This window comes from Nuphar pumila, chromosome 3 (assembly GCF_984573655.1).
Source record: "Nuphar pumila chromosome 3, dmNupPumi1.hap1.1, whole genome shotgun sequence".
Classification (NCBI taxonomy): domain Eukaryota; kingdom Viridiplantae; phylum Streptophyta; class Magnoliopsida; order Nymphaeales; family Nymphaeaceae; genus Nuphar; species Nuphar pumila.
The window spans coordinates 55,865,335-55,937,423 of record NC_143251.1 but is presented as its reverse complement, the minus strand read 5'-3'; the positions used below and the strand labels follow the sequence as shown (position 1 = coordinate 55,937,423).

Here is a 72,089-nt window from a genome sequence, read left to right as displayed (position 1 = left end):
CAAAGCGCAAGCGCGGAAGAAACCCAAAGGGGAAGACCAACAAGCGGGAAACCCTGGGCGGTCACTACAGGTGTGAAACAACATTTAAATGAAACAACCTTTATTAAATACATCTTTACAAAATGGTATATCCAATCCCTTATACAAAACACTGTCAGGACCCAACAAGCGAAGTTCAGAAGTGTGGGTTCGAAGTCCGCTGCAGTACATCGAGCTCCACCGCACGTCGAAGTCCGCTGCAGTATCCCCATAAAACGGGGTCAGTACTCTTTCGAGCTGGTGAGACAAACCAACATGATATGCCAAGGATGTGGAAATCAAGAACAAGCTATACAGGGTAAACGTAGCATGCCAATATACAATACTTGAGCAATTGCAGCATGAACAATTATAGAACAGTGATATCTACACATGGAGCATTATCAACCATTGGTATAGCATGCATCAAGGAACATGATTTTAGCGATGGATAAACATTTGTAACAAAGTATGCATCACAGAACATAAAGTACAAATGTAACAGCATGAAAGACTGTGCTAGCATACGTCCGTGTACGTAGTCAAAGTATGTGTGACTATTATGCATCACAGAACATAAAGTACAAATGATCAATCTTGCGCATTGTGTCATAGGTGAAAGATCTATCCTATGATGATCCCAACATCGTATGTTATGATGCTATGATGAGACAGTTAGAAGCATTTGGCATGAAAGGCTTGACTCACAAGAAATGCCAAGGTTCCCAATCCGCACTACTGCAATATCCATAGTGCATCTCAAGACATAGCAAACACGATTATACCCACGTTCCTTATTTGACAAACATACGAGAGTTGTTAACATGAGTTAGTGATCACACTCATCGTGCGTGTCATCTATATACTAAAATGTGCACCAACTACGCTAAGTAACATCATGATACATCACATCGGTCCACACACATACATCGCATAAGTCCAAACACTTAGTGCACTCGTTGGGATATTGGATCCCACTCCAGACACACTTGCAGCCCTTTGGGCTGCAGCCCGGATGCGTGCTAAACAAGCAAAAGGTGAGGCAAGGAGAAGTCCGGCGGCGGCTGGTGTTGACAAAAACGTATCCGCCCCAAACCTAACACTTGGTGCCCTGGGACACCAAACCCGTACATTGCAGCCCGGGTGGGGCAGCACTACAGAAACTGCATAAAATTGAAGATAACAAGACTCGCTGGCACAAGGTGCAGGAAACTCGAACTGAAAAAAAAAAGGACAACACTATGTTGTCCCGGGTGTGCTTGAACGTGATCACGGTCTGGACCGTGAGTCCAGACCCAGCTGGCTCCAGCCAGTATCATAAAAGAGAAGGGGTGCAGGCCCGCCGCCTGCACCCAGCTGCAAGCGAAATCGCTGCAGCTGCAGCAAGGGCCGAATGCCCAAATCTGGTGGCGCGTGAGATGCTGATGCCCCGAACCGAAAGAATCTGGAGCGGGCATTGACAGGTCTAAACCGTGTACAGTCCCGACCATGTCAGGCCGGAGGCAAGCCTGACCCACGCCAGCACAAGCTGGTGGGCTCGGCTAACGGCCACGCCAACCGAGATCGAAGGAAACAAAAGGGGCACCCAGGCTGGCCCGTTTAGCCCAAGCCAACAGCACCCAAAATGGGGCTAACCCGAATGGATGGGTTGGTTGGGAATGTGCCATCCGTGGCCTCCTCGCCAATGAAATGAAACATGAGAAAGAGCCTTGCTGCAACCAATAAACCATGCAAGACACGAACTTGAAACTTTCGAGGAAAATGAAAGGCTAAAACTTTTCCTTGTAAACACGTTTTACCAATGCTGAACGAGGTTTTAAAAAGTAACAATAAGCGTGCAAATACGAAGGACGGTATGACCTTAAGCTATAGTGCCCATTTTGCACGAGGAGAAAGCTTAAAAAAAATGTACTAATAAACATGTAAACGGGGAAAACCGTATGGCCTTGAGCTAAAATGCCAATATTGCATGAGAAAGAAGCTTGAAAACATGCTTAACCGGACATTCATTATGCATGCAACCAAATCCATTAAACATCCACAAATCCGAAGGAAAACATGTATTTGCCACTAACGAAAATGCATGAAACAAGGTGCATTTACTTATCCGAAATCCACACTAAGCATAAGGAAAAGGAGGTGTCTCACCTTCGCGATTTTAAAATGGAGGAATTGAGGAAGGAGGAGGCAATGGTGTCCACGGCTGGAGTTGCACCACACCACACCCTCAAACTCACTCTCACTCGGTTTTGGAGAAGAAGAAGAAGAAGAGGGAGAGAGAGAGGTTCCTCCAAGAAAATCGCCCAAGAGATCCCCTCTTTCTCTCTCTTGCAACCTTAAGTACATAGGGTTTACAAAAAGGAACGGCTAGGATTAAAACTCATAAGAAGGAGGGCTGGAGTTCTCCACGCCCCTCCCATAGGTATCCACGCCCAATGCATGTTGAGCTTTTTAAAACATTTCAGAATTCTTTCAAAAACGTCATTGCAAAGTACCTTTAATGTTTGAAAGTTTTACGAAAGAGCCACCCAAGCTCACCCAATCAGATTTTAGCATTTGAATTCCTTTGATATATTTACAAAAACACCATGGGGCGCCAACCCCATGGTCCCCTTTATTGAAAATGCTTTTCATGATGAGCTTCAAGGCTCATCATGAGTTTCAAAAGAAGAAAAGGGCCGATCGTGGCCTTCTTTTCAAAAGCCATGCAAAATCTTACAAGTATGCCATCTAGCTGGTCAAACCCTTGACCAACTGGTCAACCAAGTCTAAACTCGTCCCCTTAAAAGGGCGCACAAAGGGTTTGGGTCCTCTAGGTGACCCAGATCCAAGATCCAAAAATTGCTAATTAATAAGTTTCAAAACAATACTTATTTAATGCCTTAAAATATCAAATAAATTCCAATAAATCATTTAGTGCTGTACCAAACCTCAATTAATATGAAATGCAGGAAGTCTTATAAGGAAATTCTCATCCAATTGCGAGAATTAAGCGTATTACGATTCGGGTCCAAACTTGGGTCAAGACTCGTAATTCACATGCACTGATAAGGTTCTTACGTCCAATAAGTCCCAAATCCGGGGACAAACCATACAAATATAATATAATTTAACCCTTAATTTCTTAGAGACTAATTCATCTAGAATTAGACACTACTTACTTGCACATTATGTTTACGCGATTTTTAGGTTGCGAATACAAGGCAAAAATATAAAGCATAGTCAAATTTCATCAAATCACGTGCTACTTCACAAGTACACACAAACATACATTTCAACTCAAATTAAACAATAAAGCACTCAGAAATTCGCAGGTCTTACATTCTACCCTCCTTAAAAGGGATTTCGTCCGCGAAATCACGAAACAACAAGTGATGATGCAAGGGTCTGATCTTGCCTTACTGCGCCTACTCGGCAACAACTAAGTCTGTTGGAGGCTTCTCCAAACAGAACTTGGCAATATGCCCAGGTTGTCCACACTTGAAACATTTTCCCTTGAAACGAGGACAAGCCCCAAAAGCATGCTCTACATTGCATTGCCGACACCTCCGCTGAACTTCCGATCGTTGAGGTTGCTTTTGCTGGCAATTCGATTGTTGAGGTCGTCTCCGCTGGACATTCAGTTGTACACTCTGACGCTTCCGCCGTCTAGTAGGTGGCGAGGACTCCACCACACTAGGTTTCTTCTCCGCCACAACCGTGAAAACTTGAGCCTGGTGCTTGGATTGATCTTCCTCTAACAGGGTAGCTATCTCAATAGCTTCTTCGAGCGATTTAGGCCCGTTAGTGAACACCTTTGTTCTCAAGGTAGGCCTCAACCCACGAGCAAACTTCATTGCTCGATCATCCTCCGTAACGTAGACGTTCAGACAATATCGTTCCAAACAATGAAATCTTGTAATATAATCGGATAAGGTCATCGCTCCTTGCTGCAAGTCCAGAAATTCTTGCATCTTCCTACTGCGTTCGTGCTTAGGAAAATAAGCAGAGTTAAAAACTTCCACGAATTCATCCCATGTAACAGTCGCGTCCTTGAACCTGACCGAAGAGACAGTGTCCCACCACTTCTCAGCATGGTCCTTCAAGCGATAAGTGCCAAAATCCACTTTCTTCTCTTCTGGCACATCCAGAACACGAAAAATACGTTCCATCTCACGTAACCATGACTCAGCAGCTTCAGGGTCTGTCTTACCCATAAAAGCAGGAGGATCTAACTCCATGAATCGCTTATACGTAACCACACTACTGCTTTGCACACTCTGTGCTACATGCTGAAGATTTTCGCCCATCTGATGCATTGCAACCGCTAGCTGATGCACAACCTCTGCAAGGTTGTTCACAGTGCCCATGACAACATTACATCTAGTCCTCCAAGTCATCTATCATTATCAGAAGCAAGGTGAGTAAAAAGGTAGGTCTGAAAAACCTAACTCACGAGACAACAATCGCAGCAACCGAACAACTACCATAAGCATAAGCACACAAAAATTCAGACAAAATTTACATCACATTCAATCGTGCAACACAACACGACGAAAGCGCGTTCTACGAACGATCTCAAATGACACCAAACAAGGTTGCTATCGCCGGAAATCACTATTCTCAACGACGAATGTTAGAGAACACCACTCTAACGAAACCAGGAAGGTCATCATCACATGACAAGGCAAAAATACGAGAGTCATCTATACTCATCTAGCATCGTCACGAGACATAGTTGATTGTAACGTCATCAATTGTAACTTGCCAAGCACACCATCGTTAGGGAACCACCCCAACGATATCACTGGAGAGTCACCACTCCAATGACCTTCATTAGAGAATCACCACTCTAATGGCATCGCTAGCGAATCACCACGCTAACGGCATCGCTGAAGAATCACCACTTCAACGGTATCACTGGAGAGTCACCACTCCAAATGACCTTCATTAGAGAATCACCACTCTAATGGCATCGCTAACGAATCACTACGCTAACGGCATCGCTGAAGAATCACCACTTCAACGGTATCACTGGAGAGTCACCACTCCAAATGACCTTCATTAGAGAATCACCACTCTAATGGCATCGCTAACGAATCACCACGCTAACGGCATCGCTGAAGAATCACCACTTCAACGGTATCACTGGAGAGTCACCACTCCAAATGACCTTCATTAGAGAATCACCACTCTAATGGCATCGCTAACGAATCACCACGCTAACGGCATCGCTGAAGAATCACCACTTCAACGGTATCACTGGAGAGTCACCACTCCAAATGACCTTTATTAGAGAATCACCACTCTAATGGCATCGCTAACGAATCACCATGCTAACGGCATCGCTGAAGAATCACCACTTCAACGGTATCACTGGAGAGTCACCACTCCAAATGACCTTCATTAGAGAATCACCACTCTAATGGCATCGCTAACGAATCACCACGCTAACGGCATCGCTGAAGAATCACCACTTCAACGGTATCACTGGAGAGTCACCACTCCAAATGACCTTCATTAGAGAATCACCACTCTAATGGCATCGCTAACGAATCACCACGCTAACGGCATCGCTGAAGAACTACTCCATCCAGCGATACAGTTGGCGCTACCAGGAATCACCTCCTGAGCCAACACACCACATCCTTCAGACAGTGGTGGGGGAAACAAAATTCCCGCAACGTTCTCTCCCGAGCGGCCAAGCCCTTGAAATCGGTGTCGAGCCATCCCCAAACACGATCCTCTTAGGAATCCAATGCCATCACCGGCATCCCATACAACAAGCAAAGCACGAAACAACTGATACGTTCTCATCACCAAGAACGACTGGGAAAAATGACAGTGTCAAGTATCCGCCTACGGGATAAGTAAGGGCTCACTGGCATCGACGAGGCTTCTACCTCTCTGTCCAAAAAGGTTCACATCAAACGAGATACCCTTCGTCAAGGACAGGACTACCACAATTCCAACGAGGTTAGAAAAGAGGGAAAACATCCACACCTGAACCTCACACGATGGTTCTCATCGAAGCCATCTCATCTATAACACGATAAGGCTAAAGCTCGATAATTGCTATGACATCTTAATCGTTTCCACTAACACAACGTGGAACGAGAAGGGTGAACTACACAAGTAGCTCCCTAAATCTTAGTCGAAAACTCCTACTCTCACCAGGGTCGACTCGATACAGCTTGGAAACTATATCCACCAGCACAAACGAACACTTAGGTTCCGATAAATGATGTCTTAAGCCTGTTACACGAGGCTTAAGCACGAAATGGGGCCTCACATCGAAAGACGCTCGAAAGCACACAATTCATCAAATCAAGCAGAGCAGGTACTAAACAACAGAAACAAAATACTCACAGTGCGATGGCTGATGCGTGCAGAGACTTGAACCACACTTCTTAACTCCTTTTAAAAACACTGCTCTGATACCAATTCTGTGGCGACCCAAACCCAGATTTCCCGACCTTTGAGGATTTTTTTTTTTTTCAAAGCGCAAGCGCGGAAGAAACCCAAAGGGGAAGACCAACAAGCGGGAAACCCTGGGCAGTCACTACAGGTGTGAAACAACATTTAAATGAAACAGCCTTTATTAAATACATCTTTACAAAATGGTATATCCAATCCCTTATACAAAACACTGCCAGGACCCAACAAGCAAAGTTCAGAAGTGTGGGTTCGAAGTCCGCTGCAGTACATCGAGCTCCACCGCACGTCGAAGCAAACCTGTATTCCCATAAAACGGGGTCAGTACTCTTTCGAGCTGGTGAGACAAACCAACATGATATGCCAAGGATGTGGAAATCAAGAACAAGCTATACAGGGTAAACGTAGCATGCCAATATACAGTACTTGAGCAATTGCAGCATGAACAATTATAGAACAGTGATATCTACACATGGAGCATTATCAACCATTGGTATAGCATGCATCAAGGAACATGATTTTAGCGATGGATCAACATTTGTAACAAAGTATGCATCACAGAACATAAAGTACAAATGTAACAACATGAAAGACTGTGCTAGCATACGTCCGTGTAAGTAGTCAAAGTATGTGTGACTATTATGCATCACAGAACATAAAGTACAAATGATCAATCTTGCGCATTGTGTCATAGGTGAAAGATCTATCCTATGATGATCCCAACATCGTATGTTATGATGCTATGATGGGACAGTTAGAAGCATTTGGCATGAAAGGCTTGACTCACAAGAAATGCCAAGGTTCCCAATCCGCACTACTGCAATATCTATAGTGCATCTCAAGACATAGCAAACACGATTATACCCACGTTCCTTATTTGACAAACATACGAGAGTTGTTAACATGAGTTAGTGATCACACTCATCGTGCGTGTCATCTATGTACTAAAATGTGCACCAACTACGCTAAGTAACATCATGATACATCACATCGGTCCACACACATACATCGCATAAGTCCAAACACTTAGTGCACTCGTTGGGATATTGGATCCCACTCCAGACACACTTGCAGCCCTTTGGGCTGCAGCCCGGATGCGTGCTAAACAAGCAAAAGGTGAGGCAAGGAGAAGTTCGGCGGCGGCTGGTGTTGACAAAAACGTATCCGCCCCAAACCTAACACTTGGTGCCCTGGGACACCAAACCCGTACATTGCAGCCCGGGTGGGGCAGCACTACGGAAACGGCATAAAATTGAAGATAACAAGACTCGCTGGCACAAGGTGCAGGAAACTCGAACTGAAAAAAAAAGGACAACACTATGTAGTCCCGGGTGTGCTTGAACGTGACCACGGTCTGGACCGTGAGTCCAGACCCAGCTAGCTCCAGCCAGTATCACAAAAGAGAAGGGGTGCAGGCACGCCGCCTGCACCCAGCTGCAACCGAAATCGCTGCAGCTGCAGCAAGGGCCGAATGCCCAAATCTGGTGGCGCGTGAGAGGCTGACGCCCCAAACCGAAAGAATCTGGAGCGGGCATTGACAGGTCTGAACCGTGTACAGTCCCGACCATGTCAGACCGGAGGCAAGCCTGACCCACGCCAGCACAAGCTGGTGGGCTCGGCTAACGGCCACGCCAACCGAGATCGAAGGAAACAAAAGGGGCACCCAAGCTGGCCCGTTTAGCCCAAGCCAACAACACCCAAAATGGGGCTAACCCGAATGGATGGGTTGGTTGGGAATGTGCCATCTGTGGCCTCCTCGCCAATGAAATGAAACATGAGAAAGAGCCTTGCTGCAACCAATAAACCATGCAAGACACGAACTTGAAACTTTCGAGGAAAATGAAAGGCTAAAACTTTTCCTTGTAAACACGTTTTACCAATGCTGAACGAGGTTTTAAAAAGTAACAATAAGCATGCAAATACGAAGGACGGTATGACCTTAAGCTATAGTGCCCATTTTGCACGAGGAGAAAGCTTAAAAAAAAATGTACTAATAAACATGTCAACGGGGAAAACCGTATGGCCTTGAGCTAAAATGCCAATATTGCATGAGAAAGAAGCTTGAAAACATGCTTAACCGGACATTCATTATGCATGCAACCTAATCCATTAAACATCCACAAATCCGAAGGAAAACATGTATTTGCCACTAACGAAAATGCATGAAACAAGGTGCATTTACTTATCCGAAATCCACACTAAGCATAAGGAAAAGGAGGTGTCTCACCTTCGCGGCTTTAAAATGGAGGAATTGAGGAAGGAGGAGGCAATGGTGTCCACGGCTGGAGTTGCACCACACCACACCCTCAAACTCACTTGGTTTTGGAGAAGAAGAAAAAGAAGAAAAAGAAGAAGAGGGAGAGAGAGAGGTTCCTCCAAGAAAATCGCCCAAGAGATCCCCTCTTTCTCTCTCTTGCAACCTTAAGTACATAGGGTTTACAAAAAGGAACGGCTAGGATTAAAACTCATAAGATGGAGGGCTGGAGTTCTCCACGCCCCTCCCATAGGTATCCACGCCCAATGCATGTTGAGCTTTTTAAAACATTTCAGAATTCTTTCAAAAACGTCATTGCAAAGTACCTTTAATGTTTGAAAGTTTTACGAAAGAGCCACCCAAGCTCACCCAATCAGATTTTAGCATTTGAATTCCTTTGAATTATTTACAAAAACACCATGGGGCGCCAACCCCATGGTCCCCTTTATTGAAAATGCTTTTCATGATGAGCTTCAAGGCTCATCATGAGTTTCAAAAGAAGAAAAGGGCCAATCGTGGCCTTCTTTTCAAAAGCCATGCAAAATCTTACAAGTATGCCATCTAGCTGGTCAAACCCTTGACCAACTGGTCAACCAAGTCTAAACTCGTCCCCTTAAAAGGGCGCACAAAGGGTTTGGGTCCTCTAGGTGACCCAGATCCAAGATCCAAAAATTGCTAATTAATAAGTTTCAAAACAATACTTATTTAATGCCTTAAAATATCAAATAAATTCCGATAAATCATTTAGTGTTGTACCAAACCTCAATTAATATGAAATGCAGGAAGTCTTATAAGGAAATTCTCATCCAATTGCGAGAATTAAGCGTATTACGATTCGGGTCCAAACTTGGGTCAAGACTCGTAATTCACATGCACTGACGAGGTTCTTACGTCCAATAAGTCCCAAATCCGGGGACAAACCATACAAATATAATATAATTTAACCCTTAAATTCTTAGAGACTAATTCATCCAGAATTAGACACTACTTACTTGCACATTATGTTTACGCGATTTTCAGGTTGCGAATACAAGGCAAAAATACAAAGCATAGTCAAATTTCATCAAATCACGTGCTACTTCACAAGTACACACAAACATACATTTCAACTCAAATTAAACAATAAAACACTCAGAAATTCGCGGGTCTTACACCAGCTGCTGCCCATCTCTTCATCACCATCAGCTGCAGCTCCACTAGCTCCAGCAACAGCACTGCAGCCAACGCACACCAGCATGCCACCACCTGCAGCCAACGCACACCAGCATGCCACCACCTGCAGCCGGTCCATCCTTGCAACCAAACCATCCAGCCCTCCAATAGTGCAGCCACATCGCCATCTTCAAAGCAGCCATCATCTTCAATCTTCCTTAATTCTCAGCAACTTGCAGCAACATCTCCAACCGTGCACCAAGATCCCAAGGTAAAGCATCCTTTTATCCCTATTTTTTTTAGTTAAATCCATAGGTTAATTTCTGGTTGTATTATGTCATGAGACTACATTGAGGAAAAGGATCCGTCCGATCTATGGATCGGATCCTTTCTCACCAATGGTCAACAACAAAAAAAAAAATCAAACATACCTCTTTGATTTCATTGTTTCTCATCATCATCATATAGGTTTTTGTGTTTATAGGTTCTGCATTTAGTTAATTTCATAGGTTCATAATCGTTTTGTTGAGTTAATTTTAACTCGTATTGATATTCGTAGTTTTCTAATTCATGCACAATCGTATCTTTATTTCATGCAATTTGCTTTATCAATAAAATCCTAAAAAAAAATTTGTTATGAATACCTTTCTTGTTTATGATATCCTGCCAAAAATTGGAGTCGATTTGAGTTCTGCAACCCTATTGATTAAATAAAAACAAAACTCGGGTTTTGAACCCTCCAGAAATTCCAGTTTACGCTTTAGCAGACAAGAACCTTCGGATTCACCCTTGTGCAGGATACAAATCGTCTTCAAGAAATCATAGTGGATTCATGATTGAATCTACTAATTATCTGGAAATTTTTAGGTTTTTCCAATTAGTTTTGATCTCTGTAAAAAATCGGATTTCTCAGACCCCTGGGAAAATATCGATTTTCTTTCGTCAGGGTATAGACAGACTTTAATGCACCAAGTCCATCCAATATGTAACCCGTCTGCAAAAACTTTCAACATGAAAGTTGTTCCTAACATAATTTCCTGTCATTTTCCAAAATTTGAGAATTTTTGGATCTGTTTCATTATTTTTCCCGGATTTGCTCTTTCTGTCTAACAGATTCCAATGTCCAGAAATTCCAGAGATTTAGGTCTCTGATAATAGTGTGGCTTTTGCCAAACCGTAATCCGAATCCCAATGATGTCAAAAGATCAAATCTTCCTATGTTTGTCAGGGACATTTTTTCACAATTTCAGCCATTTTCCCATCTGTCTGCATTTTTCCCACATTTTCTACCGAAACCTGTCTGTTTCCTTCATTTACTAGAGTCGTCGGATTCCGATCCGACTTGCCGGAGTGGTACAGCTCCGACCATAGGTCAAAAACAGAAAGTGTAAAATTAAAAATCCTTGCCTTACTGTCCTATGTCACCCCATAAAATTTTTGAAATTTTTATGGAAGTTTGATATCCTAAATCCCCTTTAGAATCAACATTTTAGGCAAAAATCACAAAATTTAGGGTTTTTATTTGAATTTCCATATTTAAAAATATAAAAAAAATAGATTTTCGAGCTCCATTATGTTTCTAGGGTTATTTTAGGTGTCCATGCCAAATTTGGTTTAATTCCAAGTTCATTTGCTCCATGTGTTAGTTTATCTTTAAATTCAGAAGCGAAAATCAAGCGAAAATCAGGTTAAATTCGATATTTTATGATACTTTCGCCATTTTAGGGTTTTTATCATGTACATAATCATGTAGAATCATATTAGGGTTAATTTCAATCTCCTTTGCATTTCATATTTTTCAATTTTGTAAAATTTATTTCAGAAAACCCTGGTTTCAAGGCCATAGTCTTGTTGTCGGGGGTATTTTGGTCATTTTGACCTAAATTTCGAAATTTCAATTTCTAATTCTCCAAAATTTCATGCATATCATCATATTTTATCATATTATGTTTGATTTATTTCATTTGATATTCAAAATTCCAAAATTTACAAAATTTCTTTCAGAAAACCCTGATTTCAAGGTCATCAGGGGTATTTTGGTCATTTTGACCCCAATTTCGAATTTTCAAGTTTATTTTTGAAATTTATTCATTATTTATCATGTTTATATCAAAGGGGGTATGAATTTGGGTTTATATCTGAATAATATCTGATAATTTCCCATATTTTCGGATAAATTCAGAAAAACCTACATTTTTATGCTAACCTTGTTTTCTAGTTTTGCAGAAACATCCAAGAAGAAGACTTAGTTATTTTATTTCTTTATTTTATTCAATTCAATGTAAAAAGCAATGTAATATTTGGAATAAGAGTTACATTTATGCTTAGAATAGGGTTGCATTGCATATAGTTTAATTTCTGCAAATTTCAATATCTGATGTATCATTCATGCATTTATTTCAAATTCACTATGATTTACACGAATGGCACGTGCACAAACTCTTATGGAGTTTATAAACTCGGTGGGATTCGTATTTATGGCCATAGTCAGAATACGAAGAAAACCAAGATTTATGATCTTCGTATTAGCCACATTCAGCCTACACACTTAGGCTAACTTCAAAAATGCACTGCATTTCTCAAAGTTTCAAAAGGATTTTCCAATTCCTCAATTGAAATTCTCTTTTCAAATTCATATTCATTCATTCATATCATTTAAATTGCATTATTTTCAAATTCATTTTCCAATTTCAATTTCAGAAAATTCAGTTTTCTCAAGAATTTCCAAGTCTTTCTCAAGATCTGATTTTCTCAAAATCCTATGTTCTCAAATGACATTTCAAAACATTTCCCAAGTTCAAAACAAGATTTTCCAATGTTTTAAAATTCTCAAATTTCAAAGTCCCAAGTTTTCAAAAATCGATTTTCTTAGATTTCCTATTTTCCTGAGAATCCAGTTTCTTGAGGATCCATTTTCCATTTCAAAATCCTTTTCCAATGATTTTCTGATTTTCTCAAGATTCTCAAATCCATTTTCTCAGAAAAGCAATCTAAATCTCAAAATTAATTTTCCAAAGTACAAGTTTTCCTGAGTATTCATTTTCCAATGCAAATTTCTGATTTCCAATGAAATTCAATGATTTTCCCAGGAATTCAATTTTCAAGTACTTTTTCAATCAATTTTCAAGCATATTTCAATTTTCCAAAGCAAACATCATATTTTCTCAAACTTGCATTTTTTCAAAATTCCATAGCACAAGCCTGATTCTTTGTGCATTCTAGGAAAAATAGAGCATAATTTAGATATTTTGAGTCAAGTTAAAGCACGTAATTGATCCTTGGTTCAATTACCCCTGGTAAAGGCGCCAGGAACGGTTGAACCTCGTACCGACAGGCGGATCCCATTCCACAGAATTTTCCTGCAAATTTTCAAAACGGAGGCGAGTAATTTTCAAAACTTTGGTCGAGTTTGACTCGCGAAATTCGTTTCTCTCTCGCAAGAGAGGGGAAAAATTTTGCGATGATAACAGGAACATGGCATACATCTGTGGATCTATGCCATCGACCTCTTGTTGTTGATCTTGACTTTTGGGGGGATCCATTTCTCCTTCTGAGGCTGAGGAGTACTGAGGTGATGTTGTTTTTCTGCATGGACTTGTCCGAACCATCAAATGCTGCGGATGCTCTCTGCAGGATAAAGTCTTGATTAGACTATGATAAAATTTTGGATTGGGAGGAAAATGATTATTGCCAATATGGTAGACAATTGGAAGAATATCCGGTTACTAAGGATGGAATCGTCGCTGAAATCACGACAAATGTGTTGTCATTCTTTGTAAGAGAAATAAACAACAAAAAATGTGCCTTGTTACCTAGGCGAGGTCGTCAACCACGAGGAAAATACCATTTTTGAAGGTAAGAGATATCTCTTGAAAAAATAATCTGCAAACAGATTTAGAATAAGGAGAAGGCAAGTGGGTAAACAATTTCCACCGCAATAATCAAGGTATGAACGAGGAAAACAAGGTGGAGAATTTTGCAAATAGACAAAAGGATTGAAAATCCAATGAGAGAAAACATATGATTTTGAAAAATTGCAGACAGGATAAAAATGCAGCAGGAAATTTGAGATCCAGTAGAACGGAAGAATGAAAAATCACCTAGAGTTTTTGAGAGAAATTAGATGTTTGGGAAACTCATCCAGGGTTTGCGAAAATAAGAGAAAAAGATGAGAATATGGATATTTAAAAAAATATTTTTTGGGGAAAATATGAGAGGAATAAAAGGTAGCATACAAACAGTCACATCCTGCACAAACATTTATGCACATACAGCACTCCCTAGAAGGCTAACTCTAGATGCATCATTTTGAAAACAGTTGTTGGACCCTAATCCTAACTCTGGGTTCAGATCATCTTTGTCCAATCCAGTTATGCCGATATGCCCGAACCGAAATTCGAGGTACGTGGCATATAATTTTAACTCCGGCTCTAAGGTAAGGTTTTTCAGCATCCTTGAGTGCCTATCGATATACTTCGGACTGTCGCCCGCGGTATGTGGTAGGGGGTGTTAACCCAAATAAGTGGCCCAGTTGTGAGGCTCTGTCCCGAACTAGGGTTCTGGAAGAGAGCCCAGCAACGTGAAGACCGGGTAAAAGTAGGTAAGGGAGGTTTGAAAAAAATGATCACATGCAAGAAATAGATGGCTCTAAAACCTAAAGAGATAGATTTTGAAAACTTTTGAAGGAGCATATATTGTTTGCATTCAGATCCTAAATTGAGGAGAGTTGTATTTAGACCTAGGTCTATGTGAGCATGAAAGTATCTCCTCAATCTGGTCCTACCAAACCATGCCTAAGCTATATGCAATCAATGTCAGCTAGGTCAGAATCTAGGCTCCTAGGTTCGCATGGTATCAAAAGTAAAAGAGCTGACATTTTGTGAACACAGTTTCGATAATTGAACTAAGTCAAGCAAAATTTTGGTCAGACAAGGACAGGTCCCATCTCGGTCGCCAAACCTGTTATCGTCGCAAAATTTTTCTCTCTTCCCTTCCCTTGCGGGAGAGAGAGGAAAATGCTTTCGCGAGTCAAACTTGACCAGAGTTTTGGAAATTTTTTTGAAATACTCGCCTCCATTTTGAAAATAGCGGGAAAATCCATGGGATGGGGCTCGACTTATCTGTACGAGGTTCGATCGTTCCTGCCGCCTTTAACAGAGATAATCGAACCACCAAAATGTGCTTGACTTAGTTAAATCATCGAAATCGTGTTCTATCCTAAATGCACAGAGAATTCGGGCATGTGCTATGAGATTTTGTAAATGTAAGTTCGAAAAATATGATGTATGCTTAGAAAACATTTGGAGTTGAAAAGTATTTCTCAGGAAAAAGATGGAAATCAATCTCTCAGGAAACTCAGATGAAAGGATTTGGAAATCACCAGAAAGTTTATGAGGGTGTGAGAAAATCCTGAGAAAATGGAGAAAATTCTTGAGAAATGAGGAACATTTGAAAAGGAAAATATTTGTCAGGAAAACTCTGACTTTGAAAATTTTCTTTGGAAAACGATTGAAATTCATTGGAAAACTCTTTGGAGAAGGAAAATCAAAGCTTAGGAAATTGAAGTCCTGAGAATATTGTCTTTGAAATATCTGAAAATCGATTTTGATTCTTGAGAAAGATGAGAAATTCCTTTTGAAAATGAATCTTGAGAAAATAACATTTTCCTGGAAAAATCATGGAAAAACTTGACTTGGGAAATCCAACTTCAAAAATTTTCAGGGTTTCTTGAGGAATCGATTTCCAGAGAATAAAATTTTCTTGAGAAAATCATGAGAGAAACAAGTGATTTCATGATGCAAATGATATGAATGGATGTCATTTTGTAAAAGCCTCTTTTCAGAAAAATATGCAATCTTAGAATTAATCTAAGTAGAATTATCACACATTCCGACTATGGCCGTAAATCTGTTTATAACTTAATTAATTCTAAAATATTTTGTAAAATTGAAAATATGCAGTGAAATTTTGGAAGATAGCCTAAGAGTGTAGGCTCAGTGTGACTGGTAGAAAGATGATGGATCTGGGTCTCATTCATATTCCGACTAGGGCCGTAAATATGGACTTCACCGAGTTCATCAACTCTCTAAGAGTTGGTGCATGTGCCATTCGTGTACATCCATGGTGATGTGGCAAATAAGATGTATGAATCATAGAATCAGGATATTGCGGAAATCAAACTACATGATATGCGTCCTAATCTAAGCAGTAAAGATAAATATTATTCCAAATCCGATTATTACATCTCTGACATAAAGCAAAATAAATGAAAAATACAGAACTTAAAATAGTCAGCATCCTCCAGGTTTTCCCTGCAAAATGGATTAACGCGAGAAATATGGCATGCCAAGAGAGATTGAAAATCTTGTATTAAGACCAATACATTGACAATTGTGCCTTGGATCACAATAGAAATGTACATATTAATGAAAATATAATATCAAAAAAAAAAATTGATCTGGAGTATATATGGAGACATCCGGAAGTCATGCCAAAACTAAAAGGAGGACTATGGACCTAAGCACTTAAGTTTGCATTGAATGAAATATACATATAAAAATATTTATATTAGAATATACACGAAAATTATATCTACCTAAAAGCCTATGATGACATCCCTCTAAGTACATATATGAAAGAAAGTGCACAGGAACACTTGGATATTCTTATAATTGAGCATAGGCCTGATGATCCGATTTACATGTGTGATGTACATATGCCCTGTATAACTATATGCTGGAGTATGGATAACTAGGATCATACAAATGGGCTATGGAGGGTAATAACATATAGCCATGTTTGGTGGTTTTCAATGGAATGTATAAGTGATAACAATGTTATTCTACAGTAGCAAACGTAGCCATTAATACCTGATATGCAGAAAATATTTCAGAGCATGGACAGAACATGTACAGGATATACATAAACATCTACAAAAGATACACTGAACATAAATAATGAACTACTTTAGGTTAGAGATCAACTACAAGACGCACGTTGTACAGCAAGTATGAAGGTGAGAGACATCACAGGTGTAAGAATATGGTGTGCGCAATGCTAAGTACAGAACCCCCGAAGAAACACATGTTGTGTCAAAGGAAAACTTAAAGAATATAAAGACAGTCATATATCACTGGCTGGGATAAGCAAACTGTCATCTTAATTGGATGACCGATCAGCTCCAACCAATTAATCCTGCTCACTGGTTAAAAGCTCAAATATAGACATCACAACAGAGCAAAGTGGTGGTCATCTTCAAATGCAGTAGATCTATCTTACAGCAGAACAACTTCAAAGAGATTAAAATCGACTTGGATGCAACAGGTATAGCTGGCTATCAGTTCTAAGATCGATACCCCACATTTAATTTCTGAACTAGGTGACCAAAGAATATCATGCTTTGTAATGTATTTAAGGCCATGTAACAGTTTTACCAACAAGTTGCTGAATTGGATAACAAATGAATAGCCTACTTTGCAATGTTTTTAAGGCCATATGACAGATTTATTGACCAGTTTGTCACGACAGCTTGGTTCCTGCAAAAGGAGTATGCTTGCACCTGGACTTCACATAACGTCTTCAGATGCTTTTACAACAAGTCTGGGTGATCTTACAGCAATTCCAAAACTTCTTGTTAACAGAGTGATGACTGACAAATGATGGATTCCCAATAGGAAGCATCAACAGTCAAGACGCAGGTGATATTTAGGGATCAAAATTTTGCCTTCATGGAACTATCCCAGGCCAAAAGGCAGACGGCAACCATAGGCAAATGTAAACAACAACCATAGGCAAATGTTAATAGTAGCTATTGAAGTTAAACATATACTGCAATATATATGCTGTTGAAAATAAATAAAATGACAACATGAGATGAATGAAATATATTAAAAGATAGGCAAATCATAGCAGGAATTTCAATACCCATGATCAAGGGATTCAAAAAAAGAGAAAAAAAAGAATGTAGAGAAGAACAGAAAAAAAAATTTAGCAAATGAATTCGACTGTAGTGCCTTGGTTAAGGGCACCTATTAATATACGATATGTCCTCATGGAAAATCGATTTAGGTAAGGTTATGCAATCACTTTTCTCAAAACTTTTTAACTATACAGAGACCAGTGAAATACAGGAAAGTTGGATAACCGTTACTGCAAAAAAAAAGAAAAGAAAATAAAGTGTAAGAAAATGGTGAAGATAGCAAGATAAAAAAAAAAGAACTTATGATAAGAGGGGTCATGCCTGAACAGAGGACTCGACTAAGTTTCATTCACTACCCAGAAACCTAAAAAAATGTGTAAAATCTTTATCCTTTACACAACAAATTTCAAATGCTCTAATAAAATTGAGGATATGCTAAAGATGATAGGGCAAACATAGGTCTGAAAGCTGTAAGTTGAAATCCAAAACGAATCAAATAAGCATCATGCAGAAGATGATAATTCCATTAAAGCATGCTATTCAAAGGAATCTTTAAAACCAAGCTCTTTAACTGAATTGAGAATGCCATTGAGAGGTATTATCATTTCTTGACATATTGACTAAACCACAATATAAATCACATCAGCCGTTTGAGATGGGTTTTCCACGCATATGGCATGAACCGGATATCGGCTTCCTGTAGGTGCAGGGTAAAATAAAAAGAGGAGCCTTTACCTTGGCTAAGGGGAGGCTACTGTTGGTGTCTCCTTCAGAGGTGAGTCAGGTGAGTCCCTCAAATGGGATGCCTCCTAGATGCAGATCCTTGGAGATGCCTTGTTGGACAGCGAGGTCTTCGATCTCCGAAGTGGGTTGCAAAGAGGGTAATAAACCTCTAATACACTTTTCTGCTCATATCCGCCTTCCTGGACTGCTCCTTTAGAGACCGTGGCAAGCAGAGACTTGTGAAGAATCTCCCAATAGGAAATCGTGAACTGAGATTAGAGGGGAAAGTAAAAAGAAATAGATTTCGGGAGGGGAGGTTAGAAGCCGTCGGGGTCTGCCTCCTGTTAGCAGAGAGAAAAGGGGGCGATCAGAGGGAAGTGGAAGATAGGGCCAGGAAGAAGAATCGCCGATGCCTTTTGTGTTGGCCTCTGTGGTCTTTTTAATAACCGACTCTCTGCTTTTTCCCCCAAATCCGAGTGTTTCCCCCCGTTTTGCCGATTTTTGATAATCTTTTAAAACTGACTTTTGAAATATTTTGAAAAGCTCGCCGTTTTGAGAGGGGGACGGCTCCCTCCCTTTCTCCAAAAAAAATTGAAAACTTAGGTAAAAATAAGGTTTTTGGGTAGGGTTTCACGGTGGCTCCTTTTTGGGGGCTGAAAAGTAATAAAAATAAAGTAAGAAAAGAAAATGAGTAAAAAAAAGATTTTGTTTTGGTGGTGCCACTTCAACCAGGTTTGAAAACTTTTTGAAAAAATTAAAAAAAAAACATTTTTGTTTTTCTTGGCAAGGAGCTTTAGTGGGGTGCCACCTACGTGTGGGCCCACTAATTATTTTATTAAAAATTAAATTAAATGAAAGAGTTTTATAAATTGGTGAGACCTTCGGATGGGCACTATTTTGAAAATAAGAGAAATATTTGAGAATTTGAGTGTGACACCACCTCGAGGCGGGTCCCACATCATTTATTTGAAATAAAAGCCAAGTACATTTTTTGGAATTTTCATAATAGTAAGCTAGTTTAGAAAACACGAAATGAATTTTGGTTCGATTTCAAAACTTAGAAGAAAATGATTCTTCAGGGCAAAATAAAAGATGCAGAGGTTATATAAAGAAGTTCAGAGTCTTTTTTGCAAAAGTTTTAAATAAAGTCCCCTAAATTTGAAATTGTGTCCCCCTCTTTCTAACTGACGAAATTTTAAATACCAAAACTATCCAGATTGTTTTCTTGAGAAAACTTTTATAATTCGGAGTCCTGGGGTAAAATGGAGAGAATTGGCAATTTTGAAAACCTAGGGTTTTGAAATCAATTTTGAAAAGGGTTAAAACTCGAATCTGGATTGAAGATTTTGAAATCGAGAGTTCTGGACCTCGAAATGACATGTGCATTGAAATGATATGAAATGCTCATGCGATGATATGCAAAGACATGTTTCCTGAAATGCCCCTCTGAATTAGGGATTGGAAATTCTACCTTCTTGTCAAGAGTAGAATTTTGAAAGTTTGCAGTTTGAAGATGTTTTTGAACCTAAATATAGAAATTTTGAGGCTCAAAAATGAAATTTTGGACTTTCTGCAAGGTTCAATCTCAGAAAATAACCATTTTGCCCTTCATTGATTCCGGAGAACTGAAATGTGCTGATTGAGGGAGATCTTAGGGAGGTTAGTGAAAATTTGGGGTGTTTACACCATCCAAGGCCCTATTGGTGCCTTCATCGATGGAGGAGGAGCTGGCACCTATCCGGTATATTAAGTCAGATGGTAAGTTTATCTTTGAGTTTTCCAAACAGCTGAGCATAACAGAATATTAGATGGGGAGCAAAAATTCGAGTTGAACTCGATTCTTCTAAATGATAATTATGAGTTCATAACAGAAAATTCGGAATCCATAACAGAAGATTCTGAGATTTGGAGCACCTCAGTGCAACCAACTGATATGATACAGACGATGCTGTGTAAGAAAATACAATCTCCCCATATATGCATAATGACCACTACTGAATAGTAGAAAAGAAGACGCCAAAAGGAAATTTTGGAAAGTAAAGTGAGTTGGGAATAAAATCTGGTATGAGTACAACATAATGTATAAATTCATTGATTCTTAAACAATTAACCATATAGACCTAAAGGACAATCTGAACGTTTATAACAGGAATATCAGCCCAAATTTCTATTTCAGAAGACGGTTCATCCAGGATTTTGCTAAGGCAAGACAAAACAGAAAAAAAAAATTGACACACAGAATACATAAAACTGTATGATTGCATTGACTGATATATGTGTAGGGCAAATTTTGACAGGAACTATCTCCATAAAAAAAAATTGTAATGCCTTGGTTAACGGCATCATTTACTTTACGAAGAGTCCTTTGGGACCTTGTTTAACCCATGATATGCTATGGTGGTAAGAAAAAAATAATGTAGAGATGCAGGGAATAGTAAGATGTAAGAAAGTTAGGCAACGTCATTGCAAAACATGAAGACATATCAGAAAACAGGAAAGATATGGGAAGTCACCAAAATCAAAGAAAGGCTTTATGATAAAAAGATTTTTGTTGCAGAAAATCAAACTTGTTGCAGAAAATCAAGCTTTGTTGCAGAAAATCAATTTTTGTTGCAGAAAATCAAGTTTGTTTTATTGCCTCTCTTTTCTTTTTTTTTAGTAAAAGTGATCCTCTTGAACGAGAATGCAATCAACGGTATACAGGGTGAGATGATCTGGACATGAACCTGGAAAACCACAAATTTGCATATGAAACTTTACTCCTCAATGTTATGATGCTGAAACAGGGCTGATGGAATTTCTAAGGGAAACAACAATCAAACACAATTATTCACATGAATCGACAACACCATTGCGAGGTGTAATCGATTCCTAATATGTGGAAATGAACCAAGACACAGCCCACATCATTACATGTGATGGATCTGCGATGCGCATGGTGTGAACATGATGCATGTTTCATCTAAAAGTGAAAGGGGTTGTACCTTGGTTCAGCTGGGTCGAGGAGATCCCTCCCTTGTGAAGGTTCTGCTGAAGGTTGATCGAGCAGATTGAAGCTTCTGAATGCCAGCCGTTGGAAATTTGTCTCTCTGAAAAGCAATAAAAGCCAGAGGGGAATCGACCGTGGTGCCAAGAGAAAGGGGAAGATAGGTTAAGGAAGAAGGAAGAGGGGTTTTGAGAGATGAGAGGAGAGGCAGTTGGTCTTCTTTTGCAGGAAAAGGAGGAAGAATGGTAGATTATGGAAGAAGAATGGAGGTTTTGAGAGCTAGGGTCAGGGAACATCGCCGATTGGCCTCCCCTTTTGTGTTGGCCCCCCTCTTTTTAATGGTCGGCCCCCCTCTTTCCATCCCCAAAATCCCTTTTTAAAGCTTTTGAGCCTCTTTTCAAAAAAAGATCGCAGCTTCCTTTTAGGGGTTCCGTTATAGCTTTTGAAAATTTTGAAACTGAAATTTGAATGATTTAAAAATCCACCGTTTTCAAAAGGGGACGAATCTTATGATTTTTAAAAAAAAATTGGTTCATTTACCTAAAGTTTAGGTAAAATGAACATTTTAAGAAATTTTGGCTGTGGAGCCATCTAAGGCTGCTTCTAAAAAAAAAGAAAACGAATAGTGAAACAAAATAAATGGGAAGCTTTTAGGGAAATGCCACCTCAGCCAGCTTTAAAATCCTTTGGAAAATAAAGTTTTATTTTGTTTGGCAAATCTCTTATTTTCAAGTGGGGCACCACCCATGTGTGGGCCCACTGACTATTTTATAAGATAAATAATATTGAAAGAAAATTAAAAAGAGGAATTTGAAAATTGGTACCATCTCCAGGTGAAGCCCGCTTGAAAATAAGAAACATACCTGAGAATCTGAGTGTGATGCTAGGCGGGTCCCACACCATTTATTTGAAAATAAATAAATAAAAAAGAAATAACTTCTTTTTTTTGGAATTTATAATACGAAATAAAACTTGGTCTTTTTTCAAGAATTTGGAAGAAAATGGTTTTTCAGGGCAAAAATATGTATAAAGAAAATGCAGAAATTTGGTAAAGAGATTTAAAATCTTTTTGCAAAAAGTTTTGAGATAAAATCTTTAAAATTGTGTCCCCTTCTTTCCAACTGACGGAATTTTAAAATCAATATCAAAATATCCAGATTGTTTTCCTGAGAAAAGATTTTGTAATTCAGGGTCCTGGGGGTTAAGACGAGGGAAACTGACTATTTTGCAAAAACCCAGGGATTTGAAATCAATTTTGAAAAATTTAAAACTCAAATCTGGACTGACAATTTTGAAAATCAGGAGTTCTGGATCTCAAAATGACATGCTGTGCCGTGAAATGATATGAAATGTTCATGCAATGCTATGCAAAGACATGTCCCATGAAGTGCCATTCTGACTCAGAAATTGGAAATTCTAGCTTTTTGTCGAGAATAGGATTTTGAAAATTTGCAGTTGAAAATATTTTTGAGCCTAAATATAGAAATTTTGAGACTCAGGAATGAAATTTTGAACTTTCTGCAAGGTCTAAACTTAGAAATTGACCATTTTGCCCTCCAGTGATCTTGGAGAACCAAGAGGTGATGATTGGTAAAGATGTCTGGGAGGTGAGTGAAAATTTGGGGTGTTTACTGGTACTTAAGTCTTTGCAACCGCACCGGGCTCCGATGCTAACTGATGCTAACAAACATAGGGATACAAGATGCACATGCTTACAAACATGGCGCTCATTGGGACCCCCGAACACGAGATGTAGCTAACGGCCATCTTCGGGGGGGGAGGGGGGGTGGAACATACAACCTGCTTCGTTGTGTGTGTGTGTGGTTGGTGTGAGTTTGTCTCTCTCTTAGGAATCAGGTTGAGATCAGCTAAATTTTGTTGGTTATTGGTAGGTTGCGAGGGCGTCAATTTTCTCGGATGTCGTCCAATACATTCAAGAATTGAATACCAAAATTGAGGCTCTCGAGATGAACCAAAACGTATCTGAAGTACCCTTAGTTAGTGTCAATTTCATTCTTCTTTTTCTTTTATCTTTATATATTCGGCATGCATTGTGGAGAGATTCTACTGCAACTGCGGTTCATTATTGAGGACAAATTGATGGTGGTGGACTGGGTTGGATGCTTGCAGGTGGTCAAAGTGGAGAAATATGAGAATGGATCATATGGCATCAGAGTGTGGTGTTGTGAGAAGGTTGAAGGGTTGCTGGTGCAGGTGCTGGAAGGGCTGGAGGCGTTGGGGGTGGAGGTGATGCACGCTAGGGTGTGCTGTAAGGATTATTTCAGCATGGAAGCCTTTGGGAAGGAGGTGGGACAAAGTGTTAATGTTTAAGTGATGAAGGAGACCTTGGTCAGCGCGCTCAAGAAGGTCAAGGCAACGGAAAAATTGGTGTTGATTGTGTACTTGTATAAATGGGGTGTGTGTGTGTGTGTGCATGAGAGAGAGAATGTGGGTGTGTCTGTTCCAGAGGAGCTGCCCCAAGCAAGCTTGGGCATCAACCGCCATAGTGAGGCCTACCCACGCCCAAGAAAAGAGGTATTGAAAAGACTTGCAGTCACCATAATAAGTGATGCGCAGATTCAGCATTGCTGAGGCACATGAACACCACTAAAAAAGCCAAAGCCAGTAGCATATATTTGGTTCAACTTCATTCTTGCTTCCAGCAATCCCATGGAGAAAACTATCTCATGCCATAAAAATGTAAGATGAAACCACAATGTTCACATCTTGCCTTTTCACTTGAGAGAACGTTGAAAATAAACTAATAAGAAATACTAAAGATTCCTTCTTGCATTTAACAAAGAATTGATAGCATAAACTTGGTTAGGTTGGAGAGAGCTAGTGTTGAAATGAACAATCTAAACCAGCAATTATTTTATAAGCTTCAACTCTTCTTTTCAGTTGTAAGGTAATCACTTTGGTTCCTCTTGTTCCTCCTTGCGACCATAGCGTCGATTGAACTTTGCAATTTGACCAACACTCTGGGCCATCTGACGCTTGGCTCTGAAATGGTAGACTTTGCCAACATGATGTATATTTGTCATCATCACCTAGATCAATCTCCCATAAGGTGTTACATATGAGATTTACTGCAGTTGTGGATGCAATCCTTTTCTCATTTCTGCTTCTCTGAAGCCACAAGACAATTTGTCAAAAAATCGCAGAGAAAACAGTTGCAGCATTAACCAAACAGAGATGCCATGGACTTAAGACAAATTGATCCACAATTTTGTGGCTAAGCTCTTGGGCTTGACAAACAAATCACAACAACTCTCTATTGCCACATGCAAGTTGTGGGCTTATGTCAACCCATTTTTCAGAGAACACCTTTACCTTTCAACTGCATGCACATAACACATATGCACACACTTACCACTATTTGAATAGTTTCTAGCCGTATGGGCATTAACACTTGAGTGTCCATGCATGTTTGTAAAAGGGAAATCCTAGAAGACTAGACTTACAAAATCTGACTATAAAAGGGCAAAAATTGAACACGAGCACCCAATAATCTGCGAGACTAAAGGTGATTTATAGAATTTGTTGACTTCATCTTTAGTTGAGAAGGGATGTGGCCAATTAAGTGGTTTCTTTAAGGTCCTACCTAACTATAAGAAAGCCGCCCAACTAATGGGTATGTATGAGACAACTGATACTCTGAGATATTCCACTGGCTAAGAAACCAATCACAGATTTTGGTGACTGTGAAACCGATCACTATTTTCAGCGATTGTAAATACGAGAAAAAATACTGACCTCTGCGATTGGCGACTTGGTACTTTTTTTTAAACCTTGTTTCAAGCTAAAATAAACAAATAGATAAAACATTAACTAAAAGAGTTTTCAAGTCATTTTCTAATCCAAATTTATATAACATCAAACTTGTTAAAGGACCCCTGCTTCCACTTTAACATTAAATTTTTAGATGGAATCTACCCATAAGGGCCCACAGCTATGTGGATAAACTTAAGTCATTCAAGTTGAAGGACATTGAGAGTTTGATAGTTGGGGGGCGTCACTAGATGCAATGCTGACAATAAGCACTCATGTCATGTGGGTGAAGGGGGCAGCTAAGGTATTTTAACTACTTAAAGGGGGGCCATATGGAAGGGGGTCATTCTCTCTAGAAGCCCACCACCCGAACTTATGAATGTCACCAAGTTGACAAGACGTCATGAGTTTGAAACCCTTCGAGCACGTTTGGAAGAGAGAAAAACTCTCATGGGAGAAAAAAGTTGAAAGTTTTGCCTATGAGAGTTTTTTATATGAGAAGTTTTTCAAACGAAAGTTTTTCACTTGTTTGTGTAGCATGAGAAAAACAGAGTGGGAAAATGTGAAAAACAAGTGGTACAGAGAGTACACCATTGATATGCATTTATTTATGAGCTTGGCAACATCAATAACACCTCCACAGTGTTTTTGGATACACTGGTTGAGAATTTTCTTTCATGAGAATTCTCAACAGGCCCATAGTTTCCTTATTTGGGTAAGTGAATAAAGGAAATTGTAAAATTACAATATCCATATTTTTCATCAAAACCACACCAACCTTTCCAAAAGAATTCTTTTACCACTTCTCAAGTGATAATTTGAATTCTCAGCAGGTTTGGTGTTTACTGATCATCTCAGTTCCATATTCTCTATTTTCTAGGAGTTCTAACAGTGCATTTGGGGTTTGATTGGAGAATTTAGGTGGTAAATAGGAATCTTATTAAATTAGAGTTTTGAGAAACAGAAATAATGGAACCCATGTATAATTAGTGAGCCCCACAATTTGAAAGAATCCAAACTACCACCTAGAGAGATGATAAAGAGAGTTCCCTTGAAAAATCCTGATGTTGTCCATGTTCTTCAGAGAGTGAAGAAGACTTCACAATTTCTTTCTTACTTTACCCAAACAAAAATGTTGCAGGATTGGCAAGAATTAACATCAATGAGAACTTTCATCCATGCGAAAGGATCCCAAATGCAACCGGTATTCTTTTACAAGAAAAAAGTAATAATAACTAACTCAACACCAATACTTTTCGCAGTTTAACCAATAATTTGACTGTCCACTATTCTCTCTTTTCAGTTGGTGCATCAGTGTTATTCATCAACATGGTTGTTAGACATGGTTTATGTATTATTGGTTATCAATACTTCCCTATACAAAATCTAATGGATCAAAAACCATAATCTGATTCTTTCTAAACTATTTTCAACAATATTATTTGGTGTTTCTTAACGCATTTATCCACTACTAAACCCCATTCAATTTTCACAATTTTATATCTTTTAATGATACCTTTTAAAACACCACCACCAATCTAAGCTAACCATGTTAAGTTGCAAGGCCAACAAACAGCTCATGTCAGCTGCCAATGTACCCTTAGTTATGTAATGGCACAATTTTGCATGTGTTCAAATATTGCACAAAATCAAATCATTAAATCAAGCCATGAATGTGTACTTATCTTCTGGGGTCAAGTCTTAGTCTAGCAATCAATTTTTCAACACAGACAAGTTGAAACTGACTATGATAAGTAGGATTTCTCATAGAAATATATTAAGCAAGTGGTGCATAAGCTGTAGACCAATGCTCAATCTTTTCTAGTACAGACAGGCTATATTAGGGGTGGCAAAACCTGACACAACCCGCCAACTCGCCTCTTAGGCGGGTTCGGGTTGGGCTTAAACCAACCCGTTTAATAAACGGGTCGGGTTCGTGTTAGGGGTATGCCAACCCGCCAACCCGGCTGACCCGTTTAATAAATGGGTTAGGCGGGCGGGTAGACCCACCAACCCGCCAACCTGACCCGCCAACCCGTCCGTCGACCCACCAACCCGCTAACCCGCCAACCCGTTTACCCGACCCAACCCTTTTATTAAATGGGTTGGCGGGTCGTGTCGAGTTACCCGTTTAATAAATGGGTTGGGTTCGTGTTTGCCACAGCCGACCCATTTAATAAATGGGTCGGGTTCAGGTTGAGGTATGCTGACCCGCTAACCTGACCCGATTGCCACCCCTAGGCTATATATTAAGCAAGTGGTGCATTATGATCTATGTTCAATACGAGAAATGAGTCCCTAAGAAAAAGATAAGCAAATTTTATAGTAGTGCATGATACAACACCCAAGTATATATTCCTTTCCTAGATAAATGGGAGCATAAAAAACAGAAAAGTTTTATGTTCATGATGCAATGCAAAGTAGTAAAAAGATAGTTTCAATATTCATATTAACATACAACTTATCATCAATGTGTAACCTAAAACTCAACAATAAGCTTAAATACCAACAATAACATTATCCTAACCAGTATTCTTTAAGAAGTGATGTTTTCAATTAAATCTCCATATGTTGAATATTTTATGAGATCAAAGCCTAGAGAATGACTACTCCTTATCTCAAATTCAACATATACATTTACTTGGTCACAGTAAATAAGATCTCCAAGGAATGTCGATATACTATGTCACATGAGTGCGGGTGCAGCAAAAAAAAATACATACATACATATATATATATAAATATATATATATAAAATCCAAAAGTTGGACATAAATGATCCTGGGTGCGTTGACTGCACCCAGGGTCAAGTTGACCGCATCGAGTGTGGGTGTGATACCTAGTTGGAGAATCCTTGTGACATATAGGGCAAAAAAAAATTTCTTGGCAATTTTTTTTAAGTCCAAAAATTGGACAAAAATGACCCTGGGTGCGTTGACCGCACCCGCACCGAATCTTTGACCACAAGTAGATGGAACCTATGTCACATGGGTGCGGGTGCAGGGGTGCGGCACTTTCAAAAACCTTGGGTGCGGGGGTGCGGTAATATATATATATATATATATATATATATATATATATATATATATATATATATATATATATATATATATATAATTTTTAAGTTTTATCAGTTAACAACATTAACACTAATGAAATAAAAAACAATTATTACAATATCATGAAATCAATTCATCATGCATGCAATAAATCAAATTAACAATCTATAATTCTATTCTTCATCACAAAAACTAACACCACAATTAAATCAGGTAAAAGCCCCAACAAAGTTCTGCAAAACTCAACAACTACAACAAAAACAAGCAACAATATGTTGTATCAGGTAAAAGCTCCAACAAAGTATAAATGAAATAGAGAATAACATCACACACAAGCAGTCAACACTAAAAAATGGATGGTAAACCAACTAAAAAACATTGACTTAGCCGAAAGAATAGCATTAAAACATGAAGAAATACAATACCAATGCTAAATCAATAAGCACACTGCCCAAACTCAACACAAAGAAGGTTGTGCCCAATATAGCCTAAAAATAGGCAATCGCTTGCAAGAACCCTCTCAAAAACACATTAAATCTCACCCAAAGTGTCATCTATTTACGCAAACAATTTTCTCACATTTCTATATCAAAAACAACCTGAATGATGCTATTCTCCCAACCAAAAACACTGAAAATTTATCAGATTCAATGGATTCCTTGAATCTTGTCAAGGGTGTTTTTACAATCCAGCAATCCTTGGAAAATTCACCAAAAATCCACTACTCCAAATCACCTGAAACTTGGTTAAAAAATCTTCTAAAAACACAAGCTAGTGAATCCCCCACTCAAAACTGACATGACTGTACCACTGGACTCCTCTTGTGATGACGTCAACACAGTGATGACATCAACACAGCACTAGCCCGAAGGTCGTGCAACTGCGAAGCGTCATTCGTCGATTCCGACATTGAAATTATCAATGCAGGAAGGAGAGTTGTTTTGACTCCCCACCTAAGCCAACACATACTGAACATTCGAAAGCCTACATAGCGGCAAGGGAACGAACAATAACATAATGTTGCAGTGTTGCCTGCCAAACCGCATGTCCAAGCCCTCTGGAAAGATGCACAAGGAACCTTGCAGTTAAGTCGTTAGCACTGAGTAGGGACACGATTCCGCTGCGGCAAAGGGAAAGGAAATACAGAAACCCAAAAAAGCACAAGCCATGCGCACAAAGACCTCGACATTCTAAGAGGGAGAGAGGAAAGACGGAGAGGAGAGTAGAGGGAGTCGGGAGAGGAGGAGAGCAGAGGGGAGTCGGGGGCATACCTGGAGTGGTCGATGGAGAGCAGAGGAAGTCAGAGAGGAGACAAAGGGAGGATTAGGGCAAAACAAATTTGCCCTAATCCTCCCCTCTGCAGCCCATTTCATCAGGCAGAAATTTTTTTTAATAAAAAAACTGGACCAAAATGACCTTGGATGAGTTGACCGCAACCAAGGTCGGGTTGACTACACCAGGTGCCACTCCCACGTTGGGTTGACCTCACCGAGTGCCGCACCCGTGTCGCGTCAACTCCACAATCCACCACTCAACATAATGGAACATAAAGCACAATAAACTAAAGCACTTCAATCAAGCACATAGATTTGATTAAACCCATTAACAATTTTCTAGAGACAATGAACTAGGATGAAGTTGGCGTGCTGAACGTGATTGATATTGAATGCCATGAAATGTTGCAATTATCATCTCAAAACCCATATCAGAAGGGTTGGCAGTACGAGTGTATCGTATCGTACCATATCATATCGTAAGATACGGAAAAAACACATTTTAAAAACCACAAAAAAACATAAAACAATCAGAATTTTTTTCCAAAAAATCAGAATAAATAGAAAAGATCATAGAATAAAATAGAAAAAAAAAAAGAAATCGAAATTAAGCATTATGAACAATTAAACATACACATGTACTGCTATAACATGTGAAACGATATTGTAACAAACTAACAACTAGCAAAACAAAAGGTTTACTATTAAAGAGTAATATTCAAAAGAAAACAAAAAGAAAAAGAGTTTTGAATAAACAAATTATAAAAATCGCATAATACAATAACTAAAAAGATTAAAAATACGACCACAAAGATAATTGAAACACATTTAAGTAGTCAAACTATAATATAAGTAAACCTAATTATGAAAATTGAGGATGAATAATTATGTAACAATTATTAAATATAAAAGTGATAATTATGATGTTATAACAATGTATCCATTACTTATACCAAAAGAATAAAGTGGAAAAAAAAAGTAAAGTCATTTGTAAGTAGTAAGTATTAAAAAAGAAAAGTTTCATAATATCCTCATTAATTAGTTTCACTAATTACAATAAACACAAGAGTTGAATAATGTGTGCTCTTCCATAATAATATTTCTCTTCCTTCATTTCTTTCTTGTCTTCACTAATCACAATAAACACAAGAGTTGAATAATGTGTGCTCTTCCATAATAATATTTCTCTTCCTTCATTTCTTTCTTGTCTTCACTAATCACAATAAATTAAGAAGAATCTTTTATTTTATTTTGTTCACATAGCTTATGAAATAAGCGAATAGGACTCTAATAAAGTCATATTTGGAACAAATGTATTCTACACTCAGCTTTTTTCATAACATGTATAATTTTTATTGCCAAAGAAAATTCTAACCACTCTTTGCCCCAAAACCAAGATCACTATTGCATTCCAATCAGGGCATTATCCCAAATGAACATAGTCTTTAAGATGTCGTCCCAACTACAGTATAACACAAATTCACTAGTGAGACTCAAAACCTCCTAAAGTATCCGTTCTACCAATCAAAGATTTAGTATTAATTTAACTACAATAGTTCATACTCAACAGCGTTCCAATAGTACCTTCACCAATCGCCATTAAGGCACAGTAATTCTTATGAATACGCTAATCCCTCTTCTTAAAACGTATTATGCAGCAAACAGATGGACTCACAGCGATTATCAAGCACCTCAATTTAACTGTGCTTAACAAAACCCTGAAACAAGTTCTGAAAACAAACTCCTCGAACTACTAAAAAGAAGAAAAAAAACTACCTATTAGCATATTCCAACCAATATCCGGAAAAGACTAAAACCCTAAACGGCAAAAAACACCAACGAACACAAAACCAAGAAAATTATCCAAAAAAAATATGATGACTAAAAACTAGAGAAAGAGATAGAGAAATCTCACGGTAAAATACCGTGAGACCTCCCGATATCTCTCCGATCACCGATAAAATTTAGTGTTATCTCTATTGTGACGGCAAGCCCTCCCCGCTCTAAAAGATAAAACCCTAACCCTAATTTGAGATGGCGCCCTTTGCTTCCCCCCATTATAGTTGGAGAGGTTGTTTCAACGGTTCAGATGTTATCTGACACCCAACCCAAATCCGGTTGCCGTTAGCTGGATTTGGAAGATACCAATCCAATTAATTATGAGATTCAGATTTGACATAGAATTTTATAATCGAATTCGTGGATATCTGATTATGACGGACATCCAGATCCAATTCATGTAAATAATCGGATTCACTATTAGCCTTTCTCCATCCGAATCCAGTTAGCCAGCACCCCAAGGTTGCATGTTGCCCCGTGCATCACCCTGGTGATGCATAAATATCGAGGTTCCCGATTCCAACGAAATATTTCTATATACCTATTGGAATCAAATCCAATACACGGAAATGATAGAAAAAGAACAAAGAAAAGAATTATAAGATGAATGCATAATATGATCATTATGGATGACAATGAAATAGACCAAGAAACAAATTGATGATGACAACAATAATGGCAAATGGTGAAAGAGGGTGAAATCAAAAGCATTTCACCTAACCCCCAAAAAGCAATCAAACTCGGTTCATGGAGGCAAGAATGGCCTAAGAAAGTGACTTCATGATGGAAATTAGACAAAGATAAGTTTAAATTATCAATAATTAAAGGAGAAAAACTTTGGTTGTAAAGAAATCATGAAATGTCGAAAACATGATCTTAATAATTTCCAACGAAATTCAATCCCAGAGAGATTGCTTAATCAAAGCAGCAGTAACAGAAAAGAAAGACCAAAGAATCCAATTCATAGATCTAGTGCATGTCTAAATTGGATATGGATATGAAGATTTATGTTGTGATTTACTTATTATTCATATTGCTTATGATTTGTGATGACTTAATATGCATATTGCTTAAATACAATGCATTGAAAAAGTGAGAACTAAAATATAATTTTACACATGCATGCAGATATATTTTATTTGCATATGATGATAAATAATCATCATAAATAATGCTCCTTGTGGTTTGTTTGTATGAATGCATGAAAAAACATTTTCTATGTATTATAAGCTTATGCATGGTATGCAACATGGTGTTATTCATGTTTTTAGTTATATTTATGATTACTTGGATCTGAATATATATCGACCTACATGATGAGAATTTATGCATGTTGCATATAATAATGCACATGGATAATGAGAGTATTGACTATGATAAAAGTTTTAAAAATTGAGAGTATTTGCTAAATTTGGCAGATCATATTTTATCATGAATCCATGAGTTGAAAAAATCTATAGTACTCTACTAGTGTGCATGTGTATATTATGGTGTTTGATAATATGATCATGGAAGAGTCATAATAACCCTATGCCTAACTAAGAAAGTCAGACCACAATATAATGTATTTGTTTATTTATGGTTTTGCACATTAAGAGTTAAATTTAAACCATGACATGATGAAAAACCTATATAGTTATGTGGAATTAGTGCATGCAAGGACAATGTCATTGTAACACCCCAATTGTTGAAACTGAAAATTTAAGAATTTTTTTTTCTTTAATGTAATAATGCAACAATCTCATCAACAAACTCATTCCAACCGTACCAAGTACTAGATGGCCTGTCCGAGCGCAAGTGCGAGCGTATCTTAGCCTCCTAGTACCAGGTTCAATATGGAATCACTGTCAACGAATCCGATTGAATTATTACATATAAGAAATTCTTTAAAATCAGTATTTCATTATTGGCCTTGCATTAATCGAATTTAGCTCTAGAGAGTCAACTTGCACATGCACCGACATTTAATAGCTTCGTAGAACCAAGTTCAAAGTTAAAGTATCCAAATAACAAAATTCGTAAATTATTGCTTTCAAAGAAACACAACAAAAACTCTTTTTAAATACGGTTTAAGCCTTGGGTGGGTTATAGACACCACACATGTATGAAACTAGAATAATTAAATCAAGCCACGTATTTAATAAATCAAATACTAGTCTCAAAGTTTATCAGAGTTAACCGGACTTAATCAAATAAACAAATATCAAAATATTAAGTCTTCTCAAAACTGTAAAGTATTGTGACCCTCTTGGCGCCACCCCAAGCCTACGGTCATCACCCATCGGCCTACTCATTGCCTGAAATATTAAAAATAGAGGCATAAGTCCACAGCCTCAGTAGGTAATCACCAAACATGTGAACACAAATATTTTAATCACATAAATAGGCATTGACACATTTTCAGATATCATCTAATTCATGCAATATCACAATACTAGAATTAAGCATAATTTACTACTACATAACTAATCATGTTTGCATTCATATTTTAGAAATAAACATGCTACAATGCTTTATGCCAATGAAATAACAATTTATGCACAAACTGAATATTACAATGATTCTATTTTGATTTCTTATGTGCCACTTTTTTTCATGTCCAAAGGTACACTCTCGGGTTCCTAACTTCAATTCATCTAATCCAATAAGGGGTATATTGTGTCATGTATTTTGTTAACCTCATTAAACTGAAAGAACCTGCAACCTCACCTCGAGGTCTCACTAGAGTGATCCATAACCGAGAGAACTCTCAGTGGTCTAGCACAGAATTGATTCCTATTCTGCAGAGATTTTAGATCTACCACCTAGGACACATGGTAGTCTGGGCCCCCTACGACCGGAGACAGGGGACCAGAAGACGTTGTCGCTCTCCAAAATAAAATAACGGTCACACAATCATGTATACCCCCACTTTCTCCAAAGTAGGCCCCAGTCCAAAGGACTTGTTTTGAATGGGTCATGGGTGTTATTTAATTATTATGCTCATAAATTAAATTTCATGTGCTCACCGCACACATATCCGGGCTCACCAGCCCAATCTCCCCACTGGAGATTTCATAAGCAAGTCTGTTTTTGACCCATCCAAATCTCATAGTTTGTACTGTGAGCTCGGCCTCCATGAGGCAATTACGTGATTATGTGTATGAATATCTTTTTCTGTCTCTAGTGCACCACAGACACCCATAGGTTTCACTCACACATCATTATCATTATGTCATATGCTCACATGTATAAATAAAGGTTGCAACTACAGACAATTCATGATCATGCTTAAAAATGCAACAACATGTATAACAATTCACTTTATACTGATCATGCCTTATAATATTCAATGTTCATCAACATGCATGTCATATGAATGATTATAAAACAAGAGTGACATGAAATACATTCAGTTTGCATGTATATCAGCTCAAATTTCAAGATAACATCCATAACCATGTTGCATAATGTAAAATACATTCAAGCAATCATACATGACCTCATGTGTAAATTCGGGTCCTTGTTAACCCGTTTTTGAAAAACTCACCAAAAAATTCAAGTACCAAATTATACTTTTCCAATTTTACTGATAATGCCCTTATATCATATGAAAACAGTCCAAGAAACAGAACCTAAAAAATCATTATACAAATATCATGAAAATTCTTGGACTAAACCCTGTTCAGGAAAAATATAAACTAGATCCTGTCATCTGCAGAAATTTATCCCGGTTTGAGAAATTTCTCCAGACCTATAGAAAAAGCTTTTTATAAAACCCTTTTACAGGATCTTATTATACTTATTACCTTTCTCCCAGATTTTTTTTTTTAAATTTATTTTGATGAGTTTTTATTGGGTATTTAAAATCAATAAAATCATGAGTCAGAATAGTCTTGCAGATAGGGCAGAAAACTAGTGCTCTGTTGTGAAGGACGTTTTGGCCTCAATACAGCTCCAAGCGAAGCAATTCAAGGGTCTAAATTGACGCTATGGATCTGTAGAACACTCAAGTATTTTTATTTTTATTTATTGACTTTGTTCTTAATGAGTTGGAGATTTTTTTTGAAACAGGTCGAGATAAAAAAATGAAGGCAGAAAACCAAGATCCAAAATCATATAAGATCCATCAAGAAAGAATAAGATTCAAGGTAAATATCCATACAATCATGAGTTTTTGATGCTATAATCATGTTTATATCATCATACAATAATTATTTACTCAGATTCATGCTAATCTTGCTAAAAAAAATAACATACATCATCCGAGAATCGTAAAACCCATCAAGAAATAGCTCGAATAAGGTTTCATCTATGCAAAAATCATAATAAACCCTAATCAATCATGAAAACATGGATTTTTTATACATTAACATGCAGTTTAATCATGCTAAACTTAAAATAATCCATCATATATGCTTGGATCAACTTTCTTTACCAAAAACAACCAAGCCCTAAAAACGTTTTTGCCAAAATCTTCATTAAAACGATCTTTCACATACAAGACCATGAATTCAAGCATATAACGAATTTTCAGATCTTATAAAACCTATATTTCATCAATATAAACTAAGATTAACATATTAATCACGTTAGAACAATAACATCTAAAAAAAATATTAAAGAACATATCCCTCAAATCATTTTTTTTTCTTTACAAGCCCGTAAATCGTCCTATTTAAAAAACTATTTTTTTTTCTTTTCTTTAATAACATAGATCCATAAAAATGTATTCTCTAGATTGAAAATCAACCTTATAGAGGTGTTTCAATGTCTGATCCATTATTGGTACAGATATAAAAATTGTCCCACACATATTTCATGTGTTTGGAAGAATCGATGTCTATGCGATTGATTTACATACCTTAATCGAGTTTCTAACCATAGATCAATCTTCATCTCCCATCTTAGTACCTTGGTAGAGCTCCAACGACTGTTGAAAAAGGTCCAAGAAAGAAAAAAAAGAAGAAACGAGTTGAAAATAATAATAAGATAGAACTCTCTTTTTTTATATATAATAAAAATCCACTAAAGCGGGGGCTTCTTCCTCCTTGGAGTTCCATCCCAACCGGAACTCTCTAGGGTTGATCCCTATGAATCCTAATCTAAGGGTATATTCTAACTATTTTTCTTAATTAATTAAGTAATTAAAGTAAGTATAAGTTTATAGGACAAATTTAGATTTCTGTTAACCATATTTTATAAAATTTGTCAAGAATAACAGAATGCTTATAAAATCATGAGATTTTAACCGTGGTTACCTGTACCTGTATACAACCCAATAGACAGTTTGCAAAAATAATAAATACAAAAATAATTAAAAATCTTTTACGAAACCCTGTCTAGACAGAGTTTTGATCAAGAATCTGTAATCTAGAAGATTTTAATCTGATTAAAGTATTTCTTAGAATTTATGAAAAATATTTTTAACAAAACTCTTTTTACACAATCTGGTATTAGGTATTAAGATTTACCCAAAATTTTTATAGAATATTTGAAGTCGTTTTTCATAGGCATTTACAATGTTTATCAAAGATGGGTCGAAATCATCTTATAAAGAGGGTCAGAAATTGGGGCTATGTTAAAATAGGCATATCTGCATCAATATAGATCCAAAACGAGCAAAACAAGATTCTAAATTCACGACCAAGATGTGTAGAAGATCATAGTGATTTTATTTAAAAATTTTAGACTGGTATTCATAGTGTTATCGATTTATTTTTGAAACTGGTTGTAAAATATATCAGACATCACAACTTTAGGTTTCTTAGAAAATGCTTTTGTAAAAACCCTTTTTAAGATTATAAAACCTTTAGAATCTTATTGTTTTTGGTTTGTTCTGACTTAATATGGATTAATATATGAATAACACTATAAAAAATTATATTCAAACACCAAATCTAAAACAACATTGGATTCAACTTAGGTTTAGATTCAAACCTAATTCAATTCAAGATTCATAATACAAATGTATACGCAAAGTTATTTATTTACTTGTTTAAGCCACATATTTTTAAATTTTATAATTATTCTTGTAATATTTTTCATAACTTAAGTTTTAATTTCGTAATAACTCGAAATCAAGAAAATCACGGATGTTACAGTCATGACTAAACTCATATCATATGTGGCAAAAATAATGGTTCATATGATGATGAAAACACCACATGATTGTTTGAGAAATAACTGATAGCATGTGTGAAAGATATCATATTTAAAATTAAATAAATACACATAGCTATGTAAAAAATAACCTATAGCATGTGTGAAAACCTTGTACTTGAATATGAATTATGAAAAATTCATATAATTATATAAAAAATAACCCATAACATGTGAAAAAAATCATATTCACATATTGATATAACCCTTGAAATTATGCATAACTTATTGGGTGTATCATGAAGTGCTATATATGATATATGATACACCAATTGTGATGTAATATGGGTGTTTGCCCAATATGACTAAATGAAAAATGTTGGATCTCGAAACTAAGTTCACTATAAAAATTGGATTTAGTGTAGGATCCAAATTCAATGTGACCATAAGGCCTCATGTATAAAACCTCATGGGACCACAAACATTGAGGTGGGGATCATATCTTATAGGATTGGAAATCCACGAGCTACAATCTTAGTGGTGGGCCCCACATATCATTGGATTCTCAATAAGTTTAGAAATCCAAAGAGACTGTTATGCTAAGAAACAACTAGCCAGGAAAGACAGATATATAGGTACCTAACCCTTGCCTTTGCAAGAGAATGTCGATATGTGTATCTAAAAATGCTGCTTAAAACAGACCGTTAATCACAATCCTTATTTTTTATCTCCTTCGTATCTCAGGTGCTCCTCCCTCACTGCACACCAAGGTCCTAGAAACCCAACAGTAGGGGTGTACCAGGGTTTGATTCAGTCCCATGCAATATTTTGGATATGAATCCACTAATAAGATATAAATGGGTTAGATTCATATCCAAAATGTTGCATCGGACTCCCTACATGGTTCAGTTGAATCAAACCCCGGTACACCCCTACTTTCGGCATCACCCTCAAAGAAAGGATCTGAGGACCAACGGGGCTCTACATGATTGGTAGGAGCTGTCGGTGCATGTCTCCTTGTGGTGGGACTTTGCAGGTTCAAACCCCAGTGGTACGTTGAATAATAACCCGTAACCCCAGCTTGCCTTTAAAAAAAAAAAAAGATACGAGGCCATGAACCGGACCCACAAACCATGCCTGAAATATGGCCCACTACAGCTATAAATGAGGACCTTACGTTTTCGAGTTTGGACGGTCCACATATCTCTCTTGTAAACCGTTGTTCGCACAGGAGCCAAATGCGAACCGAGTCAATGACTCAGACGGATCGGAAAAGTGCATAGGCTGGTTCGATAAACCAAACCCGAGTCACTCTCCGGTTCGGAGCTGCATCGATTCAAAGGAGGCACAATCGACTTCATTTATGCAATCCCGCACCGCATCAAGTTCCAACCACAACATAGGCCGTACGACCCGTCCCGTTCGGTAGTCGGGTGCGATGCGTATCGGATCGGCCTCAGTCGACCGATACGTCTCGCTGTTGCGCTTGTGTCTTGATACCCGCGACGTGAAATGCGGCAAATCGATCCATTCTTTGTTGGTGAAGTTGAATCTTCACGATGGTGCCTTCCTCTGCAACAATCTCATCAACTTCTACTCTAAGACTGGCCTCTTTGAAGATACACGCAAGCTGTTTGATGAAATTCCTCAACGAAATGCATCTTCATGGAACACCGTTATTTCCATGCACGCTAAATGCGGGCAGCTCGGAGTCGCAAGACAACTATTTGATCAAATGCCTGAACGAGACTCGGTCTCGTGGACGGTGATGATGGTTGGGCTGAACCTTGTTGGCCTACATGAACACGCCATCGGGCTTTTCCTTGGCATGATTCGAGAGGGAGTGGTACCTACTCAGTTCACTTTCTTCTTGTGCTGCTCTTGGTGCTTTAGATATCGGCAGGAAGGTGCACTCTTGTGTGGTTAAGTTTGGATTGAGTGCATACATTCCAGTCGCCAATTCGCTTCTCAACATGTATGCCAAGTGCGGTGACCCGGTGGTTGCAGAGGTTGTGTTCAATAGGATGCAGGTGCGGAGCGTTTCATCATGGAATTCGTTGATCTCTTTGTATGCACAGTCTGGTCAGATTGAACAAGCTAGAGAGCTGTTCGAAATGATGCCTGATCGAGATGGTATCTCATGGAATTCAATAATTGCTGGATACAATCAGCAAGGATTCGACTTGCAGGCATTAGAATTGTTTGCTCAAATGCAAGCCCGGTTTGGTTAAACCTGACAATTTCACATTAACTAGTGCCATAACAGCCTGTGCCAATCTTGAATTCTTGAAGGCAGGCATGCAGTTGCATGCCTACATCATAAAATTTGAATTTTGCTCTTATAGTCATCTTAGTAATGCACTAATTGCAATGTATGCTAAGTCAGGAAAATTGGAAACTGCTCGCAAAATTGCTGACCAAACACCTGTTCTTAATGTGATTACATTGACTGTACTTATATCTGGCTATATTAAATTTGGTGAAGTGCAGCTTGCTCGTGATGTTTTTGTTTCTGTTCGTGGCAAGGACGTGGTCTTATGGACAGCTATGATTGTTGGATATGCTCAGCATGGACTAGACCATGAAGTGCTAGCACTCTTTCAGATGATGTTGCTTGAGGGGGCTGAGCCAAATGACTACACCATTGCTTGTGTACTTAGTGTATGTGCAAGCTCGGGAATTTTGGATTATGGCAAGCAGTTGCATGCACAGGTGATTAGAGCTGGCATTAGAATGACAACTTCCGTCTCAAATGCACTTGTCACAATGTATGCACGGTGCGGAAGCATGACCAGAGCTGAATATGTTTTCAAGCATGCAGGTGTGCATGATGCAGTCTCTTACACTAGCATGATTATGGCAAGAGCACAGCATGGTCTTGGTAATGAGGCTCTACAGCTGTTTGATGAAATGCTTGAGAAAGGAATAAAGCCTGATCACATTACATATGTAGGCATGCTGGTAGCTTGCAGCCATGGGAAGCAGATCAGGTCATGCTGAAAATGAGCGTTTTTGCTCATGCGGACATCGTGGCCGTCTGTTTGCATTTTGGATGAATGCCACGCGGTTTTGTTGACTTTTGAGCTTTTTAAAATGCAAATCGGATGGCCACGATGTCAGCATGAGCAAAAACGCTCATTTTCAGCATGACCTGATCTGCTTCCGCAGCCATGCAGGTTTGGTTGAGCTAGGCCGGCACTATTTCAGATTGATGCATGAAGTGCATGCCATCGAGCCACGGATGAGTCACTATGCATGCATGATTGATCTTCTTGGGCGTGCTGGGTTGCTGAAAGAGTCTGATGACTTCATTAAAAGCATGCCCATCAAACCGGATGTTGTAATACGGGGTGCCCTTCTCTCTGCGTGTAGAATTCATAACAACATGGACTTGGCAAGAAGGGCAGCAGAGAAACTGTTAATGATTGAACCTGACAACAGCGGAGCATATGCAGCAATTGCCAATGTGTATGCTTCATATGGTCAATGGCAGGAAGCAGCAGAAATTAGGACGATGATGAAGGACAGAGGGGTGAAGAAAGACCCAGGGTGCAGCTGGATTCAAATCAAGATGATGGTTCATGTTTTTGGAGTAGAAGATGGGTTACGCCCACAAAGAGAGGAGATATATGCAATGGTGAATAAGCTTTGCAGACAAGTCAATGAATTGGGTTATGAGCCTCATACTAGTTCAGTGTTACATGATCTTGAGGACGAGTTAAAAGAGCAACTCTTGAGGCACCATAGTGAGAAACTTGCTGTCGCTTTTGGGTTGATCAGTACTGCAGAGGGAAGCACATTAAGGATAATGAAAAATCTAAGAGTTTGTAACGACTGTCATGCTTGGTTCAAGTTTGTCTCAAGACTTGTTCAAAGGGAAATTGTTCTAAGGGATGCTACTAGATTTCATCATTTCAAAAATGGGTCATGCTCATGCGGAGACTATTGGTAGGATTCACTAACACAAGTGCCAAAAACAATAGAAAGAGACTGATATCAGTTTCCCCAATGCACAATTACAAACACAGTGACCTAGTTGAGATCAAATTAAAAACTGCTTGCTGGATATGCATCTTATGACAAAAATGTGTGAATATGATTCCTACATACCCTAAGGTTGAAAGAGGAGCAGATTCTGTGTTGCTTGAACAGGGCAAATGACTGCTGCATCTGCTTTTCTACTTACACGTGGGCGAGGAGATAAGACACTGGAAGGAGAACCATGCAGATAGAGAGTGCTGGATCTGTGTGAGAATCCTGACCCACCTGAATGGATTAGGCTTGAAGGGAAAATCAAGACGTATAGCTCCATATTGTTTCACCTGTGAACAGAATTAATTGGTGTATGCTCGTTAACTGCCAGCTTTAGAGGTCAGGAATTTGCTAGTGCAATGTTCTTTCAGCATTATCATCTTTCCTTTAAATTTCTTTTCTTTTATGTGCACTTCCATATGCTACTTCACCAAGTCTTGTTTCATGTTCCACATTCTTCTAGCTGCTGCTTGTTTTCAAGTGTTTCACTGAATAAATCAACTTTTTATTTTCTAAGAATTGGCACTTAATTGAAATAAGAAATAACATGTGGGGTTGATAAGATGACTCATCCAAGCCAACTTGGTTGGCCATCCTACTGGGTCAACCGAGTTGGTTGATCCGCTTTGCACATACCTACCTTCACATTTTCAATTTTCTAGGTTTTCATTGCATGATTAACATCATATGTAGGATCTGTAATGATGGAAATGGAATTTTATCCATTTTATTTATACATAAACTTATATCACATACTAATTTTAAGTAACTTGTAGTATTCTAGCTATTCTAACTACTAACTTTTATTATTTTTTATTTGTGACATTCGTTTTGCATTGGAAAAATGTTGATCATTTTATCAATTTGAAAAGTTCACAACTACTTTCTTTCTATGATGGTTGACTGTTGAATTGGGTGGTTTACATATCATAGTAAGTAATGGATTATTATGCTTGAGATACTAGTTCAGTGACCCATAATTATAGTGACTCTGCATTGATGTTTCATATCTTTGAAGACTCAGATGTCAGTTGTATCACTAGATGTTGTCTAATTGTTACTGTACAAGTTAATATCTTTTTCTGATAAGTATATGTTAATATTTTGATGTTATAGATATTTCTGCTATTGGATACTGATTTTTCTATCTACAATATATTTATAGTATAATTATATATAAACTAGAAGTTTCGCAAAGCCTTGCTGAGTTACTATATTGACCTAACAGAGTCCTGAGTCAAGACTGGATAAATTAGCTCATGATTTACTGTGCTTTTAAACTATGTTTCCATGGATAGTGTACATGGAATCACAGTAACACTCTGAATTGAGTATATTGGAGGTCTACTCAGTTCCAAAACTTTGGTTGTATGGTTATCTAACTACGCGCAGCAACTATACTCTTGAAATGCTTTGCTTGCAAATCTATAGTTGTCATTACTGTGTAATTTTTCATGCATGGTGCGTGCACTCATACACACACAGAGTATATTAATCTGTGCATTTTAACTTCTTCCTATGAGTGATGAATTGATGATATGTTGAACTCACTTTCCAATCATTCTCTAGATTGCTCTTTTCTTTCATTTTGCCTTTTTTCAGTTATTCCTAAGCTGAACTCTTTTATTGCCATCTACTTGTCAGTGTGTCAATAATTATTTTCTGTCTTGACATCCCTCTCCAGATTCCTTGTCTTTTATGTAAGACCAACATTTTACAGAAACTGTTCATGTTCATACAGGTTACTTGGCAGGATTAGCATCCTCATCATCTCCAATTTGTTCAACAGATGCAGCTATCGCTTGAGTGGATTGGTTCAGGCTTGAGAGTCAGATTTGAGTTGGAATGAATTGTAGTAGGCTGTTTGTTAGTTTTGGATCATGGATCGACCCGCACCACATTCCAAGAATCCATCTTGGGATGCGTGGGCGGTGGCATGTTTGTAATTTATTTTTATTACTTGTGTAATGTTATACCCTGTACAACACTTATAAATAACAAGAGAAAAGGAAAAACCCCATTTGCCGCCGACTCCTCTCTTCTCTCTTTACCTCACTTTTATCTCTTGCAGGTTGATCTTTCTCACATGGTATCAGAGCACAGGCGCGGAAATCAATCATCTAGAAGACCTATAAGGACCAGCACATGCTTCTAAAGGACATAGGATTTATTTCTGTCTCTTTTCCTTAATCAGATTTATTTCTTTCTCTTTTCCTTAATCCTCTTTCACGTCATTCTAGTTTCTCTTTCGGTTCTTTTCATTTTCAATATTTTTTCTGGTACACACGTCCTAATATTACATTCCAGTCTGCCGAATCTTTGATTTTCTCCCCAAAATATTTCTGTCCAATATTTTTCTGGTCCGCACGTCACTATTCTTCTGTGTGACGAAGGCATTGATATCATTTTCAGCACACAACATTGTTGTTTTTCTCAGCATTGTTGTTTTTCTCTCAATATATTTCTGTTTAATATTCTTTTGGTTCACACGTCACTACTCCCCTGTGTGACGAAGGCACTGAGATTATTTTCAGCACACAACATTGTTGTTTTTCCCTCAATACACTGTCAATACAGTCGGCATTCTATTTTGATATCATCCCATTCCTATTTCTTATCTGTTATTGCATCTCATTCTTCATATAATCCATGGATTCCAAGTTGAACCCTAGTTTTCTTACTCACCTCATGACCCACAAGTTATCCCATGATAACTACTTACTTTGGAAGCGTCAGATTGTGCCTTTTATTCGCAGTCATGGTCTTTATGGGCATCTAGATGAGCGATCACCCGCCCCACCTACACATATCATGCAAGAAATAACAGGTGAAGATGGGAAGGTGAGTCAACTTCGAACCACCAATCCTGCTTATGACATATGGGTACAACGGGATCAGACATTAGTTGCTTACATAACTTCCACACTTTCTGATTGTGTTTTACAAACTATTTCTGATGATCAATCTGCTGCCGAGTTGTGGAATGGACTAGCTCATTCCTTTTCTCAGGTTTCCGAATCTCGGGCTTTGCAACTCAAGTGGAAATTCCAATCCATGCGAAAAGGAAACAAATTTATTACAGAGTTCATGGGGGATGTCAGGGTGATTACAGATCAGTTAGCTGCCATTGGAAGTCCTGTATCAGATAAGGATATGGTACAACAGGTATTAGGTAGCCTTGGACCTGAATATCGCATGTTTTGCACGGCACTCCAGGTTGTCTCAGTTCTTTCATGTTTTGATGATCTTCAATCTAAGCTTTTGCAATATGAGGTCAGTTTAAATCAGGAACACACGTCAGATGCTGCTCATCCTGTGATGATGGCACATACGCCTATTCAAACAGGAGTCTTATTTACTCCTCCTCGTCCCAATGGAACATCTATGAACAAAGGAGGATTACTACCTACACCAGGTGGATGAGGCATTGGCTCAGGCAGTGTACCACGAGGGGGACGTGTTCCTACTTGTTTTCTATGCAATAAGCGGGGGCATGTTAAAGCAAATTGCTGGTACAATCCTCAGAACCGGAACAAAACAGGGAGGCCAGATAGTAGGCCAGGGCAGAAGGCAACTCAGACGTTTGCACGCACTCCTCAGGGACAGGTTCTTCCACAGGATGTACAAAATATCCTTATGACTACTTTCAATCAGATGAACTTGAGCCAAAATGATGAAGGTATATGGTATATTGATTCAGGGGTAGCAACACATGTTACTTCTGATGCAGGTAAATTTTCTCACTTGACTCCTTACACTGGAAATGGCACTATAGTCATAGGAGATGGATCTCACCACCCCATTTCTCACACTGGAAATGTCTCCCTTTCTTTGCCTGGGAAATGATAGAAAACTATGTTAGGAACAACTTTCATGTTGAAAGTTTTTGCAGACGGGCTACGGATTTGGCGGAATCGATGCATTAGGGCCTGTCTATACCCTGACGAAGGAAAATCAAGATTTTCCCAGGGGGCTGGGAAATCCGATTTTTGACAGAGACCAAAACTAGCTGAAAAAATCTAAAAATTTCCAGATCATTAGTAGATTCAATCATGAATCCACTGTGATTTTTGGAGGACAATACGAATCTCCCATGAGGGTGGTGCCAGAGGTTCTTGTCTGCTAAAGCACAAACTGGAAGTTCAGAGAGACAGAAAACCCGATTTAGGGTTTGATCGGTTTAGATGGGTTCCGAAACCCGAATTGAATCAAATTTTTGGCAGTAAAACAAAGACATGCAACCAAAGATATCACAATTTTGTTTTGATTTTTGAATGAAGATACATTCATAAAATAACAACTGGACTTCACCTAAAACTGAAATTCTGTAGATTTTAAACTAAGTAACAATGAATGCTATATAATATGAAATAAATAACAAAATGAATTAATCTAAATGCATTTTCTAACATCAAATAGCATGAAGCATAAAAACAAAACACAAATCAATGGGGGCATAATACGCTTTTTTTTTGGCTTATGAAATGAAAGATCCAATCCATCGATCAGATGGATCTTTCATTCTTTTAGCTCATACGTATAAAACATATATATTTAACATAGAACATGCCCAAAATGCAAAATAAATCTCTCATGACAAGCCTAAAACGGTTCAAGTTGGGAAGAAACTGTATTATATCACAAAATAAATCTAAATCCCATATGGTATTCTACCCAAATTTCCCTATTTTGTTCTTCTTTACTTAAGAGATTTAAAAATAAAAATCAAGTTTATCTCTCTCAAAAGAACAACAAGATGGAACATGCAACTAAAGGAGATTGAGCATGAGAATCTAATCAATTCAAAAGGAAGAAACCTACCTTGGGTTGGCGGGAATGGAGGTTAGACTGAGGAAGAGGTAGACACAACTTGAGGAGGTGTCGGAGGCGATCGGCTGGAAGTGAAGGCTGCTGTCAAAGGGTTGTGGAGCTGCTATTTGGTGGTTGGGTGTCTTGAGGTTGAAGGAAGCAGGATGGAGCTGCTTCAAGGTGGACACTGGCTGGAGCTTCAAGGTTGGGATACTAGTTGCTTGAAGATGCTAGGGGCTGAGCATGAGAGATTTGGTGTAATGACTTAGGGCTTGATAAAAATCAAGTCCTAAGTTTTAATAATAAAATCAGCTTAATGAGAGAGGGGAAAAGTGTTAGGCGTGAGAGGATTTGTGTGAGATGGTTTCAACGGGTGTTGGTTTTTGACTGCTGCAAGATGTAGCTGGAGATGGCGTTGAAGCAGGGCTGTCTTCAAGATCTGCTGTACCAACTGGAGCAAGGAGGTAGCAGGTGGCTGCAACGTAAAAGGATGGCTTTGTGGCTGAAGCCAAGGTGCTGCTGGAGATCGGCTGCAATGGCTTGAGGAAGGTGGCTGTGATGGAGGCCCAGTTGAAGTTGTGGAAGGAGCTCTGGAGGTTAAAGGGGGGAGATGGATAGTGGTTGCTGTGCAAAGAAAAAACTGGAGGTGGGCTGCAGCTTGAAGACGTTGGAGATGGCTGAGCTGAGCGTCTAAGGAGGTGCTTTGAACCGATGGAGATTGGTGCTGAAGTTGAAGGGGCTGGTACGGCTGAACTGGGCGTCCAAGGAGGTGGCAGCAGCTTCAAGATGGTGGTTGTTGTGGCTGTTATGGCTGCAGCAGCCAAAGGAAGAGAGAGGGAGAGAGAGAGGCGTTAGGTAGGTTCTCTTGGGGCAGCCGTTCTTTTTCCTCTTGATAACTTAGGTTTTAATCCATTAAAACCTAAGTTGCTAATAATAATAGCTAACTTTTTTGTTGTGTACAGCCATACGTGAATGGTGGCCTAAGAGATGGAAAGGAGGTAAGGAAGAAAGGGGAAAGAAGGAAGGGAAAGAAAAGGAAAGAAAGGGGAAGGAAGGAGAGGGAAAAAGGAAGAAAAAAAAAAGGGTTGGAGAATGCTATACGTGAATGGAGGGAGAGGAAAGAAAGGAGGAAATAAAGAAAGAAAGAAAGAAAAGAAAAAGGAAGAAGAAAGAAAGAAAAGAAAGAAAGAAGGAAAGAAAGGAAGGAGGAAAGCAAAAATAAAAAATAAAAAATAAAAAAATAAAAAAAAGAAAATGGGAAAAAAAGAGAGAAAGGAAGTGGGTTGGAGGTTTGGGCGACCACCTTGTGGGTCCCACCTCTCTAAAATAAAATAAATAAATAAAAATCAATAAAAACAAAAACAAGCAAATAAAAAGAAACATCTTTTTTTTTTAATAAAATAGAAATGTAAATGAATGGGCCATCTCAAAGCGGGTCCAAATTCCACTTTTGAAATTCATTTTGACGATTAGAGGGGTAAAATAGTCTTTTCAAAAAATTTCCAGACGAAACGAGCTATTTTTGGCAATTTTTGAAACGAGCTCGGATTTTGAAGTTCAATACCCCGTTGCGAAGCAAATCCAATGTAGAATTTAAAAATGTAATTTTGAAAGAAATCCAGATTGTTTTTCTCGAGAAAATATTTTCAAACAAAATGAGCTATTTTGGCAGTTTTTTAAACGAGCTCGGATTTTGAAGTTCAATACCCCGTTGCAAAGCAAATCCAGTGTAGAATTAAAAAATTTGAGTTTGAAATAAATCCAGATTATTTTTTTTTTTTAGAAAATATTTCTAAATTTAGACTCCCGAGGGTAAAAATGTCAATTTTTGGAAACCCGGGGTTTGAAATTGATTTCTGAAAACTTTTAAAACTCAATCTGGATTGAAATTTATAAAACTGGAGTTTTGGACTTCGAAAATGGAATGAAATGCTGAGAAATGATATGAAATGATGAGAAATGACATGCGAAATGCAGACCCTGAATGAAGAATTTTGGATTTTAAACTCCGATTAACACTTATACCAATTTAAAAAGCATTAAAACTGATAAAATTTGCGAAATGGTTGAAGAAATGGTTTTTGGACTCTACTGGATTAGAGTGACACTGAAAATTAGGGTTTGAGCTGAAATGAACTGAAATGAGCTGGATTCTAGAGTTTCAGAACTCAAATGAACTGACCAAACACTGACTCAACTGACCTTTCCGACTGAATTTTCATGAAAAGCTGCCATTTTTAGATAAATGGTACGGAATGGTCACTGAAGCAAAGTGAATTACGAACTTGAGCTGACTTTGAGCTAAAACAAAGGTCAATAATACTGACATGAACTAAAATCAAAGCTCGAACACTAGCTTAATTGGTCGAACTCAGCTCAATTTCAGCTGAAAGAGCTGAAATGGACTAAAATGGGCTCTTGGACACTCAGAAATGGTTTTGAACTGAAACTGGAGCACTCGAACTTCTGGTGAGCTCAAGTTAGACTCTGGGGAATATGACTGACTATGAATGACTGACTTAGAGACAATTGGCTTGGACTTGAGTGAGAAATGAGCTCATTTCTGAAGAAATGAAAATGGTTTGTTCATTGTGAGCTCAGATGGATCTTTTTGAGTTTGTCTTCATCAAAGAAATCCAGGTCTTAAAGAGACTGGTGATGTTTTGGAGTCAATAGACTCATGTATATAGTTTCTCAACGCCTAAGTCTGCCAGTATGGCATGACGTTTTGTTTAAAGGCGATGCTTGTGTAAATGAATGTATATAAGTAAATAAAGCTTTTACTTTCTCATATACATCAAGAAACTAAAAACAAGTGCTTGTGTGTGCATAGATAAATGGCTCCTACGACGAGGAGAACCATGCCGAGCGAGGAGTCCCATACGCAAGGATTCCTGTTGGAAACACTCAACAACCTGGTTACCGCCATCCGTGAAACGAGGCTAGAACCAGTCGCACCTCGAAACGAGAACCTGGGAGGAGTGACTTATGAGAAGTTCTTCAAGCTTGACCCACCGGTTTTCGTTGGCAGAGCCGATCCGGAACTCGCAGAGAGTTGAATCGAAGAGACAGAACGTGCCTTCTTGGTACTGGGAGTACCAGAAGAGAAAAAGACCAACTTTGGCACGTATCGATTAAAGGACAATGCACGAAAGTGGTGGGATACCACTAAGCTTATCCAGTTCTCACAAGTCGAAGTCATTCTTTGGACCGACTTTCGGAGGACTTTTATGGATAACTACTTCCCATTGCATTCCAGAAACAAGAAAAAGTTGGAATTTCTGGAGTTGGAACAGGGCGGTATGAGTCTGATGGACTATACCACCAAATTTCAGAATCTAGAGAGCTACTGCTCTCGATTGTTCGAAATAGACCAAGAAAGGGCCGACAAATATGTGAATGGTCTGCGCGAAGGGCTGCGATCTCGAGTGATAACGAGCATGCCTTCAACTTTTCAGGCTGTAGTGGCAGCAACTTCAAAAATCCAAGAGGATTGGGCGCGATCTAAAGTGATCGTAGCAAAGAAGCCCATAGTGAATGGTGAGAATCGTAAAAGGACGTTCCCAAGTGGCCAGGGTTCACGACAACCCTTTCAAAAGAAGAAGTTCCAAGGTGGGAACAATGCTCAACAAGTCGTGAGGTCAAGGCAGAACACGACTCCGAATGGCCAGCAGTCCAACTTCAGCTGCCCAAGGTGTCGTGTGAACCACCCTGGAAAGTCATGTCCTCGTGACATTGGTGGTTGCCTTTATTGTGACAAGATGGGCCACTTTATAAGGGATTGTGCCAAAAAGGCTGCAGATGAATAGAGGAGTAATGCCGGATCTGTCGAACCCTCTCAACCAGCACCACAGCGTTCGCAGTTCCAACGACCTCCCCCTAGAATCGAACAAAGGCCTGCTGCAAGTCGTGTATATGTTGTAACGACTGAACAAGTCGAAAATGGTGACCTGATTGAAGGCACCGTACCTGTTAATGGACATGCAGCTTACGTCTTGTTTGATTGTGGTGCTACTCATACCTTTATCTCCGATGATTTCACCAAACAACTCCATGCCTCGGTGCAACCGGTTGATAAAATGATCGAAGTGTATAACCCGTTGGGTTCACGCACCAAATGTATCCGATGTGTGAAAAACTTGGATATTGAGATAGCAGGGCAACACTTGCCTACTGACGCCATCCTGATCGATATGATACAGTAAGATGTCATTCTGGGAATAAATTGGTTGGCTCAGAATAATGCCAAGATTCTGTGCCGCGAGGGCAGAGTGATCCTATCTCGACCCGAATTGCCTAAAATAGAATACCGGTTATCCAAACCTGTTCTACAGAAACGACTCATATCAGCACTTAAGGTACAAAAATACCTTAGGAAGGGTTGTGTGGCCTTCCTGTTGAGTCTCTCGGTGGAAAAATTCAATGAACAACCCCTTGAGAGTTTGGAAGTGGTGCGGGAGTTTCCCGATGTGTTTCTTGAGGAATTGTCAGGACTTCCATCACTTCGTGAGGTTGAATTTGGAATTCAATCCTTACCTGAAACAACGCTGATATCCAAAGCCCCTGTATCGAATGACACCTACTGAACTCAGTGAGTTGAAATGTCAGTTGGAAGAACTGATGGAACAAGGGTTCATCCGTCCTAGCGTATCACCGTGGGGAGCCCCGGTGTTGTTTGTAAAGAAGAAGGATGGATCCCTTCGGTTATGCATCGATTATCGGATATTTAACCAGGCAACTGTTAAGAATAAGTACCTGTTGCCTCGGATTGAGGACCTGTTCGATCAACTCAGAATTGCTAGGGTGTTCTCAAAGATCGACCTCAGGTCCGGATACCATCAGCTCAGAGTAAAGGAAGAGGATATACCTAAGACTGCCTTCAGAACGAGATATGGCCATTATGAGTTCGTAGTAATGCCCTTCGGACTCACTAATGCGCCTGCTGCCTTCATGGATCTGATGAACCGGATATTCAGACCATTTTTGGACAACTTTGTCATCATCTTTATTGATGACATTCTCGTATATTGCGAGAACAAGGAACAACACGTGGAGCACTTGAGAATCGTCTTGAAAACCCTTCAAGATAACCAACTCTATGCCAAGTTTTCAAAATGTGAATTCTGGCTAGACAAAGTGATGTTCCTTGGTCATGTAATCTCAAAAGATGGAATCGCAGTAGATCCTGCGAAGGTCGAAGCTGTGATAGACTGGAAGCAGCCAGAAAATATCACTGAGGTCCGTAGCTTCCTTGGACTTGCCGGATATTATCGGAAGTTCATACAAGACTTCTCCTGAATCGTCGTACCCATGACGAAACTATTGAAAAAGGGAGTGAAGTTCGAATGGACTGACCAGTGCAAGGAGTGCTTTGAGGTTCTCAAACAGAGGCTTACCACTGCCCCTGTCTTTACCTTACCTTCTGGTCATGGAGGCTTCATGACTTATACCGATGCCTCGGGAACATGTCTAGGTTGTGTACTGATGCAGCATGGCAAAGTAATCGCCTATGCATCCCGTGAGTTGAGAATTCATGAGAAGAACTATCCAACCCACGATCTCGATCTTGCCGCGGTGGTGTTTGCGCTTAAAATCTGGCGACACTGCCTGTATGGAGAGAAATTTGAGGTCATGTTGGACCATAAAAGCCTAAAATATCTCTTTTCTCAAAAAGAACTCAATATGCGGCAACGGCGATGGCTGGAATTCCTCGAAGACTATGAATTCACACTTTCCTATCACCCTGGAAAGGCGAATGTCGTAGCAGATGCCCTTAGTCGCAAGACTGTTGGCACTCTGGCCAGTTGTGAACACCCCAAATTTTTCAAGGTTTTATAAAAATGTCCTTTTTGCCCCTGACTCCATCTTCTGAGAAAATCAAAGCGATTTCAAAGCTAAATTTCAGTCATTCTTCAGGTTTTTTTGAATTAAATTTCATATTGATGTATTCAAATTCAATTTCGGATCCGAATCTAGTGTTTTAAATCCATATTTCCTCAAAATCCGGATCCAAACTCATTTCTGAAGAAATTTTCTCAAAATAACTTTTAAATTTTCAGAAAAATCCCCTTTTGTAAATATTTTTGCAAAAACACAAAAAAATTAGTTTTAATCTTTGTTGTCTCGTAAAATTTTAGGATTTTATTCTAAAAAATACAAAAAAATTGAAAAATAACATAAAAGACCAAAAAAATTGAGAAAAGCTACAAGAAAAACGAGTGATTTTCGAACTTTTGAAACCTTTTAAGACAATTTTTCTGAAAACCTCACATTCAAACCATTTTTTCAAAAATTTCCTAAAAAGGGGCCTTCTTTTGAGAAATTGGAAAAATCACAAACGGTCGCAGGCTCGCTTCTCCTCTCCGCCCTCAATCTTCAAACGGCCCTCTTCATTTTCCTCCATCAATCTGGAACGAATTCCCCTTCAGGAAACTTCCATCATCTTCTTAAGAAGGGGGACTCTCTCTGCTTGGACCATCGGTCTTTCTGCTGGGACAACCACTGTAATCCACCTTCATCGACCTCCCTTCATCAAGCATCCATCTCTTCGGTAACGATCCATTACAATCTGCCTTCATCCGAGCTCTCTCTTCAGAAAAGAGCTCTGCAAAACAAGCATCAACCATTTAATAGCAGACATCATCTCCTCTTTCACGATTGCCTCGACCGAAGAAGCTCCACCGATTCTAGATCTCCTGAGTTGGAATCCAACAACAAAAGATATAATCCAATCCTCTATAAACAAGACACTGAAGAGCAACCTCTTCTCTGCAAGAAACCACGCCACCAAACTCCTGTATCTTCTTCTACTTCATTCTCTGGTAATTGGCTTTGGCTTTCTTGCAGAATAAAAATAGGGAAGGATTCCCTCAAGACCTCTGCTGTCGTTCGAAGGAAGGTAAGCCATTCATTCTTTTCCCTTCTTATTTCTTTGTAACCTCCCTCTATTTTCATTATTTTGGTTCTCATAGAAACCTAGCACCCTCGCATTTTCGGTCTTACAAAATTTTTTTTTTTTGGCATTAGAGCAGGGCTCGATCTGTGTATGGCAGATTCGACCCCCCTCATTGCAACATTAACAGAATCATCACATTCCGACATCTGATTTTTCCCATTCTCACTGTGATTTCCACCTCCATCTCGATTTCGATACTTGTTGATTCAGAAATTGAATCATAGCTTGTGGTTTAGATGCGTTGCCTAGTCGATCTGCTAGCCCTCTCTTTTTTTTTTAGTTGATTCTGTTTCACTTCTCTTTTAGCGTCGTAATCTTCAGGATTGAATCAATTTGAGAATCAAATAAATGGTCCTCTGTGTTCATCTATGTGCTAATCAGAATCGCAGAGGATCCCAGTTTGTTTTTCAATAGCTTCATATGTGATTCTAGTTTAATTCCTTTTTTTTATTTTTATGCCCAGCATCTGCTTTTTTTTTTTCTCAGATCTTCGTTGTTGTTATCTGCATTTCAGCTACATCGGTATTTGCTTCCAGCATTAGCCGATGTGATTGAAACTTTCTAAAATGATAATCAACATTAAGCCCATCTTCAATTTGTTCAGCATGTTAAAACTCTAGGCTCAGCATTGGGTGACCATTAACATCATTACCATGCGTGAGTTTTGGCTGAAGATCTTCAGCGAAATCCTAAGAGCTCTGAAAATATTCATCATCCCCTGTAATGATCCAGCAGATCTTGATCTGCTATGATTGGTCGATTCATGACCTAATGAGAGTAAATCAACTAAAATTACCTCTGAACTCACCTGATTTGCAATCTCATCATGTATTTTTAGCCATCCATTCCATCCTGGCACATTATTCTGATTAGTATTTATATCCCTTCTATATCATCGGATTCATGAGTTTCGTTCCTTAAGCAAAAGCCTATTGCTGAGATTGACCAGCCATAAGAGAATGGCGGCATATTCGAGATCGAACCAATCCATCGGTCGTGTGGGGGTATGATCCATGCCGAATCCTATTCGCTCCATGGCAGACCCATATGTTAAGACTGCTCAACTGATCACAACAATGAAACCTAAAGCATCGATTTGCTTTGTGGCCTGTTCACAGATTCATTTATGTGACCCAACTCGATAGGATCGAACCATCAACATGTTTAGTTTGTTTGATTATTTTTCTGAGTATTTCTCTTGATGTTTTGTTTGTCTTAACACAGGGTATGAGTTGTTTGATTAATAAATGTTGGTCGCATTGAATAGTATCTATAATGTTAAGCCCATTATTTTTGTTTTATCATTCAGGAACCTTCTGCTATAAATTCCTCTTTCTCTCAGGATAGATGTAACAAACTTTTAGAGCATTAGTTAATATTTTCTGATGCAAATCACATTGTTCATTAGCCTTTACATTAACAATAAGCAAGGTGATCTTGATGACTGTCGGGGGACACCAAACATCGAGGAACACACCAGTTCTGGAGAGATATGTGTTCAGTATTACTACAGCCAAAGGGATTACCAGTATTAACTCACACAGAATCCTACTGTGGGGTGAAAAGGCATTGGTTGATGCCTGAATTCAGATGACCTGGAGCAATGTGTATCTAAAACAGCCATATTTCAGTTTTGCACATTTGGAACAAGTGTGAATGCATGTATGGTCATATGCTTTTCGTTTGCAGCCATTGCATCTTATAAGTTTCATCTTTTTTTTTATTCCCGTACCTCACAGTTATGGCTCCAGCACACAGGAATAAACATCATGTCTTCCCCATTTGACTGTTGCTTTGATCAGTATATTTGATCCATTTGGCAAATACTCATGCTCAGAAATATAGTGTAGGTAAATGCCACATATACCCATCATTTCAGTAGGATATCACAACTTCTACACAGCCTCTATTCAGCACCAGCAGCCTTCCCTACACAGCATATCACAAAACTACCACCAATTTTCAGTTTCCCAACATTTTCTACCCTATTATAACCTGTAACATTCATACTCCCATTCTCCCATTTCAGTATATCATACACAGTCATCTCTACATGTCTACAACAGTGCTGGGCATTACTGTAACCTCTCATCTGCTTATAGTAGTGCCCCTGCACTATTGTGTTTTCACCAGTCAATACTCACAGCAGTGTTTAAGCACTGCTGTGATCCTGTCTTAGGCACCTGTAGAGGTGCTAATCACCTCCAATATTTAGGTTGAAGTCTTCATTCAGTCCAACTGTGCACCATTTTACATTTTCTGGAGCCTCACTGCCCGTCTACACCCTCCACTGTTGCACACCACCACACTTGCTGTTTATTTTCTGCAACATCTCTTCATCCATGACCTACCTGCCACTTCCTTGTTGGCTACCCATTGGCATCTCAACTTATCATTCAATCGTTGTTATGAATGTCAAATTGCATAAAGTTGATCCACAATCCGTGGGAATTGTTATTTCATCAATAAGATCAGAGTGATGTCTTGTTGCAATGGTTAACAGAGTTAGTGGAAAAACTCCAATCCGTCGGTTCATGGATCCACTAACCCAATAATTTGCACCTGATTCTTGACTTAAATATTTGGTATATTATATGCCTTTCCTCATATAGGAGTTTCATTAGTTTAAACATCCATTTACTTTGACCCTTTTCATTAGTTTGGCATATTTTACATATACATCTCACACTCAATTTTCCATCAGTTTAGGGTACTTGCCTATAGGCATCTTTCATACAAAATGAATTTTATTCTCAATTAGAATTAGCATAACCATTTACATTTTGCATTTTCAACCTAACTTCTTCCACTTACTTTTATCTTTGCCTTGTGATAACCTTGTTTTACAGGGAATGTATGGGAGATGTCATTACATAGGAATTGTATTTTCAATTTTTGTAATAAGTTAGGCCTTAATAAAAATTTACATTTCCTGTTTTAGATAGAATGAATGAGCATTCCATGAATTGCTTGTTTTTCATGCATTTTTCCTTTATTTCTCAAAATTCTCACAATGGTGAAACACGAATGGCACGTGCACCATTTCGTAAGAGGTAAATTAATCCTAAGTCGAGGATTTACATCAATGGCCATAGTCAGGATGTAAACAAAACTTAGGATTTTTATCTTTTATAAAATAACACTGAATCCACACTGGATCCTTTTCAAAATCATCATATTTTCTTTAAATATTTTTTTTTATCAGAATTTAATCTAAAATTAATTCAATATATATACCAATGACCATAGTCAGAGTATATTGAGAATTAATTTCATTTTAAATTCTATAAAAGCACCAAAAAGGGTATTTTATTCTTCATTTGAATTTAGATATGACTATTATATAATACATTCAATGACCATAGTCAAGGGTGTATTATATCATTATTCTTATTTAAATTCATTTGAAGAATGAAATATGATTTTCAAATCCAACTTCAAACTTATTCAAATTCATTCATCATTTAGGGTAGAATTGCATCATATTTTCAAAATTCCCTTTCAAAAACCCAAGTGATTGTGAATATCCCTTCTTCAAATTGCTATTCCAAATCTATCTCAATTTCAAAGTCCAATTTGACTTTGGAATTTCAAAATCATTTTCTATTCAAACTCCAAAATTTCAATCAAAATCCAATTTCAAAGTTCAATTTAAACTTTGAAGTTTCTGATTCATCTTTTGATTCAAAATCAAGTTTTCTTCAAAAATTTCAAAATCAAAGTTGAGATTGATTCTGAATCTCAAAACTTGACCCTTCTTAAATCCTAAAATTCAATCTGGGTTTTCAAAACCCAGATCCATCTTCAGAAGTCCCATTTGGACTTTCAGAATACAAATCCAAAGCCAGATCCCAATTACAACTTGGATACAATTCTACCTTTGGATCTTAGACTTCAGGTCCAATTCCATTTTAGGATCTAGAATCCATTTTTACTTTGGATCTCAGACTTCAGATCCAAAATCTATTTTAGGATCTCAGACTTCAGATCCAAAATCCATTCTAGGATCCAGATTCCCATTCTATTTTGGATCTCAACTTACAGATCCAAATTCCATTTAGGATCCAGATCCCCATTCTACTTTGGATCTCAAAATTACAGATCCAAATTCCATTTAGGATCCAGATCCCCATTCTATTTTGGATCTCAAATTACAGATCCAAATTCCATTTAGGATCCAGAACCCAATTCTACTTTGGATCTCAGACTTCAGATCCAATTCCATTTAGGATTCAGAATCCAATTCTACTTTGGATCTCAGATTTCATATTCAATTCCATTTTTAGGTCCATAATCCAAACTTCACTTTTTATCTCAGACTTCAGTATCCAATTCCATCTCAAATCTCCAATTCTTAAATCCAATTCCCATTTTTCAAACTCTAAATCCAGAATCCAAATTTTGATCTTGATTCAAAATCCAGACTTTGGATTCAAATTCTATCTCGAATTCCCAACTTTCAAATCAATCTTACTTCTCAATTCTACTTTGATTTCTCACATTTTTCTGATTTCAAAGTTTCAAAAGCTAGAATTCAATTCAATTTTCAAATATTCATCCAAAATTCTAAATTCAAAGTCTATTTATGACTTTGAAAATTTCTTTCTTCTTCTTTATCTCAAACTTCAAAATCATCTCTGTCCAAATCCAGATTTATTTTCCCAAAACTCTTGATTATTCTAAAAACTTAGAACTTTAAATCTTAAGTTCTAAGTTAGAAACCATTTCTTCACTTTATCAGATTCATCTCAGAAACACTTGGGAATTCTTCAAAACATTTTCAAAAAGAGCATGCACCTTTGCATTTGCACAAGCATGATTCTTTGTGCATTTAGACTTAGGATAAAATCTTAGATAATATTTTAGCAAAGCAAAAGGTATAAAATTCGACCCTTGGTTCGATTACCCCTGGTAAAGGCGCCAGGAACGGTCGAACCTCGTACCGACGAGCGAATCCCGTCTCCCAGTTTTCCCGCAAATATTTCAAAAATGGAGGTGAGTTATTTTCTAAATATTTTCAAAATTAAGGTCAAGTGAGACCCCGCAAAAGAGTTCCTCTGCTCTTCTCTTCTTCTCTTTTCTCTTCTCTCTTTCTTTTCTGCCCTTTTATTTTCTCCCTTCAAAAAGGAGGAAACAGAGGCTGGAAAGGAAAAGTGACGAAAGAGAGAGAAACCACAAGAGAGGAATTTTTTTTTGCGATGATCACAGTTTTGGTGACCGTGATGGGACCATGTCTTCATCTGGTTGAATCTATGCCTTTGCTTTGCTTTAATATCATCTAAGTCTTTATTCTACAAATGTCAGCTACATTTTCATGCAAAACCTTAGGAGCCTAGACTCTGTCCTAAGCTGACATCATTTGCATATAGGATTTAAGTATGGTTTGGTAGGACCATATTGAGGAGATTATTCCATGTTCACATTAGACTTAGGTCTGAAATACAACTCTCCTCAAATTTAGGGGATTGAATACAAAAACAATGTATGCAAGTGTATGCTTCTCTTCATTTTAATCTATCTCTTTAGGACTTGCATTAGAGCCATCTGATTTCTTGCATGTTGAGCATATTTTGAAAACCTCCTTACCTATATTGTCCCGGTCTTCACGTTGCTGGGTTGTCTCACTGAACCATAGTTCGGGAGAGAGCCTCACAACTGGACCACTTATTTGGGTTCGCGCCCCCCTACCACGTACCTAAGGGCCATAGTCCGAGGTATATCGGTAGGTGCTCAAGGATGTTGGGAAGCCATTACTTTAGAACCAGAGAAATATTTCTATGTCACGTACTTCGAGCCTCGGCTTGAGTATATCGGCATATCTTGATTGAAATCAGATGATCTGAACCCTAGAGTTAGGATTAAGGTCCTACAAGCCATTTCAAATATTGTATTTAGAGTCAGCCTTTAGGGAGTGCTGTGTGCGCATCCTTGTTTGTGCAACTTTTTTTTGTGATGTTTTCTCTTATTCTCTCATAATATATATATCAAACCCTTTTCAAAAACCTTGGGTGTATTATTCAAAACTTCTCCTTATTTTTCAAAAACCTCAGGTGTATATTTTTCTCTACCTATATTTCTTTTCTCTTCTCTTTTAGATCAAATTTTCTTTAAAAACCCTGGAAAATTCCTTTAAATTTTTTTTCGATCTTTCAAAATTTCCAGGTTTGTATCTTCAAAGAGTCTATCCATAAGTCTTGCATTCTATCTAATTCTCCTTATTTCTTCTTTACCCCAGTATCATTTCGATGGCATCCAATTCCCTCAATGTTGTCTTTCCCCGAGATCATGTCTTCTATCAGATTCAAGATGGATTCCCGGATCAACGGATCATCCAGTCTCGTCCTTTCTTCCCTCGGTGGTATTATTCTTGGTTTGTCACCTTCTCACGTATGTTCCCAGACCACTTGGATGGCTGTGTGTTGGAAATGGCGTCGGCGGCAGGCAAACGAACCATCAACGGAGCTCTGATTTAGGCTATGGCAGAACGATGGAATCCACGTGTAACGCCCCGGGGTTTTAAAACCTTTAAAAATGCAGATTTTTTTTTTTTTAAAACAGCGGAAATAACTTTTGATTTTCGGTTTCTTAAACCTCAGGCACGTCACATTCCAATTAACAACAAAAACAATAATAATTTATATCAACATTATATACATAATCTTTTCACAAGGTTCAAAAATGAAAACATTTAGGATTAAATTTAAAATAAATCCTAAATTAATCTCAGGATCTTGGGAATCTGGATTCTTCGATGCCGCACTTGTCCAACATCCACTGTAATATCTTCTATTCCATATCTGAACCTGAAATCCCCATAAAACAGGTTAGACTATGATAGCCAAGTAAGTCATTAATCAAAACCATACAATTCGAATATTAAGCATGATTTCAATAATTTATAAATTAAAATGCATACATTAAAGAACAATTATGCAATTAAAAATATGACAATTAAAAATAATTTAAAACATGATTATGTATTATATCAACAATGCAAAATTTCAAATCAAAATCTGTGGAAGAAAAAGGTCATTGTTTCGATATTAACGCCCTCCTGGTACGGTAGAGGGTACTCCGATCTCAAACTAAGTATTCCGGGGGTATATTATTCTATTGTGGATTACCCGGATACCTGAGTGAAACGGGCTCCCAAGCGAGCGGTCAACGACCGGGAAGATTCTCCAGCAATGGCGAGCAAACAAGGAGAGTTGGATGCATCCACTGGCATGCAGCAGCCTTGAGACCCGTTGTCTTGACCTCCTCAACCCGAGTGACAGGAGGTCCAGAGAATCTATCGCTCCCAACAATCATTATCTTCACAATGTCACTCCTGGTTGTACCACTACCCCTTCCAGGGTAGGCTAAACCTAGATGGGCTTGAAGGATTCTTTTATAGGACTTTTCATCTTTTCAAAACTAGGCTCAATAGCCAAATCATTCCTTTCAAATAAACACGGTTCATATGTATCCAGCCCATCCAGAATTTTGCTCTATCACAACGAGCATTCGCCTGTGAAGGCGAGAATTAAGTTTGTGTAGACATGACTCATGCAGCAATAAAATCTTTCAAAAATCAACATGCTATACAAAATTCTTCTTTTTATCAATATCATCAATGTCTTAACCATAGTATTCGATTTAAAATCATAAGATTTGAAATTGAAATATGCAGATATTGAAATATGCATTTGATCATAAATCAAATTTAGATAATCATGCACGAATCAAAAACATGAATCAAAAGCATGTCTAATATAAAATTATAAGATTTTGATAGAATAACTTACTTGGATTTCGATAGAACTAAGGAGAGCAGGGTAAAGCGCACGTGCTTTGATTTAATCTGATAGAATTCATTATATAAGTTAATATTTTTATATCGAATTTCGGGTAGTATTTACCCTATAATTTAAAGAAGTATCTTTTGAAGAAATTATTAAAAATCTAAAAATTTATTTATAATTGACTTTAAAAATTTTATAAGAATTTTCACAGAGTTTCCTCTGTAATAATTCAAATGTTTGAAAAAGGGTTTGGACTTGAATTCGAGTTGTAAAAATTCAAACATGACTTTGCGTCACAAATATTTTTATAAAGGTTTTTCAAAAAAATTGATTTAAATAATAAACTGATTTTTAAAAAATTTAACAGAATTTCCTTTATAAAAATCGAATTTTTCTAAAATAGTTATAAAAATTTTGATATAACTTCTACTAAATAAACTCGAAATTTCTAAAATATCTAAAAGAATTCTAATTAAAATAATTGATTTATTTTAGAAATCATTTAAAAATTTGGTCAGAATTACTGCTATACTAATTCTATTTTTTTCAAAAATCTTTAAATTATTTTGGCAGAACTTTTGCTATAAAAATTCAATTTTTCAAAAATCTTTTAGAAAATTTTGCCAGAACTACTACTAAAGTAGTTCGGAATATTTTAAAGTATTTAGAAAAATTTGAACAGAACTTCCCATGCGTAGAGGCTGGGTTGGATTAAATTTTGGCAAAATTGTCAAAATTTAAATTCACACAAAGTAGAATTGGGGTTTAGAAGGAGAATTTGAATTCAAAAGATGGTTCTTGAATACTAACCTTGTTTAGTTGATTTGAGCAGCGCTTCCGCTATCCAAATCCGACTTTTCTGCTAAGTTTAGCAGAACTCCTGCAGGCAGTGCTTCCGAGACTGTTTCTGATCTGACGGAGCTTCTTGCAGAAGAACGGACTTCGCTTAAAGAAAGAAGAAAAGGGCTAGAAGAGGTTTCTCAGAAAAAATCTGAGATTCTACGGAGGTTTTGGTTTAAAAGTTAGAGAGAGAAAATCAAAGGTAGAGAGAGAAAGTAGGAGAGAGAGAGCTTAGAGAGAGAAGGGAGAGTCTTGGAACTTGGGTAGAGAGAGAGGGGGTGAGGGGGTATTTATAGGAGATAGAAGGGAGGTCGCCCCCCCCCTTGTGGGGCCCACTTTGGTGACATTTGTCACCAAAGTAATTAAAAAAATAATTTTTTGAATGACACTTGTCATTCTTCTGACAAGTGTCAAAGAGAGAGAGAGGGGCTTAGTGTCACCTCCTCACTGTGGAGTGACACTTGTCCTCCCATGGTTTTGGAAAACCATGGCCTGTCCATGGTTTTGGGCCAGTGGTTTTTCTAAAACCATGGTCTTAGATTAAAATATTATAAATTAATATATTTTATTCAATTTGCTACTTTTTAATACCCAAGTTAACCTTGGCTCAATTCCATCTTTCAGAAATGCCATAGGAGATTTAGAATTACTTGATTGTCCTTCTGCAGTTCAATAAATTACATAGCCTGCCATTGAAAATGGTAAATTACCATTTTCATCCCTGATAATTTTATTAATTCCCTGAAAATATCCCTAAAAGAAAAATTACTATTTTGACCTCATATAGTTGGGTATTTTACCGAAAAATGCCATTGAATTGGAAAATTACTAAGGTACCCTTTGACAATTTGATTAATGACTAGAATGTCCCTGAATTCTGATTTTTGAACAAGCCTTAACAAAATTTCGTCAGGATTTTAAATATAGATTCAGATCTTTATTTTGAACAGTACTAACCATAAAAATTAAGGTTTTAACACCATAATTCACATTCAGAATAAATCAAAATTGAAACTTGAATTTTCTTCAGAATTTATAAATCATTAAAAAATTTGGGTATTACAGCACGTACCTGCACGTTCTGGTTTCCTTGGGGAGAGATGACTCTATTGATGGATGAGTTCAATGATATTATGAGATTGCCCGAACCAGCTGGTCAGCCAGACGATCCTGTCGAGCAGCAGTTTTTAATCAACATCAAAGGGGTGGATGTTCGAGAAGCCTTGGCCAGAGCAACAGGAAGCAGATCCTGTCCTCTCATTGAGATTGGTGGGAATCAATTCATCGACCTGTTTGAACTATATCGCAAGTATGGGGCCTACGAGGAGGTTGACACTCTGTCTCGAGCAGCGAAAGACAGAACTCAGCATGCCATGATCCTGTGTACAGCAGGATTAACTTTCTTTCAAGATGGTCAGAATTTTATAGATATCAGAGTTGCTCAGCTCTTTCGAAGATGGGGAAGCAAGCAGACCCGTCAGCTATCAGTTTCTATGGCAGCCTTGGCCTTCCTTTACAGAGGCTTGGCTCGATTTGCTCTTGGGGAGACCATTCTGGTAGAAGGATGCACTTACGCCCTGCAGTCGTGGTTCCTACGACACGTTCCTTCAAAGGCCAGTTCTTTCAAATTCAACAGTAAGCAGCCGAAGTCATTCATTCAGTGCCGAGCTTTGATCGAGAAACTACATCAGGAGGAGATTACTTGAGACTTCTTTGACAGAAGAGAGACCGTTCCTCGATACACCTATGCTCATGACGAGCGCTACAAATTGCTTGGCCCTTTCTTTTGTGTTGATTATCAGCCGGAACAATGTCTGAGGCAGTTTTCGCAGCGGCAGGTTCGTGCTAACACCCGCTTTCCGACAGGCAACATGCTAGAATTCAACCTGCAGTCGGATCAGTGGTCTGGAGCATACCATGTCACCAAATATACTTGGGACTCCTTTGTTTCTCTATCTGTATTTCCTGGACCAAATGTATCATCCGAATATCAAGAATGGTGGCAAACTGTCTGCCTACCTTCTCTCTGTCTTTGAATATTAAAAATATCAATAAAAATTACTTTTTGGCCAAAAATTGTGTTTCTTGTATTTTTGCTTTATATAGTCACAAATCTTTTGTGACGACCTCACCCCCAGGAAAAGGGGACATTCCTTCCACGTTTTTCTTCAAAATATTTTATCATGGTTGACGACCTCGCCTAGGTAATAAGGCACATTTCTCTGTTATCATCAGAATGATAACACAAATTATCACAAAACTTGTGATGACCCAATCTCGGATAATGGGATAATCTCTTGAAATTGTCTACCAAATCCTTTCATTTCCTGCTTGTTCTCAAAGAAATTGTGATTTTCAAAAGCTTCTCCATACTCTAACCATTCTCATATTTCTACAGGAAAACTTTGGCATCTGAAAATGGTTCAGACAAGGGCTGGTAAGCAGGCTGCTCAATGGCACAGTGACAGTGAGCCAGAGGAGATGAATTCTCCTAGAGTATCCAAAAAACATGACTCGGGGGATGAGAGTGATGTTGATCCGGCCATGTACCGGGTTTTTCAAAAGATGATGACCAAGATGATGGCCGAGCAGGCTAAAGCTGGTCCCAAAAAAGCAGCCTCTAAGAGCAAAGCCAAGAAGAAGCCCATAAAGAAGCCGGTCAAAATCAGCAAGCAGAAAATGCAGCGTGACAGTACTTCTGAAGATTCTGAATCAGCAGAAGAGAATTCTGAAGAAGAGCAGCTGATTTACATCCCGAAACATCTGCGGCAATCCAAAAGGCCAGTGGAAGAGCCGTTGTCAGTGAACAAGCCCAAGTATGGGGCCCCCGCAGAGGATTCAATCCAGGCACTGACCAAGATTGTTAAAGACCTGCAAGTTCGGAATAAAGGAAAAAGGTCATATACCAGGCAGGATTTCTACCTCTGCCTAGAAGGAGACATCAATCTGGAAAACCTCCCTAGAAAATTCATTAAATTTGATGGATCCAGCGATCCTAAGGCCCATCTTGCCATGTTCTTCGCCGAATGTGCCTGATTCAGTGAAGACAACCGTGCCCTATTTCTCAGTTTCCCCCGTAGTCTGGAGGGGATGGCCGCCAAATGGTACGCTGAGCATGTCAATCCCATCGAACTAAGGGATTTTGACAAAGTTGTCAACATGTTTGTTGAACGCTTCTTGTTCAATACGGAAGCTTTACCTACTCTGAACCATTTATGCAACCTAAAGCAAGAGCCTAATGAAAAGGCCCGGGATTTCATTCACAAGTGGAGGAGCCTTTGCAATAAAATGAGGAACCCTATTTCTGAGGAACACGCCCTCCAAGTCATTCTCAACAACTTCTCCCAGCCCCTAAAAAGCCTAATTTTCTCATATCCCTCCAAATCATTTATTGAACTAACAGAGCGAGCAGAATGACTCGAAATGGGGGTAGAGAATGGAATGTACGAAGGTGTCGCTCTGGCAAAAAATGTACAAGATCCAAAGAAGAAGGCACACTTCACTTACTCCGCTGATGTTCTCGAAGATAATCAGGGAAGTAGCAGCAAGCATGGCGGCGACAGTGGCACGAAGCTCGAGCAGAACAGAGGAAGGAAGGGAAAGTTCTTCAAAAACAATGACAAGCCTCTTCCGACCGGTCCTCAACAAAAAGGGGACCTTCAAGAGAAACCTAAGCATATAAACTGGAGCAGGGATCGAAAATTCACTCCCCTCGACCAGCCCCTAGAGAAAATTCTGGAGTACTTGTTGTCTCACGGAATGGTGAAACTTCCCAAAGTTGCAGATCCGCCAGTGATCATGGGAAGATTCAAATAACAGTGTTGCAAGTTCCACAGAGCGATGGGACATGATACTGAATACTGCTTCGTCCTGAAGCATCTAATCCAGGATTGTATTGATAAAAGCATCCTCATCGAGGATGAAGAAGAAGGCAAAATGGATATCCTGTCCGCCCCATTTCCGAAGCATTCAGCATCAACCATTTTCGAACATTCTTTTCTTCCACAGAATCACATACGTCCATGTGCCATTTAAGAAATAAGTTTGCAGCATCAGGTGATGGTTCTATATCAGGACCAGCCTGCATTTCAGAGAGGGAATATCCTCTCATTTCTAAACATAAGAAACATGTCAGTTGAGAGTGGAAAGACTCAAGTTTTTCCAAAGAGATTTTTGAAAAAGGAAGTCTGCACAGAGGAAGCAGAAACCTCCGAGGCAGCAGCAGAGCGGGCCAAAAGCCTTCAGAAGCCTATTACCGCGCTCTCTAACATCTCCATTTTTTAATTAACTCACGATTCTCCCCAGCATCGGGAAAAGCTAGATGATCTACTGAGAAAGATCAAGGTGAAGCCGAGCACTACGCTCGAAGACATGACGCAGATTGTAAATCAGGCGATGACTAACGCGCCTATTACCTTCTCCGATGAGGACTTGCTTAAACCTCATTCATTCCACAATAATGCATTGTATATTGTGGTCAGGACCAGGGGCATGACTGTCCCGCATGTGCTCGTTGATGGGGGCAGCAGTTTGAACATTTGCCCAGAGATGACAGTAAAAGCCCTGGGATTAAAGGAAGAAGAATACGTGCCTGATCCCATCACCATCTATGGCTTCGATAATCACGGGCAGACTGCAAAGGGTAAGATCTTCCTAGAGATTTTTATCAACTACTCAGTACATACGGTGCTATTCCATGTCGTCAACGTGCCCCCAACTTACAATTTTTTGTTGGGGCGAACATGGATCCATAACACCAATGCAGTTCCATCAACCCTCCACCAATGCATCAAGTGGTCCAAGGGCGGAATGATTACTACCATCTTGGGCGAAGACCCTGAAGAAAGGCTGCCGCAGCCTATGATTCCTCGTCCAACATTCACAGCTGATATTCCAAGCATCCGAGAAGCGGATGAAATTGATCTCAGTGACAGCCTAGAGATGCTGAAATTAAAAGATGTCATGGAAGAAGAAAATGTTGCAGCCACAGTCCAATGGCAAGGACCCTGTTTCTTCAAACTAGGAGGACGGATCAATTACACCTCCTTCAAAGATCATTCTTTATTTCCACAATTTTCTAAAGCAAGAAAGGGATTCGATCTTCTGATAAAATATGGATACCAGCCATTCCGAAGCATGGGAAAAGATGAAAACGGCATGATAGAGCCTATCATTCCAGTCCAACATGCAGACAGTTCAGGGTTGGGGTTCACCGGCCAGGAGTCCAGCAAAAAGACAGTTTTTGTCAGAGGGAACAAGTGAAGATAATGCCTTAGTTTTCCTGCTTTCTTTTCTTTTCTTTTGTTAAATCTTGTAGGGACGACGCAATCCCATTTCTTTTGTCGATGTCTTGTAAATACTTCATTTCCAATCAATGAAAGATCAATTCCCTCTTCACATCTGAGTATCTATCATTCTTTTCTCATATTTTGTCTATACCATTATTTCTTGCTTTGTATAAAAGGCTCACTTTTTGACTTGTATTTTCTCTTAAAAACTTCCTCTTGGCATTTTCAGGACCATTAACTCCTGAATCAATGACAAAATTCGTTATCAATCCCAAATATCTAAAATTGGCAAGGTTTCCTGAGATGGAATACAGAGCAGAGGTCAGTCAGGCAGCAGAGCAGACCGAAGAGCCAGCCGAATTTGATTCCACCATTCAGGAATTGCCAGAATTTGCTCACATTCAGAAACAGGATAAACCCTCATCTTTTGTTCAAGATCCAACTGAGGATATCAACATTGGGTCGGAAGATGATCCGAAAATTCTCCAAATCGGTTCGGGTTTAAAAACAGAAGAAAAAGCAAGACTCATCCAATTCCTTAAAAAGCATCAAGAAGTATTTGCCTGGACTTATGAAGATATGCCAGGATTGGATATCAAGCTGGTTGAGCATCGACTCAAGTTGAAACCAGAAGCCAGACCAATCAAGCAGAAATTGAGGAAGTTAGATCCTCGAGTTGAGCAACAAGTCAAGGAAGGACTTGAAGATTTATTAAAAGCAGGCTTCATCCGGGTCATTGATTACCCAGATTGGTTAGCAAATATCGTAGCGGTCCCTAAAAAGAATGGAAAAGTTTGGATTTGCATTGATTTCAGGGATCTCAATAAGGCCACCCCAAAAGATGATTATTCACTTCCTAACATTGACCTGTTGATCGATAGCACGGCAGGTCATGCCATGTTTTCATTCATGGATGGATATTCAGGCTATAATCAGATCAAGCTGGTTGTTCGTGATCAGTGAAAAACTTCCTTTACTACACCATGGGGAACCTTTTGCTACACTGTTATGCCATTTGGGCTCAAAAATGCCGGAGCGACTTATCAAAGGGCAATGGCCGTCATTTTCCATGATCAAATGCACAAGAATATGGATGACATTTTGGTTAAATCTAAAGAAGAAGAGGTTCACCTTGATGCTCTTAGTCAAGTTTTTGAAAGACTTATTCTCTACAAGTTAAGACTTAATCCTCAGAAATGTGTTTTTGGAGTTGAGTCTAGCAAACTACTCGGTTTCATTATCAGCAAGAAAGGAATCGAGGTGGATCCGGCCAAGGCTAAAGCCATTATTGATATGCTGCCTCCAACTAATCTGAGAGAACTGCGAAGCCTTCAAGGACGTATTCAGTCTATTCGCAGGTTCATCTCCAATTTGGCCAAGAGATGTGAACTTTTCAATCATTTGCTAAGAAAAGGAGTTAAATTTGAATGGGGGTCAGAATGTCAGCTCTCGTTTGAGCGCATCAAGTAGTATCTCCTTAATCCACCAGTTTTGAAGCCGCCGAAGCTGGGAAAGCCTCTCTTACTATATATTTCAGTCAATCAGAATGCCTGTGGTGGATTCCTCACGCAGTATGAAGAGGGCAGCCTGATAGAGCACGCCATCTACTACGTGAGCAAAATATTCATTGATTATGAAAAGAAGTATTCTCAAATGGAGAAAACTTGTTTAGCTCTGGTTTGGATGTGCAAGAAATTGAGACATTACTTGTTGGCTTCTGAAATCAAGTTTCTATCAAAGCTCAATCCTCTCAGATACATCTTGGAACAACCATTTCTCACTGGACGGATTGCGAAGTGGCAAGTCCTCCTAATATGACTTAGAGTATGTTTCTCAAAAGTCGATTAAAGGCCAAGCAATCGCAGATCAGTTGGCAGATTTTTCTTTGACAGAAGAAATTAAAGCAGAAGATGATTTTCCTGATGAGCACATCTGTAATATCCAACAACCCCCAGTTTGGAATTTATTTTTCGATGGTTCTAAGAACATGTCTGGCATAGGGATCAGAGTCTTGTTAATCACTCCAGAAAAAGAAATGATCCCTTATTCCCTCAAGCTTGGTTTCCAATGCACTCATAATATGACCGAGTATGAAGCTCTAATACAAGGCCTCAAAATTCTGCAAAGTTTCAATGTCAAGAGAGTGCATGCTTTTGGCGACTCACTACTTGTTGTCAGTCAAGTTAACACTGAATGACAAGTGAAAGATTCCAAGTTGATTCCGTATCAGAAGATCGTCCTAACCCTTGTAGACAGCTTCGAAGAATTTCAGCTCAATCATATCAGAAGAGAGCATAATCAAATAGCTGATGGTTTAGCCAGTCTGGGCTCCATTTTATCCTTCAAGGGCAGTGAATCATGTCGTTCTTTTGAAGTCGGCAGACTTGAACAACCTGCTGTCTATTCGACTATGCAAGTAAACCAAGTCAATCAGAAGGAGAAACCTTGGTACCAAGATATCAAAAATTTCATTGGAACTGGTGAATTTCCACAAGAAATGCCAAAAAAGGAGCAGCGTGCGATTTAGCGTATGTCTATCCGTTATTTCATTTTTGCCAATATCCTCTACCGACGTGGGTTCAGTTCTGAATATTCAAGATGCTTAGACAAAGAAGAGGCTATGGAAGTTATCCAAGAGGCACATGAAGGGATTTGTGGTGGCCATGTCGGCTATCAAACTCTCATCAAGCAGATCGTCCAAGCAGGTTACTACTGGAATACCATGCAGCAGGACTGTCATCGATTTGTGAGAAAATGCGTCAAGTGTCAGATGCACGCACCCTCCATTCATGCACCGGCCACATATTTACAATCAATTGTTTCTCCTTGGCCATTTTCTATGTGGGCTTTTGACGTCGTAGGTCCAATTACCCCTTCTGCTTCCAACGACCATAAATACTTCCTGGCTGCGACAGAGTATTTCACGAAATGGGTTGAAGCTGTTACTCTACGCACAGTAGAAGGCCGCCATGTGGTTTCTTTCATTCACAAGAATATCCTCTGTCGCTTTGGCATACCACATGATATTGTCTCAGACAATGGAACCCATTTTAAAAATGAGAGGATGAAAACACTTTGTTCTAAATTCAGAATTTCCCATCATTTCTCAGCTCCCTACTATCCTCAAGGGAACGGCCAAGCAGAGGCTACCAATAAAATTTTGATTCGTATTCTGGAAAGGATTGTGAAAACAGGTCAAGATTGGCATGAGAAGATTCATGACGCACTTTGGGCATACCGGACCACCATTCGGACTCTGACTAATGCCACTCCGTCAGAACTGGTTTATGGAACTGAAGTAGTTTTGCCTCTCCATATCCAGAAGTCCGCTCTCAAATTTGCTTCACTTATAGAATTGCCACTCGATCAGTATCAGCAGCAGAGATTGGTGCAACTGGATCTGCTAGATGAAAAAAGGCTCAAGGCAGCAGAGCATGCTCAAGCTTATCGACAGAGGATAGCTCGACACTATGCCAAGTCTGTCATTGAGAGAAAATTTCGGGTCAACGATTTGGTACTCAGATCAACAGCCCATCTCAAACATCGACCATGGGGCAAGTGGTCACCCAATTGGGAAGGCCCTTATGTGGTTAAGGAAGTGCTTCCTCGCAATTCATATCATCTAATCAACGCAGACGGAGTGGAAATGTCAGATCCCATCAATGCTCTGCATTTGAAGAAATTTTATACTTAGAATTCTTATTCTAAAAACTTTTGTACTATTCAAAGAGCCATTTCAATAAAACAATGATGTTCTACCAATTCTTACATTCTTCTCCATGATACTGGGGCATTTTATTGATCTATAATCATCTTCTTTCATCATATGCAGGCAGGATTAGACGAAAGCTCTTTTCCTCAAATTTTGTTAATTCTTAATTAATCTTGTGGTCTTTATTTTTCATTTTATTTGATTCATTTTTTTTGTTTGATCAAATTTACATCAAGCTAATGCTCATTTGTGTCAAGTTTTAACAAATTTTTCAAATCTTATTAAAATCTTACTTACTTTTATCTTTAAAGAATACCCTTTCAGGTTAAGGGATAAACCTGATGCCCCCTTTCAATGAGGTATTCTTTTTATTATTCCCCCGTTCAGGATAAGGGGATAAATCCTGAATTATTTTCTAAAAACTCATTTTGAAAATCTAGCTCATCTTTAAAACCCGGTTCTCGCATTGGTTATTTCTCAAAATTAAGCTCATTTGAAAAATCTGGTTCTCACACCGGTAACATTCTAAAAATCAGTCTTCTGACCAAAGACCTTTCTCCTCCTAAATTCAAGTTTTGACTTAAATCTCCCGAAATTTTATGTATTTCCAAAGGATCCAACATCTCACTGGTCATGTATTTCCAAAAAGATCCAACACCAGTTGGTCATGTATTTCCAAAGGATTCAGCATCTCGCTGGTCATGTATTTCCAAAAGGATCCAACACTCGTTGGTCATGTCTTCCAAAAAGACCCAGCATCTCGTTGGTCACGTATTTCCAAAGGATCCAACATCTCGTTGGTCTTGTGTTCCAAAAGATCCAGCTCCCGCTGGTCGTGTATTCCAAAAGATCAAATTCTTAGGGTGCGACTCCTCAATTCTATCATTTTCAAGATCTTCAATCTTTCAAATTCTATCAGTTTCCCAACCTTTGGTTGCAATATCTTCAAAATCTCATCATTTTCTCAACCCTCGGGTTATGATCTCCCAAAATTCCATCACTTTCAAGCCTTCAGGTAAAACCTTTTCAAAATCCAGTTGTATAACTGGTCGGGATTTTCAAAATCTAGTTTTCTATAATTGGTCAGGATTTTCAAATCCAGTTTTCATAACTGGTCAGGATTTTCAAAATCCAGTTTTCTATAACTGGTCGAGATTTTCGAATCCAGTTCTTATAACTG

General features: G+C 38.6%; 1 protein-coding gene across 1 annotated transcript; it reads left to right on the top strand.

Moving 5' to 3' along the window:
• Positions 1 to 38,927: 38,927 nt before the first annotated feature.
• LOC149842922 (pentatricopeptide repeat-containing protein At2g22070-like) lies at positions 38,928 to 46,599 on the top strand. Its single transcript, XM_090000767.1, has 5 exons — positions 38,928 to 39,315; positions 39,383 to 39,710; positions 39,835 to 40,479; positions 40,658 to 41,268; positions 46,487 to 46,599. The coding sequence occupies exons 1-5, from the start codon at positions 38,928 to 38,930 to the stop codon at positions 46,597 to 46,599; spliced, it is 2,085 nt and encodes a 694-aa protein (XP_089856893.1).
• Positions 46,600 to 72,089: the final 25,490 nt, after the last annotated feature.

What these genes read in the sequence shown, in the direction of transcription:
- LOC149842922 (XM_090000767.1), top strand. Translation starts at nt 38,928, where the DNA reads ATGCGTATCGGATCGGCCTCAGTCGACCGATACGTCTCGCTGTTGCGC. An exon ending in TTTGCTCAAATGCAAGCCCG is followed by an intron (nt 39,711 to 39,834) that starts GTTTGGTTAAAC and finishes TTGCTCTTATAG; the next exon opens with TCATCTTAGTAATGCACTAA. An exon ending in TGTCGCTTTTGGGTTGATCA is followed by an intron (nt 41,269 to 46,486) that starts GTACTGCAGAGG and finishes TTGAGGTTGAAG; the next exon opens with GAAGCAGGATGGAGCTGCTT.